This window comes from Oncorhynchus kisutch, linkage group LG12, assembly GCF_002021735.2.
Source record: "Oncorhynchus kisutch isolate 150728-3 linkage group LG12, Okis_V2, whole genome shotgun sequence".
Lineage (NCBI taxonomy): Eukaryota > Metazoa > Chordata > Actinopteri > Salmoniformes > Salmonidae > Oncorhynchus > Oncorhynchus kisutch.
The window spans coordinates 35,902,223-35,974,311 of NC_034185.2; the positions used below are offsets into that span (position 1 = coordinate 35,902,223).

The 72,089-nt window shown below is 42.9% G+C and overlaps 3 protein-coding genes across 4 annotated transcripts in view; all 3 read left to right on the plus strand.

The window, feature by feature from the left end:
* Positions 1-5,311: 5,311 nt before the first annotated feature.
* On the plus strand, positions 5,312-41,184 carry LOC109900389 (kinesin-like protein KIF26B). Its single transcript, XM_031837470.1, has 15 exons — positions 5,312-5,539; positions 5,752-6,111; positions 7,391-7,885; positions 10,527-10,615; positions 10,774-10,957; positions 15,455-15,682; positions 16,130-16,223; positions 22,762-23,015; positions 27,142-27,343; positions 27,852-28,011; positions 28,173-28,332; positions 28,535-31,982; positions 36,104-36,273; positions 37,704-37,854; positions 38,225-41,184. The coding sequence occupies exons 1-15, from the start codon at positions 5,477-5,479 to the stop codon at positions 38,422-38,424; spliced, it is 6,258 nt and encodes a 2,085-aa protein (XP_031693330.1). The 5' UTR covers positions 5,312-5,476; the 3' UTR covers positions 38,425-41,184.
* A 4,558-nt stretch (positions 41,185-45,742) lies between these two features.
* Positions 45,743-64,381, plus strand: LOC109900939 (consortin). Of its 2 annotated transcripts, none has more exons than XM_020496852.2 (12): positions 45,743-46,018; positions 49,318-49,448; positions 49,593-49,787; positions 51,270-51,367; positions 54,715-54,745; positions 55,455-55,541; positions 55,668-55,782; positions 56,512-56,533; positions 56,655-56,745; positions 57,066-57,316; positions 61,420-61,564; positions 61,734-64,381. In XM_020496852.2, the coding sequence occupies exons 3-12, from the start codon at positions 49,700-49,702 to the stop codon at positions 61,940-61,942; spliced, it is 1,137 nt and encodes a 378-aa protein (XP_020352441.1). In that variant the 5' UTR covers positions 45,743-46,018; positions 49,318-49,448; positions 49,593-49,699; the 3' UTR covers positions 61,943-64,381. The 2 variants fall into 2 exon arrangements, with proteins under 2 accessions (XP_020352441.1, XP_020352442.1); XM_020496853.2 differs by having other exon boundaries at positions 45,790-46,018; positions 49,597-49,787.
* Positions 64,382-64,505: 124 nt separating this feature from the next.
* Positions 64,506-72,089, plus strand: part of sccpdhb (saccharopine dehydrogenase b) — an 11,237-nt gene continuing 3,653 nt past the window's right edge. Inside the window, exons 1-9 of the mRNA XM_020496854.2 lie at positions 64,506-65,004; positions 67,673-67,785; positions 68,188-68,268; positions 68,546-68,675; positions 69,072-69,121; positions 69,490-69,620; positions 69,882-69,999; positions 71,520-71,639; positions 72,017-72,073. Coding sequence (XP_020352443.1) covers positions 64,812-65,004; positions 67,673-67,785; positions 68,188-68,268; positions 68,546-68,675; positions 69,072-69,121; positions 69,490-69,620; positions 69,882-69,999; positions 71,520-71,639; positions 72,017-72,073 — 993 coding nt within the window. The 5' untranslated portion in view covers positions 64,506-64,811. The remainder of the gene's footprint in view (positions 65,005-67,672; positions 67,786-68,187; positions 68,269-68,545; positions 68,676-69,071; positions 69,122-69,489; positions 69,621-69,881; positions 70,000-71,519; positions 71,640-72,016; positions 72,074-72,089) is intronic.

The following is a 72,089-nucleotide window of genomic DNA, read 5'->3' on the forward strand; positions in this document are numbered from 1 at the left end:
ATGATTAACGAGACGTGGTGTGATCATAACAACATACAGGAACTCAAGTCCTTCTGTTCACCTGACTTAGAATTCCTCACAATCAAATGTCGACCGCATTATCTACCAAGAGAATTCTCTTCGATTATAATAACAGCCGCATATATTCCCCCCCAAGCAGACACATCGATGGCCCTGAACAAAATGTATTTGACTCTATGCAAACTGGAAACCACATATCCTGAGGCTGCATTCATTGTAGCTGGGGATTTTAACAAGGCTAATCAGCATATCGTTTGTGCTACCAGGGCTGGTAAAACCCTGGATCATTGTTATTCTAACTTCCGCGACGCATATAAGGCCCTCCCCTGCCCTCCTTTTGGAAAAGCTGACCACGACTCCATTTTGTTGCTCCCAGCCTATAGACAGAGACTAAAACAGGAAGCTCCTGCCCTCAGGTCTGTTCAATGCTGGTCCGACCAATCTGATTCCACGCTTCAAGATTGCTTCGATCACGTGGATTGGGATATGTTCCGCATTGCGTCAAACAACAACATTGACAAATACGCTTATTCGGTGAGCGAGTTTATTAGCAAGTGCATCGGCGATGTCGTACCCACAGCAACTATTAAAACATTCCCAAACCAGAAACCGTGGATTGATGGCAGCATTCGCGCGAAACTGAAAGCGCAAACCATTGCTTTTAACCAGGGCAAGGCGACCGGAAACATGACAGAATACAAACAGTGTAGCTATTCCCTCCGCAAGGCAAACAAACAAGCTAAGCGTCAGTATAGAGACAAACCCCCTATCTACATCGTCGGGACAATAGTGGAGAGGGTAGTAAGTTTTAAGTTCCTCGGCATACACATCACGGACAAACTGAATTTGTCCACTCACACAGACAGTGTGGTGAAGAAGGCGCAGCAGTGCCTCTTCAACCTCAGGAGGCTGAAGAAATTTGGCTTGTCACTAAAAGCACTCACAAACTTTTACAGATGCACAATGGAGAGCATCCTGTCGGGCTGTATCACCGCCTGGTAGGGCAACTGCTCCGCCCACAACCATAAGGCTCTCCAGAGGGTAGTGAGGTCTGCACAACGCATCACCGGGGGCAAACTACCTACACCTACACCACCCGATGTCACAGGAAGGACATAAAGATCATCAAGGATAACAACCACCCGAGCCACTGCCTGTTCACCCCGCTATCATCCAGAAGGCTAGGTCAGTACAGGTGCATCAAAGCAGGGACCGAGAGATTGAAAAACAGCTTCTATCTCAAGGCCATCAGACTGTTAAACAGCCACCACTAACATTGAGTGGCTGCTGCCAACATACTGACTCAACTCCAGCCACTTTAATAATGTAAAAATTGATGTAAAAATGTATCACTAGCCACTTTAAACAATGCCACATAATATAATGTTTACATACCCTACATTACTCATCTCATATGTATGTACTGTACTCGATACCATCTACTGCATCTTGCCTATGCCGTTCTGTACCATCACTCATTCATATATTTTTATGTACATATTTTTCATCCCTTTACACTTGTGTGTGTGTATAAGGTAGTTGTTGTAAAATTGTTAGGTTAGATTACTTGTTGGTTATTACTGCATTGTCGGAACTAGATGCACAAGCATTTCGCAACACTCGCATTAACATCTGCTAACCATGTGTATGTGACAAATAAAATTTGATTTGATTTTTGATTTGATTTGTTGGATCATTGTCCTGTTGAAAAACAAATGATAGTCCCACTAAGCGCAAACCAGATGGGATGGCGTATCGCTGCAGAATGCTGTGGTAGCCATGCTGTTTAAGTGTGCCTTGAATTCTAAATACATCACTGACAGTGACACCAGCAAAGCACACCCACACCATCACACCTCCTCCATGCTTCATGGTGGGAACCACACATGCGGAGATCCTCCGTTCACCTACTGTGTGTCTCACAAAGACACAGCGGTTTGAACCAAAAATCTCAAATTTGGACTCATCAGACCAAAGGACAGATTTCCACCTTCTAATGTCCATTGCTCATGTTTTTTGGCCCATGCAAGTCTCTTATTCTTATTCGTGTCCTGTAAAAATATAATCAAATTGTATTCGTCACTGGCCCAATTGTGCGAGCCTCGCTATTGTTATTTTACCGCAGCTCTTTAATTATTTGTTACTTTTATTTCTTATTTTTTACTTCTCTATTTTTTTACTTGATAAGTATTTTTCTTAACATCATTGTAGGTCAAGGGCTTGTAAGTCAGCATTTCATTTCACCTGTTGTATTTGGCGCATGTGACAAATACAGTTTGATTTGATTGTATACAGGGGGTACTGGTACAAAGTCAATGTGCGGAGGCACAGGTTAGTCAAGGTAATTGAGGTAATATGTACATGTAGTTGGAGGTTAAGTGACTGTGCATAAAAAAAATAGATTATACAATGCAAATAGTCCGGGTAGCCATTTGATTAGCTGTTCAGGAGTCTTATGGCTTGGGGGTTGAAGCTGTTAAGAAGCCTTTTAGACCTAGACTTGGCGCTCCGGTACCGCTTGCTGTGAGGTAGCAGACAGAACAGTCTATGACTAGGGTGACTGGAGTCTTGAGCAATTTTTAGGGCCTTCCTCTGACACAGCCTGGTATAGAGGTCCTGGCTGGCAGGAAGCTTGGCCACAGTGATGTACTGAGCCAAACGAGCTACACTCTGTAGTTCATTGTGGTCAAAGGCCGAGCAGGATGCTCTCGATGGTGCAGCTGTAGAACTTTTTGTAGTGGTTTCTTTACAGCAAACTTTAGTAGTGTAGAGTGCACGTGAAGAAACTTTCAAAGTTCTTGAAATGTTCCGGATTGACTGACCTTCATGTCTTAAAGTAATTATGGATTGTCGTTTCTCTTTGCTAATTTGAGCTGTTTTTGCCATAATATGAACTTGGTCTTTTATCAAATAGGGCTATCTTCTGTATACCACTCCTACCCTGTCACAACACAACCGATTGGCTCAAATGCATTAAGAAGGAAAGAAATTCCACGAATTATCTTTTAATAAGGCACACCTGTTATTTGAAATGCATTTCAGGTGACTACCTCATGAAGCTGTTTGAGAGAATGCCAAGAGTGCAAAACTGTCATCAAAGAAAAGGATGGCTACATTGAAGAATCTAAAAGTTAAAATATATTTTGATATGTGTAACACTTTTTTGGTTACTACATTGATGCCATATGTGTTATTTCATAGTTTTGATGTATTCACTATTATTCTATAATGTAGAAAATAGTCAAAATAAAGAAAAACCCTTGAATGAGGAGGTGTGTTCAAACTTTTGACTGGTACTGTATATGTTTTTTTGTCACACAAATCCAATCACATTTTATTGGTTCAGCAGATGTTAATGCGTGTGTAGCAAAATATGTTGTTTAACAGGGTTAGCCATAGTTGTACAGCACCCATGGAGCAAATGAGGGTTGAGTGCCTTGCTCAGGACCATTGTCAGATTTTCATATAGTCGGCTCGGATATTCAAACCAGCAACCTTTTAAGTTACCGGCCCAATGCTCTAACCGCTAGGTTACCTGCCACCCTCAGGTCTGGACTACCTGCCGCCCTCAGATGCCATCAGGCCTGGCTATGTCTTTGACTTCCCTTCTCTAAGTCTGACCAGGCTAGCAGAAGTGTCTGAACACAAAATTACCATTTTAGGCCCCACTTCTTCCACCCATCCCAATGCCCACACTAGTGGTAGCATTTCAGCAGAGAAGACTGACGCTCCATCAGACAGCCGCCTACCCTGGTGTATCTGAAAGTGGTGAATCTGTATCCCAAACCCTGCTCTCCCACTGCCTTGGTCCCTTTACCCATCTGTGAAGATCCACAAGTAAGGACCCCACTCCCGCCTCAGATGTGCCTCAACAACCACAGAAGGCTCTCCGCAGTCCTCAGAACTTTTTTAATCACTAATTGTAATTTCAACATCAGGCTCTGGCAACAGCCACCGAGGAACACACGGCTAGCAGACAAGGGCCCCAATAACCTGAAATGATGTGGCGATTTGGCATTTGCCGAAACACTTTTGATTCGGCTTATTGACACAAAAGTGTTGAAAAGAGGGACAAAGTACAGATGTCCCACAACTGATTTGCCTCATGATTTATCAACTCGTGCACAATTCATCTGTGGTTCAGTCTGGTCAACTGTAACCTACTGATAACAATCACAGTGAAATGTATGCGCTTCTCTAGGCTACATGTGTTTCTCTAGGCTGCCAGATCAGGGAAAACTCTGGGCCCCAGGAAAACAATTTGCCCCCCCACTACTATGGGATCTGTGGTGCCACCTCTGAAAACAAAAACAGACAAAGCAACACTCTTCTCCCCTATTTGACCTAAATAGTTAGTGTGTATGTATTGATATGTGGGCATTTTGTCATTTTATTTGAATTCATGTAGTTCTGTCCTTGAGCTGTTCTTGTCTATTAATGTTCTGTATTATGTCATGTTTCATGTTTTGTGTGGACACCAGGAAGAGTAGCTGCTGCTTTTGCAACAGCTAATGGGGATCCTAATAAAATAACAAATAGAATCAACATTTATAAAATTCAGTGGCGGGACTGGCCTTCCATACTATGGACTTATCCATGTTGCCTATGTGCATTTTGGAGAACCCCCACCGCCCCTCAAACACACACACATTCCAATATCTGTCAATTTCCAGACATATATTGAATGTCAGGTTATTGGAGTAACATTTCCACAAGAACACAGTACAGTAAAATATGGTTTCCTACCATCTAAGAATTAGCAAGCAAAATGGATTTCATTATCAGTAATGGCTGACAGCATATTTCTTAACGAGAAGTCATCTGTGTGGGAGGTGGTGAGTGAGTGTACATTTTCTCCAAAGATCAGAGAGAATCAATTCAACTTGTTCCCAGACACTCCCACCATGAAACCCACACTATGAACTTTCCGCACTCTGGTTCATGGAATGTCCTCAAGACACACTCACATAACTTCTCTTATAGCCAAGTCCACTATCATCTGAACAAGCATTATGTTAGGCACGATCATATCCAAAACCCGCGAAGAAATACCCCAAATGGCCATATAATCAGAATATTTCACATGGCCTACAGACCATAAACTTCAATTGAGAAAGCAGTTTAAAAAAGATAGGCCAAATGCCACGTTTATAGTTTGCATTTCACTGCCTCCCTGTGGACAACGAGGGGAATGCACAAATAAATTAAATCAGTAGGATGCCTGCGCGCTCTCCCTCTTGATGCGCTCTGACATTACGCACGCCTTCATTTACACCGCCAATAGCTCAACATGACAAGACGCGCAAGTGCGGATACTTTACGGGGTTAGAATAATATAATTGCTTCATACTTTTCATTTTTAAACCGTGTAAAAAACAAACAAGGCCGAGTAAAGTAGACAGCATATCATTTTCTTTGGCTTTGTTCCGTTTTCCCTTCTCAACAACCTATTGCTATGGCATCTCTCACTCGAAGAGAGAAGGAGAGATGTCCCACAGCAGGGAACCGAAGGTATTGGGTAAGGGACGCTTGATTCAATATTACTTTTTCCACATTCAGTATTTATCTTAAGTTGTTTAGATAGTGGGTTGCACAGTTCTAGTATCAACATATTATTTGATGACTCATAGGCTTTTAAAACATCAGTTTCAATTTATGTCATGATGATGTCATGGTTATTTTCTTCAGTTTGCAGTATATTAAGGTGCATGGTATTTGTACATTTCTCAGACAGATGCGCCTCAATGTAAATCATCCAGATTTTACTCTGAGACTGGGAGCGGTACAGTACTACACGAGGACTGTCAATCAACAGATCGCCCCTCTCCAGAGGGTGCAGGGTCCAACGCCGACCCTCATGGAGTTCCGTGGCCAAAAACGGATGTCCCATCCCGAGGGTCTCTGACGAGACCCTGCGCCGGAGGACCTGGGATTATCAGTGGATTTGACACTGTTAGACCCCCCATGGTGGGAAGTTGGAGCGTTCGGAAATCTGACGGAAAAGTTATTTGTGAGCATTGCACGGCGACTGTGGCTATACTAAAAATACACGCACGGAGCCTCGTCATTCCTCAATATATCTCATGCAAGGTAGGCTTATCACTTCTTCACTTTCTATGAAAATGTGTTTTATGCAGTAAACAGTAGCATGCTTTCATTGTAGTGATACAATATACTTTGGTGACAATTTAATGGGTTTGAATTGAAATGGTAAGAAAATGTGATTCAGCCACAGATTTGCAACATATTTTAGATGTTGTCACATATTTTAGCTGCCTTGACAAATCCAAATTGTCACTTACTTAGATGTTTTTCTCCCGATTGCATCTGATATGTAGCAGACATCAGTTCCGGTCATTGAGCTGACTCATAGGCTATCCCTAGAGTGAACTGATTCAGACTCATATTAATATTTTAACAAAGCAACTCATGTCCCCTTCAAACCTCATTACCAGAGGTACAACGAAAACATTTGCTTCACTCTGCTATGAGAGGAATATGAAATAGAACAGGACGTTTTAAAATGAACCACAGACCATTATGTGGAGATATTACCTCATTGTTCGGACGGAGACGGTCAGTAGAAATCTGATAATGGCTTCTTGTAGTGTATTGATTTCCAGACCAGGGCCATGATGAAATCTGGCCTGTTATGAATCCTAAAGAAAATACAGGTCTCTGACAGTCTGGTTCCAGACCTGTTTGTGCTGTTTAGCCGCCTCTTACCCTCTTAGGGGAAAAAAAGGTGTTATGTACAGTAGAACCTAAAAGGGTTCTCCTCTGGGGACAGCCAAAGAACCCTTTTGGAACCTTTTTTTCTAAGACTGTGTGGTCATTATTTTGCCTGGTCCTAGATCAATTTGTCTCTTTGTTATGACAAACACACAACCCAAAGTTTGGCTACACAGCACAAACAGATCTATTACCAGGCTAGGTCTCAGATTTTGGCTTGGAGTTTGTTTGGGCACATCTGCATTTTTCTGGTTGACTTTGTTTTATGCAATATTGCAGTAGTCTGGGACTCAAAATGTGGGTCATTGACATTAGCAGCTTGCGGGAGAAAGGTTTTGGAATGGAAGTTCAGGGAGAACAAGGGCACAGAAACTAACATACAGTATGCTATGCCACCATCTCTGTCCTATGATAGATGCTATTATAATGATTGATTCTGGAAGTCGATATAGACCTACTTCTTACCATACCACATTTTGATACATCATTTCCTCAATGACAGACTGTCATCAATGACAATTAATTATACATTTTTTTTCCGCTTTTGTAATTCACTGTGATATTTGTTGTTTTTGTGATTACATTGGACTCAATGCATAGAACCATACTGTACATTCCCTTTACATCCCCTCTGTAGGAGTCCACCTTGTCAGCCTATCTCCATGACAACCTCCAAACCCACAGTGGTACCATAGACGTCTGGGCTGTGGAGGACGAGCAGAGTGGCTGTGACGTCTGTGGTGCCCACCTGAGCCAGCTGAAGCAGGAGGCCATCCACCTGATCCTAGCCAGGGAGGAGCGTGCCAAGTGGGCCACTCCATCTCCCGCCAAGCCCCTTCCTGGATCCACCTCCACCAAAGCAGCACCATCTAGCCCCCACCTCTCACGCTCTGCCAGGACCCATATTTCCTCTGCCAAGCCCTCCCCTGGACCTCGATCCACCACCTCCACAGCACCATCTAGCCCCCGCCTCTCAGGCTTCACCAGGAGTGAAAGCCCCCAGAAGACCCACCCTAGGAGGATCCTGAAGCCCACCCCAGCTGAGATGGAGAGATGGGTTGAGGAGCAGCAGCACCTGGCCTCCTCCATATCAATGTCCAGCAATAAAGGAGTCACCATCTTTCCCTGCCAGGTACTGTACATCTAAAAACCTACAGGTTGCATATCACAATATTGCCTTGATATCACAATAGCTATCGTTATTATGGAGTCTAATGGAAGCGACGTGAACAATATCAGGATAATATCATGAGTCATGACACATCCCCTAGCAGGTGCTGTACATCTAAAAGAGGAATGGAGAGAGGACAGAGGAATGGAGAGAAGAGGAAAGGAGAGGAAAGGAGCACAGAGGAGGGAAGGGGAGAGGGGAGGAGTGGAGTGGATGCTCTCATAGAGGATGTTGTCACTGTCGGAATTGATTGACTCCGTCCGATCTGCCCCAATTAGATCCTGAGAAGTGTACATTTGCAACCTTATTGCTAATGGAGGGAATTGGGTTGTGATTTATTTTCCGTCATAAAACAGCCAGTCAAAAAGCAGGCGGCGCAATGATCAATAGCCTGGTCATATTTAACGACTGGTGAAATATGCATAGTGCTGTATTGTAACCCTCACAGGGCTAGGTGGTAAATACAGCCGGGACGAAAGTGGATGGATGGAAGCATTTAAGGAGCCTTAAGTAGGCTACAGTAGCTTGTTCAGCCATAGGGCTCCTACCATAGGGCTTTGGTCAAAAGTAGTGCACTATATAGGGAATAGGGCACCATTTGGGAATCTACCTATATCTCCTTCAGTGCATTGTGGCTAATGAAGTGAAGTGGTCTCTGGTCTGTCAGTTCCTGACAGTGGAGTGGCTGTCTGGCTGAGGACTAGCCTGATCACAGATCAGTTATGGTTGGCATAACAATGACCATAGGAGTTGGCTGTATGCAACACAAACAGATCTCGTACCAGGTTAGCTGCCATAGTCTATTAGACAATATGCAAAGCAGAGCATATTATACCGGCGTAAGTTTGTTATTAGGAAGGTTTCCATCCAATTGGTGACAGATTTTCATGTGAATATTCTAAAATCCGCATGAAAGAAAATGTGCACATTTTCCCCAACAGTGGTGAGTTTCCACAAAACGGATAAAAATCTGTGCGTGATGACGTAGTGTACACAAAATGTACTTTTTCGCTTACGTTTATATGTACTGAATACAAATCTGAAGTTCATTGTTTTTCCATCACATTTTCTACTCTACTGATAGTTTTGCCACCAAACTGTTGGGTTAAATAGCAAATGTTCCAACTCATATCAACCACTTTCACCGCCCTGTGAAGTTCATCATCTCTTATTTCATCTGTAGCCTAATAAACTGCACGCTTTCCTGATTGAGTTATAGTGGGAGGACCACGCCCTGTGTCATTGCGTGACTCCAAGTTGACTTTGATGTGATGGTTATTATATCAATATTTGTGCATAAAGGTGTTTCCACCACTATTTCACGTATAATTCATTTTACAGGCACAAAAAGATCCCACGTCGAACAAACAAATGACCTGACGGCATTTAGAAAATTGGACTTCCTGTTTCCCTCACAGCTGTCGTGATTCTTTTTTTATAAGGCATGACTTTACTCACATAAAAGCTGTGAATGGAAACGTGACTATTGATGTGTTTTCATGTGATTTTCCACTTGGAGGAAGCAGAGCAAATGTTAGTCAAAGCTAGGTGACCTCATGCTAATGGTAATGGGAGTGTTTACACCATTCCAGTTTGAGATAGATGAGGGAAGGAGAGAGGGGGGGGGAGACAAAAGAGAAAGAGAGCGAGAGAGAGGGGTAGAGAGAGACAGAGTGGGGGGGGGGGGAGGGGGTAGAGAGAGAGGGAGAGAAAAATAGCAAGAGAAAGAGAGATCTTCAGGGTGTGGGGGACAGGGAGTTCAGAGTTAGAAAGGAGTAGAGGTAGAATTTAACTTTACCCCATGCCCCCTAAACCCATCTCATTCCAGATGTTAGTCATGCCCCAAGGTGCCTCATGGCTCTAATTGGCATTACATGGCTGGATATTTCCTGTGGCAGTAGCAATAGAGGGAGGGGAACAGGGTTGTTATCTTGCCCTAAAAAGCTGAAACATTGATGAGACAGTAGAGCTGCAGAGGGGGCCACTATAAAACAGGACTCTGGCTGTCGCTTTTGCTCGCGGCCAAGCTCTTTGACTTCATTTCAGCAGATGTACAGAGTAGGGAGTAGGCCAAAGCTTACACACACACACACACACACACACACACTAGGGCTGGAGGGAAGGGAAAGCAGGGTTGGGTTGAAGAGTCAGACTCTTCACGCGCATCCTCGAGGGTATGTGGTGTGGAATAGTCAGATGCAGCACGGTCACAGTAGGTTTAGTCTCTGAGTCTGATTGTCTGAGTCATGTCTCCGTTAAACCTTGGAGCTATGTGTCCCATGTGTGACTACTAGTCTATATGTAGAGCTATATGATGAATGTCCCATTTACCTAATGTGCTTTCATCCTAATGCCCCACATCCACAGGTTAACAATTGATTCTTCTCTTGGGTTGCGTTCCAAATGGCATCTATTCCCTGGGCTATATTACGATGTGCTGTTGGCAATTCTCTTATCATTGCCAAGCTGTACTTTGGCATGACATTGAACGAACACAAAGAGGAGTTGGCTAATAGCCAAAACAGACTGGACCCCCAGGCTATGGATATTCTAATAAAGTTGAAGTATTATCTCCTAAGATAATCAGTCTACTTCTCTCCAGTTTTCAGAGGAGTTCTCAGAGGGACCGAATGAGACTGTGGCTGCCCAGAGCAGTCCAATGGCTCCTGCAATTTTGTCCTTTCTGGTCAGGTATGTGTAAAACTAGTCAGATAGATGTCTACTGAGTAGACATGGACTCCTGCAGGTTGTTCTTTACTGATGATTAATAAAACGTCTTAAATAATCATTCAGAAGTTGACGATGTACCTACTGTGTTTTTGAAATGTCCACATCCTATCTTTCCACAGGGCAGCCCAGAAACTGAGCCTGACGTCGAGGAGGAAGAGCCAAATGTCCGCCCCCTCTCCCATGTCTCCTCTCCCCCATTACAACACCTGCTACAGGGGCATCATCCAGAGGTCTCCACCCACAGTCCCCACCTGCCTCCTTCAAGCTGCCAACCAACTCAAAGACGCACCCAACTTTGACAAGGTAATCAGCTGTACTCAGTTGTTCACCACGGTCTTGACCAATCAGATCGTTCATGTAAAAGATAATTTTTCCTCATTGAATTAACCTGACTACACTGAACAAAAATATAAACGTCACATGCAACAATTTTTATTTTTATTTTACTTAGTTAAAGCATATAAGGAAATGAGTCAATTGATATAAATTAAATAGGCTCTAATCTATGGATTTCACATGACTGGGAATACAGATATACATCTGTTGGTCACAGATACCTTAAAAAAAGGTAGGGGCGTGGATCAGAAAACCAGTCAGTGTCTGGTGCTTCCCCCATTTGCCTCATGCAGCGTGACACATCTCCTTCACATAGAGTTGATCAGACTGTTGATTGTGGCCTGAGGAATGTTGTCCCACTCTTTCATGGCTGTGCGAAGTTGCTGAATATTGGCGGGAACTGGAACACGCTGTCGTACACATCGATCCAGCGCATCCCAAATATTCTCAATGTGTGAAATGTCTGATGAGTGTGCAGGCCATGGAAGAACTGGGACATTTTCAGCTTCCAGGAATTGTGTACAAATCCTTGCGACAAGGGGCTGTGCACTATCATGCTGAAACATGAGATGATGGCGGCAGATGAATGGCACGACAATGGGCCTCAGGATCTCGTCACTGTACCTCTGTGCATTCAAATGACCATTGATAAAATGCAATTGTGTTTGTTGTCCGTAGCTTATGCCTGCCCATACCATAACTCCACCGCCACCATGGGGCACTCTGATCACGATGTTAACGTCAGCAAATTGCTTGCCCACCTGATCAGGTCAAGACCCTGGTGAGGACGACGAGAATGCAGATGAGCTCCCCTGATGGTTTCTGACAGTTTATGCAGAAATTCTTCAATTGTGGAAACCCAAAGTTTAATCAGATGTCTGGGTGGCTGTTCTCACACGATCCCGCAGGTGAAGAAGCCAGATGTGTAGGTCCTGGGCTGGCATGGTCACACATGGTCTGCGGTTCTGAGGCTGGTTGGATGTACTGCCAAATTCTCTAAAACAACGTTGGAGGCGGCTTATGGTAGAGAAATTAACAAATAATTTTCTCGTAACAGCTCTGGTGGACATTACCATGTTAACTGCACGCTCCCTCAAAACTTGAGACATCTGTGGCATTGTGTTGTGTGTCAAAAGCGCACATTTTAGTGTGGTCTTTTATTGTCCCCAGCATAAGGTACACCTGGGTATTGATCATGCTGTTTAATCAGCTTCTTGATTAAACAGTCATGTGGATGGATGATCGTGGCAAAGGAGAAATGCTCACTAACAGGGATGTAAACAAATTTGTGCACAACATTTAAGAGTATTAAGCTTTTTTGCGTATGGAACATTTCTGGGATCTTTTATTTCAGCTCATGAAACATGGGACCAACACTTAACATGTTGCGTTTATATTTTTGTTTGGTATAAATACATGTTTAAATAAATGTTTTAATAAATGTTTTATTAAATAAATAAATCGTTCTCCCACATACACTTTTTTATGTGATTCCAGAGTCATTAAGCAAGTGAGAGTGGTTGTGTCGAGGAGTGAAGAAGATCCTATATCGCCACTCATAATACCTACCCCCATCTTTATGAAATGCCATAATGTGGTGTTAATGTCCTTTCTGTTTCTGCCCTCCCCCCTCTGGGGTATACTGTAGACGAAATCAATATGGCTGCCCTCGTGCTTCACAGACGATGGTCTAGAGTTACAGATAACAGGCCTCCATCCCATCCCTCCATTCCACCTGCACTCAGCCCAGAACAACTCAGGGAGAACCTATTTTTTTCCTCTCTCTGTCTCTCCCGCTCTCTCTCTCTCTCTCTCTCTCGCTCTTTCACCCCTCTCCCTTTCTCTCTCCGGTTCTCCTTCCCACATTCTCTCTATCTCACCCCCTCTTTCCTCTCTCTCTCTCTCTCTCTCAGTATATGGCTTCTTGAATAATTCAGCCCCATAAATATACGGTGACACAAGCTCAATAGCATACAGTCAGGGTAGGAGTTACATAGCAAGACTTCCTCCAACAGATAGCAGACAGACTAGCTACCATCACTTGCTTTTATTATGATTCATCATCATAATCAAGGCTGATGGATTATGTTCACGGTTGGGTAGGTCACTTTCTAAATGTAATCAGTGACAGTTACAAGTTACCTGTCCAAAATTGTTATCAGTAACATAGCTTTTGGATTACCCAAAGTAACGTAATCGGATTACTTTCATTTCCTTTTAGATTACTTTCCTATAAGAGGCATTAGAAGAAGACAAAAATGAATATTAAGAATTGAATGACATCTATTACAAGATAAGTCAATGTTAGAGTTTACATAGCTGGCCAGAAATGGATGTTAGGTTATGTAGGCTTCTAACCCATTGCTTTCTACTTCAATACAGATAACAAAATGATTAGGCTATATTTTTACATTAAAATCTAAAGTCTGTCAGATTTACAGTCATTCCAATGAATTATATTCTTGATCTTCAAGAAAAGGATTTGTAAATATGGAAATGTAGATTAGTTACATTTTTTAACCTGACCATAACCCCAAAAGAAAGGATTTATTACCCAACTCAGTAATGTAGTCAGATTACTTTCCGTTACCTTTGGATTACTTTCCCCGTAAGAGGCAGTAGAAGAAAACAAAAAGGATCTATCAAACACATGCGGTCTGTCATCATAGTGAGGTTAGACTCGCTCAGATGGAACAAACTTCAGTTCAGTTGGGTTTATTAAGCATAAGTACATGGTTAATTGGCTTCATCTTGGTGGTTCTGTGACGTTCTTACCCTTCAGATGTGCGGAGTCAGACCTCAGAGAACTAAGTTAAGTGGCTGTTGAGGTCTTAGCTAACTTAACATAAAACCTCTCAGAGCCTTTAAATCCACTGTATTTCTAGTAGAGCTGAACAGCAGAAATCTGTTCATGTGGCGTTCCTACTCGGGATATATAGGATGTAGCCACATGAATTAATAATAATTTATCATTGATTAGATTTATCAAATCAAATCAAATGTATTTATATAGCCCTTCGTACATCAGCTGATATCTCAAAGTGCTGTACAGAAACCCAGCCTAAAACCCCAAACAGCAAGCAATGCAGGTGTAGAAGCACGGTGGACAGACAATTTAACAGCATACAATTACATAGACTCAATTACACTGAATTATAGGATTTCAATGCTTTATAGTATAGGGTAAACTGTGTAGCCTATAATAACAGCTATAATAACAGCTACTACAGTTATATCCTCTCTCTAGCACTAGTCTGTGAGTGTTTAAGTCAGAGTGGCAGACAGTGTGCATTGATCTGTACAAGTTTTCCTCTACATTCCTCTTCTCTTGTAACTAAGTTGGTGTAAAAGAGACACCATCTCACAGGGGTGAACAGCAGAATGCTGCCTTTCTCTCACTCTTTACCAGTGACGTTTGAAATCTCTTCTCAGTTGCCTAGCTGTGCGATATCCCTACTCCGTTTAGCTTAACGTCTTCTTACACCTATTCCAAAGGAAACATATAAATAGCAGGGGATAGAAGCGAATAGAATCAGGAACGCTGGGAAACTCCTAGGGTTTAATACGACTGCCGTGTCTGTCGTTTCCAACCTCCTTTAAAAGAACGAGAGCATCCTGCCTGTGACCCATATTGACAGCTGCTTTGACTATTCTACAATCACATCTGATGCATTTAGATATTATTGTTTTGGATTTTGATTGTTTAATAATGCAGGGATTTTCATACTTTCCTTCTTGGTTCTATCAGTTTTATTTTGTGTAAAAAAATGCTTTTACTGTTGTTTTCCCCCATATGGAATATTTAAATACTCTTAGCTTCCACTAAACCTTTTAGTAAATGCTCTTTTTATGGATTTCTATGTAGATCTTGTCTTCGACCTGGACCATTTATCGTAAAAATGAGACCAAACCTTTTTTTAAATGGAAGATTCAAGTCGGATAATGAAGATTCAAGTTAGGACTTTACAATAACTTCAAGTGAAATACTCAGGGACCGAAATACTCAGGGACCTCCTCCATATAGCCTAACTCTCGCACACTTTCACACTTTCACATGCACACACTTTCACATGCACACCCACGTTAAACATGAACTGATCGTGATTGCTGATCAGTTCATTTGTATATTTGTAATTAGTAGGATAATCTGTTTTAACAAACCTTTATTATATTTGTACTTATGTATTGTATATTGTTTGTTTGTGGTGTGGTTTTCATATAAACCCTTGGGCTTCCAACCACACCTGCACACTGTAAAATGTTTTATCTGTATTGTTGTCTATCACCTGTTTTCTTTGGCGCAAATAACAAACAAAAAATAATATAAAAGACATTTGACTTCAAGCATTACGGTATCATTTCCCTTACCTACCTACTCAACATCTGTTCATCCCAGTTCCCAAGAGCCCCCCTGAAAAAAACCATGATCACATCTTCACCACCAGCTTTCTTCTCTCCACACAGGTCAAAGTGGTGCTGCGAGTCTGCCCCTCTCCCACCGTGCCCCCTTCCCAACCCCAGCCACCCATTCTTAGGGTGGACCCAGCCAAGAGAAGGGTCACCTTTATTAATCCTACCACCAACCACAATCGACAGCCACACTCCAACTCCACGCCGACACACGCTGGGGAAGCCAAGGGCCACTCTAAGACATATGTCTTTGACGCAGCCTTCCCCCTAGAGTCAACCCAGGTCAGTGGGTACAGTACAGTACGGTTGGTTTGTTATCTCTGTCTGATGACCTGAAAACTGATGGGACTTAAAATGCCGTTTCCAGACAGCCATCGCTATATCGAGCGCTGTTATCTTAGCCTTCCAGCCTCTTTCCTTTCCCAGCTGTGTGTGTTAGTGTTGTTTGATGGATCAGACACACTCAGCCACTTAAGTGTTATTTGCGTTTTAAACAGCTGGATAAATGCTAAGGTGGATGGATGGATTCACCCTCTTTTTCTCATTTTTTCACCCTATTTTTCTCATTTTTTCACCCTATTTTTCTCATTTTTTCACCCTATTTTTCTCCCTTTTTCACCCTCTTTTTCTCCTTTTTTCATCCTTTTCACCCTCTTTTTCTCCTTTTTCACACTATTTTTCTCATTTTTTCACCCTATTTTTCGATCCCTCCTTTATCTTCTCTGCTAGGCGGAGGTGTGTGTAGGTATTCTGCCTGACGTCATCCGTTCTGTGGTCAACGGGGCAGACGGATGTATTCTGTGTTTTGGACATGGTGAAGCAGGTAAGTAATGAACTAAACTGCATAAACCAGCATAAATTTCAAACTGGTCCATGGTCTTTAAATGTATTTTTTAAAACCTATTTAACTAGGCAAGTCAGTTAAAAACAAATTCTTATTTACAATGACAGCCTAGGAACGGTGGGTTAACTGCCTTGTTCAGGGGCAGGATGACAGATGTTTACCTTGTCAGCTTGGGGTTTAAATCTAGCAACCTTTTTAGCAACTCTGAACTCACTGTGAAGTCCATGGAGAACAAGAGCACCTCCTCCCAGCTGCCCACTGCACTGAGGCTAGGTAACACGGTCACCACTGATAAATCCATGATTATCGAAAACTTCAATAAGCATTTCTCAACGGCTGGCCATGCCTTCCGCCTGGCTACTTCAACCTCGGCCAACAGCTCCGCCCCCCCCGCAGCTCCTCGCCCAAGCCTCTCCAGGTTCTCCTTTACCCAAATCCAGATAGCAGATGTTCTGAAAGAGCTGCAAAACCTGGACCCGTACAAATCAGCTGGGCTTGACAATCTGGACCCTCTATTTCTGAAACTATCTGCCACCATTGTCGCAACCCCTATTACCAGCCTGTTCAACCTCTCTTTCATCTCGTCTGAGATCCCCAAGGATTGGAAAGCTGCCGCAGTCATCCCCCTCTTCAAAGGGGGAGACACCCTGGACCCAAACTGTTACAGACCTATATCCATCCTGCCCTGCCTATCTAAGGTCTTCGAAAGCCAAGTCAACAAACAGGTCACTGACCATCTCGAATCCCACCGTACCTTCTCCGCTGTGCAATCTGGTTTCCGAGCCGGTCATGGGTGCACCTCAGCCACACTCAAGGTACTAAACGACATCATAACCGCCATCGATAAAAGACAGTACTGTGCAGCCGTCTTCATCGACCTCGCCAAGGCTTTCGACTCTGTCAATCACCATATTCTTATCGGCAGACTCAGTAGCCTCGGTTTTTCGGATGACTGCCTTGCCTGGTTCACCAATTACTTTGCAGACAGAGTTCAGTGTGTCAAATCGGAGGGCATGCTGTCCGGTCCTCTGGCAGTCTCTATGGGGGTGCCACAGGGTTCAATTCTCGGGCCGACTCTTTTCTCTGTGTATATCAATGATGTTGCTCTTGCTGCGGGCGATTCCCTGATCCACCTCTACGCAGACGACACCATTCTATATACTTTCGGCCCGTCTTTGGACACTGTGCTATCTAACCTCCAAACAAGCTTCAATGCCATACAACACTCCTTCCGTGGCCTGCAACTGCTCTTAAACGCTAGTAAGACCAAATGCATGCTTTTCAACCGGTCGCTGCCTGCACCTGCATGCCCGACTAGCATCACCACCCTGGATGGTTCCGACCTAGAATATGTGGACGTCTATAAGTACCTAGGTGTCTGGCTAGACTGCAAACTCTCCTTCCAGACTCATATCAAACATCTCCAATCGAAAATCAAATCAAGAGTCGGCTTTCTATTCCGCAACAAAGCCTCCTTCACTCAAGCCGCCAAGCTTACCCTAGTAAAACTGACTATCCTACCGATCCTCGACTTCGGCGATGTCATCTACAAAATGGCTTCCAACACTCTACTCAGCAAACTGGATGCAGTCTATCACAGTGCCATCCGTTTTGTCACTAAAGCACCTTATACTACCCACCACTGCGACTTGTATGCTCTAGTCGGCTGGCCCTCGCTACATATTCGTCGCCAGACCCACTGGCTCCAGGTCATCTACAAGTCTATGCTAGGTAAAGCTCCGCCTTATCTCAGCTCACTGGTCACGATGGCAACACCCATCCGTAGCACGCGCTCCAGCAGGTGTATCTCACTGATCATCCCTAAAGCCAACACCTCATTTGGCCGCCTTTCGTTCCAGTACTCTGCTGCCTGTGACTGGAACGAATTGCAAAAATCGCTGAAGTTGGAGACTTTTATCTCCCTCACCAACTTCAAACATCAGCTATCTGAGCAGCTAACCGATCGCTGCAGCTGTACATAGTCTATTGGTAAATAGCCCACCCTTTTCACCTACCTCATCCCCGTACTGTTTCTATTTATTTACTTTTCTGCTCTTCTGCACACCAATATCTCTACCTGTACATGACCATCTGATCTTTTATCACTCCAGTGTTAATCTGCAAAATTGTAATTATTTGCCTACCTCCTCATGCCTTTTGCACACATTGTATATAGACCCCCCCTTCGTTTTCTACTGTGTTATTGACTTGTTAATTGTTTACTCCATGTGTAACTCTTTGTTGTATGCTCACACTGCTATGCTTTATCTTGGCCAGGTCGCAGTTGCAAATGAGAACTTGTTCTCAACTAGCCTACCTGGTTAAATAAAGGTGAAATAAAAATAAAATAAATCATGAAGGGCTGCAGTGGCTCCCAGGTGTGCGTACCTACACATGGAGTCAAAGCTGGTCCTAGCCTTTTGAGGGCCCTAAGTGAAATGTTGTTTTCTCTCCTCTTGACAGTGGAGAGAAACACGTCTTGCCATTAGGCAGAGAGAAGATTGAGTATTTTATTATAATTGCATACAATTCTAATGATCTAGCCATGAACTGGAGAGAAATGTTTTGTAATTTTACAACTAATTTCCTACAATTCTTAACATTTTGCTGAAGGGTGGAGATAAATGTTTGCAATATTTAATACTAAATCTGAGAGTGACAAAAATATATATGATTACTACAAGTTTAGATAGCTGGCTAGACTAATTTACCAATATTAAAAATGTTAGCTGACATTGCTAATTGAGTGACTGTCAGTGACTGACATAACACGATTTTGAAATTGCACCTTGTGTGTATTCTACTAATCTAACTCTCAAATATATATATCTGCAGGCCTGCAAAGGTTGCCTATCCCTGCTCTAGCTGGTCAAACTGGTCTTACCAAGCCCATCATTATCATATTTTGCAGTTGATTCTTAGAATTGTTTATTTCAATATGTGTTTTGTTTGTTGTATTTTTGCATGTACATTGATTGATTAATGAATCTTATGCCACACAAAGATTATTTAAAAAAAAATCATTGTTCTAAACTAATCCAATCTGTTCGTTGTACTTATTGCACCTGTTACTGAAATGGTTGTTCCAGTTTAGATTGTTTAGTTAGTCTTATTTATTCATCTTTCTAACCCTGGCAGTCATTCTGAATCCAGATTGTGGGTGAATAAAAGTTCCAGTTGTTGGAGAGCCCCACTCTGGCTGAATTCTAATTGGAATTAAATATCACTTTCCAAGCCAGCATATGTTGCTCAGCCTGCAAAAACGTACCAAATGCTGGTCACCAGCAAAGACACAGCGAAGACTGGTCACCAGCAAAAACACAGCAAAGGCTGGGAACAACGAAAACACAGTGAGAGCACCAGCAAAAACACTGTGATTGCTGGTCACCACAAAAAAGGCACCGGCAGAAACACAGCGAAGGCACCGGCAGAAACACAGCGAAGGCACCGGCAGAAACACAGCTAAGGCTAGTCAGCAGCAAAACCAGCATTAGCTAAAAGCATACATGCATACCGTTGATCAGCATGACCAGCCTATGCTCATCTATGATGTTATTTTCATCAGGAAAGTAGCATTGTTTTAAGTGGCCATGAAGACCAAACCTCATAAGGAGAGTGGCTATTATCTCTTTTGTCAATGTCTTTTATATATCTCTTGAATTAATCTTTTTCCTGTGTGCAGTGGCATGGGAGTTGCATCCATCGCTTTCATCTCTCTTTTCCCTATGGGGGCTGTGGTGGCATGGGAGGTGTTCCATCACTCTTTTCCCTATGGAGGCTATGGTGGCATGGGAGGTGTTCCATCTCTCTTTTCCCTATGGGGGCTGTGGTGGCATGGGAGGTGTTCCATCTCTCTTTTCCCTATGGGGGCTGTTGTGGCATGGGAGGTGTTCCATCTCTCTTTTCCCTATGGGGGCTGTGGTGGCATGGGAGGTGTTCCATCTCTCTTTTCCCTATGGGGGCTGTGGTGGCATGGAAGGTGCATCCATCTCTCTTTTCCCTATGGGGGCTGTGGTGGCATGGGAGGTGTTCCATCTCTCTTTTCCCTATGGGGGCTGTGGTGGCATGGAAGGTGCATCCATCTCTCTTTTCCCTATGGGGGCTGTGGTGGCATGGAAGGTGCATCCATCTCTCTTTTCCCTATGGGGGCTGTGTTGGCATGGGAGGTGTTCCAGCTCTCTTTTCCCTATGGGGGCAGTGGTGGCATGGGAGGTGTTCCATCTCTCTTTTCCCTATGGGGGCTGTGGTGGCATGGGAGGTGTTCCATCTCTCTTTTCCCTATGGGGGCTGTGGTGGCATGGGAGGTGTTCCATCTCTCTTTTCCCTATGGGGGCTGTGGTGGCATGGGAGGTGCATCCATCTCTCTTTTCCCTATGGGGGCTGTGGTGGCATGGGAGGTGTTCCATCTCTCTTTTCCCTATGGGGGCTGTGGTGGCATGGGAGGTGTTCCATCTCTCTTTTCCCTATGGGGGCTGTGGTGGCATGGGAGGTGCATCCATCTCTCTTTTCCCTATGGGGGCTGTGGTGGCATGGGAGGTGTTCCATCTCTCTTTTCCCTATGGGGGCTGTGGTGGCATGGGAGGTGTTCCATCTCTCTTTTCCCTATGGGGGCTGTGGTGGCATGGGAGGTGTTCCATCTCTCTTTTCCCTATGGGGGCTGTGGTGGCATGGGAGGTGTTCCATCTCTCTTTTCCCTATGGGGGCTGTGGTGGCATGGGAGGTGTTCCAGCTCTCTTTTCCCTATGGGGGCAGTGGTGGCATGGGAGGTGTTCCATCTCTCTTTTCCCAATGGGGGCTGTGGTGGCATGGGAGGTGTTCCATCTCTCTTTTCCCTATGGGGGCTGTGGTGGCATGGGAGGTGCATCCATCTCTCTTTTCCCTATGGGGGCTGTGGTGGCATGGGAGGTGTTCCATCTCTCTTTTCCCTATGGGGGCTGTGGTGGCATGGAAGGTGTTCCATCTCTCTTTTCCCTATGGGGGCAGTGGTGGCATGGGAGATGTTCCATCCGTCCTCTCCTTTATTCATCCCGTCTTCCATTCCATTCATTTTTCACCTCTTCGATAAATAAAAGCGGGAGATTCATCCATAATACATCCCAAGTGTTTTTAAGCTTCTTCCGCCTTCGCTCTGCCTGCAAAACACGTCAACATGACGCAAATATTTTGTCAGTCAGGATGAGAAGGCCGAGGTGGACTAAAAAACGAAATGGACTGTAAGACGATCTCTGCTCTGCTATTAGGAAAATGGAATCCACTTAGCTTTACTAAAGGCTTTTAATAGACGACTGTCTGTGTGACACAAATACATAAAACCCCTTTCTCTCCTGTAAGGGCAGTGTCTCCTTGGAGCTATACCTTTCTACTACACATGACGCCACCGACCATAAATCAGATTGAATTAGTCGGGCGGTGTAGACGGCGGCAGGTCGGCTGCCAGGGGATATCAATCTCTCTCCCTCCCTCCATAGAATGGCCCTCTGGAATGAATGATGGCAGGCTGGTTCGCCTTTAATTGGACAAAACCAATTCTCTTACCCTAATTCAATTAGCATTTGGATTAGAGTGAGTAAACCTAGGACACGGATCACTAGAGTTATGGTACTGTAATACGGGACAAAAGTCCCTCCCTCCTCTATACTGGATCACTTAGGTGGCTTCTACACATTGCTCTATAAAAAGGGTTCTGAAAGGGTTCCTTGTGGGGGTCAGGGAAGAACCCTTTTTGGTACTAAGTGGCATCTTTTTTTCAAAGTGCTTATTGGAGGAAGATAAAAGTGTCTGCTAGTAAGTGGCAGTGGCATACAATGTAAAGTGCCGTATGTAAATCCAATCCGGTATTATCAATAAATTCATTATTAAATTGGAGGAAATATGTTCTGTATTATAAACTGGGAGGTTCAAGCCCTGAATGCTGATTGGCTAAAAGCCCTGGTACATCAGACTGTATAGCACGGGTGTGACAATTACGTTGATAAACAGTTTATAATAGCAATAAGGCACCTAGGGGGATTGCGGTATATATGACCAATAGACCACGGCTAAGGGCTGTTCTTACGTACGACACAACGCGGAATGCCTGGATTACAGCCCTTAGCCGTGGTATATTGGCCATATAACACACCACCTTGAGCCTTATTGCTTAAATAACTTCCATTTCAGAAGATGGTATTTTGACAGTGTTTTGGGTGTGGACAATTAAAACTGTTTTGTTAGAACCTTAATTTGGGGGGAAATCTGCCCTTTCTATCCCCTCTGTCCTCCAAGTTAACCCTACAATGGGGACTGTAAATACTGAGTTTCAATAAACCAACTCTGAAGCCCCCCCCCCCCCCTACCCGCGAGCTGTTTACCAAGATGCTCTGTCTCTTTCTCTCTCTCCCTCGCACGCACGCACACACACACACAAACACACACAGGTTGGCACGCACTTTCGCACACAGACACGCACACGCAGACACACACAAACAGAGCACCCAAACTGACTGTGTTGTGTGTGTCTTATTACTGTGGTTAACAGGGAAGTCGCACACCATGATGGGTAGTGATAGCAGCAGCCAGAGTTTAGGGGTCATCCCGTGTGCCATCTCCTGGTTCTACAGTCACACAGAAAGGAGGAGGAGGGAGAGGACTGGGGCCAGCCTGGCTGTGTCTGTGTCCGCTATGGAGGTCTGTGGGGAGGACGAGACCCTCAGGGACTTACTGTCAGGCAACCTCCAGGACAGCCCATCGGCAGACCTTTATCTCTTTGAGGACCCCATCTATGGAATACAGGTAAATGATGATACAGGGGCTTATTGTTGTGGACGGTTCAGATCACATAGAAATGTGTAACGTTTATAGAACTGACTTGATTCTTTGCTATGCAGAATATGGAAGAGTCAGCTCTCTATTGAATTTCTCTATGTGCACCATTGCTGTGAAATCTCTGCGTAAGAACAGTTTCTTAATGAAGTCCCAAGTCTTAAGAACACAGAAAAACACATGCTACTGTAGTTACATTGTTACTACTACACATGTTACTAAGGTGTCATGTGTATCTAAGTGTATCTTACAGTGCCTTTAGAAAGTATTCATAACCCCTTGATTTATTCCACATTTTGTTGTGTTACAGCCTGAATTAAACATGTATTAAACTGATCTTTTTCTCACCCATCTACACACAGTACCCCATAATGACTTAAAATGATATACGGAAATATCTCATTTATATAAGTATTCACACCCCTGTGTCAATACATGTCAGAATAACTTTTGGCAGCGATTACAGATGTGAGTCTTTCTGGGTAAGTCTTTAAGAGCTTTGTACATCTGGATTGTACAATATTTGCACATTGTTCTTTTAAAATTTCTCCAAGCTTTGACAAGAAAGTTGTTGATCATTTCTCAACAGCCATTTTCAAGTCTTGCCATAGATTTTCAAGCCAATTAAAGTCAAAACTATAACTAGGCCACTCAGGAACATTCAATGTCGTCTTGGTAAGCAACTCCAATGTGTATTTGGCCTTGTGTTTTAGGTTATTTTCCTGCAAAAAGGTGAATGTTTCCCAGTGTCTGTTGGAAAGTAGACTGAACCAAGTTTTTCTGTGCTTAGCTCTATTCCGTTTATTTTTATCCCCCAAAATTCCCTAGTCCTTGCTGTTGACAAGCATACCCATAACATGATGCAGCCACCACCATGCTTGAAATTATGAAGAGTGTTGGATTTGCCCCAAATATAACGCTTTATATTCAGGAAATTATGTTTTAAAAAATGTTTTTTTGTTTGTTGTAGTTTTACTTTAGTGCCTTATTGCAAACAGGATGCATGTTTTGGAATAGTTTTATTCTGTACAGGCTTCCTTCTTTTCACACTGTCATTTAGGTTAGTATTGTGGAGTAACTACAATGTTGTTGAGCCATACTTAGTTTTCTCCTATCACAGCCATTAAACTCTAACTGTTTTAAAGTCACCATTCGCCTCATACGAATGATGGCTATTTTAGCATGTAAATCTTGTGGGGCAAACTAATGTTTTGGGAATGTGTGCCAGCAAAGCCACAACACAACACTAAACAATACTTTAATTGCGCTTTAACAGTAAGAAACGGTGCCCACAAACTGTTAGGAACTACATAAAGCTGTCCCAACAACAGAGTCCCAACAGCAGTCCCAAAACCTTACCACTACTACACCTGGTTATCAGCGGAGCCTTGTCTGGCAGCGAAGCAGCCCTTTAAAAATTCAGAATTCAGAACATGGGCTGTTCTTAGTGTTTTCCCTGTACACCAAGTCAAAACAATAGGATAAATGAAGGGGGCAGATAAGCAGACAATGAAAGCTCTTACAATATTCATTGATTACATTTCTCTAAAACAGGTTATAGGCTACATGTGCACCACCAAGTCAGAATAGCTGGCAAAATTAAGAGGGGAAAATAGACTCAATTATTAGGATGAGGCACATGGGCTACTAACAGTTTACTACACAACATACACTTAGCTACAGTATACATATCTCTATGGCATATTACATAATTTATGCAGCAGCATACAATACATTTTTGGACACCTTGTTGTGCTGTGCTGACTTGAACAGGAAGGTGGCACGGCGGTCCTTCGTGATAAAACGTTGTCATCAAAGTCTGGTATTCTCTGGATTTATGGTGCTTTAAAGACAACTGGGAACTCTGGAAAAAAACAAGGTTGAAATATGATGACATCAGTGATCTTCAGGTCGGAGTTCTAGAAAGAGGCCCGAGTTCCTGATTTACAATTCTGAGTTGGATGACCGTTTAAAATGTATTTTCCCAGTCAGAGCTCATTTTTTCCCAAGTTCCCAGTTGTCTTGAACTCACTGAAGTCAGATTTCCCAGTTCTGAGTTAACAGTTGTTTTGAGCACGGTAAAAATCCTGCTGGATTGACAGCATGGCCAATGTTGAATGTTTATCATTAAAGCTTGGCAAAGAGACCATTAAACATAGACTTGGACCACACATGCCACTCTACTGAATAGCAGGCTAGTGATTGCTTTGCAATACTTGCAGTTAGCCACTAATTCTTTCCAAACCACTCATTGTTGAATTTGCGATTTCCAACTTGTTGTTGTCCAATGAGTACCGATACATTTTATCTATAATTTCTCTTCACTATTTATCTTCATATGACAAGGATTAAAAAGGATTTGCCAGTAGATTGTCGACTTGATTCATGATGATGACTGTTAGCTAAGATTTTGAAAGTATGATGTTGACATCAGTCCAATCAAAGCTACTGTAGATATAATGGGATAGTAATTTTATCTGTGGCCAATGTCCTTGAGCCTTCTTGGATGGGCACTTCTAATGTAACTCTATGGGATTGAATTTTCTAGCTTTACCCTTAGATTTGGTGGTGACGTAGCGCCCTTATGAGTGACAGAACACCGAGCCAATGTATAAATGATTTATTTATTTTAGCTCAGAATTGGGAGCTCTGTCCTGAATGACAGGTCGCCACTGGCCTCATGGTGATATCCCTGAGCGGTATCCTTCCTCTCCAGCAACTTAGTTATGAAGGACGCCTGTATCTTTGTAGTGACTGGGTGTATTGATACACCATCCAAAGTATAATTAATAACGTCACCATGCTCAAGGGGATATTCAACATCTGCTTTTTAAACATTTACCCATCTACCAATAGGTGCCCTTCTTTTTTTACCAGGTATGTTGACTGAAAACTCATTCACAGCCTGGGGAGTAGTTACAGGGGAGAGGAATGAGCCAATTGTAAGCTAGGGATGATTAGGTGACAGTATGAGGTCCAGATTAGGAATTTAGGTAGGACATTAAGGTTAACACCCCTACTCTTACGATAAGTCTCGTGGGATTGTTAGTGACCACAGAGAGTCAGGACACCTATTTAACATCCCATCCAAAAGATGTAATCCTACACAAGGCAATGTCCCCAATCACTGCCCTGGGATATTTATTCATTAGAGCAGAGGAAAGAGTGGCTCCAACTGGCCCTCCAACACCACTTCCAGCAGCATCTGGTCTCCCATCCAGGGACTGACCAGGACCAACCCTGCTTAGCTTCAGAGGTAAGCCAGCAGTGGGAAGGAGGGTGGTGTGCTGCTGGCTCTTCCTGAGGCATTGGAAAACCTCCCTGGTCTTTGTGGTTGAATCTGTGTTTGAAATCCCCTGCTCAACTGAGGGGCCTTACAGATAATTGTATTTGATGGGTACAGAGATGAGGCACTCATTCAAAAACCTTGTGAAACACTGTGATTGCACACAGAGTGAGTCCATGCAACTTATTATGTGACTTGTTAAGCAAATGTTTACTCCGGAACTTATTTAGGCTTGCCATAACAAAGGGGTTAAATACTTATTGACTCAAGCCATTTCAGCCTTTAATTTTTAATACATTTGTAAAAATGTCGAAAAACATTTTGACATTAAGGGGGTATTGTGTGTAGGCAGTGACACAAAATAGCAATTTAATCCATTTTAAATTCAGACTGTAACACAACAAAATGTGGCAAAGTCAGGGGGTGTTAATACTTTCTGAAGGCACTGTATATAATTACTTATATATAATTACTGTTTTGTTTGGTACTAACACAGTCAGGAATTAGACAACACTAATTCATTCCTTATTCAGATGCATTATCAGAAGAGCCAGGGAGTGGGATTTAACTTAATTACAGTACATAATCCCAGTTACAAAATTACATTGGCATTGTCACATTGAACAACATGTCATATTATATTCATGCCTTGCTCTGCCGGTGTCTGTCCCGGAGTCCCGCTTTCCCCCTCTGTGCCATTGTACCTCTATCCGACCTTTCTCCCTCTCTACATACATTATCTATGTTCTGTCGTGAAAATAAAATACGAATATAAAATAAAGTTAAATATGCTGTCTTCCTCTAATGCAGCTTCGGCACCACAGTGTGGTATCTGCCCCCAACGCCGAGAGAGCTGCCTTCCTGCTGGATGCAGCCATCGCATCGCGCCACCGTGCCGGCGGCCCGACGAGTGGCGCTCGCAGTGACATCACCACACCATCGTCCTCCTCCAGCTCCCATATGTTTTTTACTCTGCACGTCCAACAGCAGCTCGCAGAGGGCAGCGGCAAAGGTGGCTATTTCTGTACATTGTAGAAAAGATAACTCTGGCACGCTATATAGATCAGATAGAGATATCTATGGGCCCTATATCTATGGTGTGTAGGAAATAAGGTTATTACCTATGCACATTGCTTACTGTGTCCACGTTTCAGTCAGAGTACTTTGTCAAGACACTGACAGTAAAAATGTCTGTACGCTCTTTATTTTTGTTCGTATTTTTTCCTTCTTCTTATTGGTCAGTGACCTGTACGTAGCTTGCACTGTATGTGTCACCGTACGGACTCGTGAGTAAGCTATCAAGCTAATATCTGGAGACTTCATTTGCATACGGCTGACTGAATAAACTGTACCTCATTTGTTTTCTAAGAATACTTGGAATACCTTGGATTTATTTTTTATCATTTTCTTTGCTCTATTCTCAACTATTCTCTCTGGTGATCTCAGTTTTTCCGCCCTTCATTTCCTCTAGTGAATTCTCTCCTCTCCTCTCCCTCTCCCTCTCCCTCTCCCTCTATCAGTACCAGGGGGTCATAGCAGGTTGATCATGATAGACCTGGCTAACAGTATAAAGGGGACCAGTAGAACAAGTGACAGCAGAACAGGATGTCCTGAGTCTGAACTGGGCAGTGTTATACTGGCCTTACTCAACAATGGAACAAACAAAAACATCCCGTACAGGTTAGATACTGGAGACTTTCAATTTAAAAGAATTGATTCAAGCAGTATATCATGAAATTGAGTCTTTAATACTGATATGTCATATAATTGTATGGTACGTGTTAGGTATAATGCATGACGGTGATGATGATGAGGATGGTTGTATTTTGTGCTCACCACAGAGATAGTAAAGTGACCATGCTGCTACAGGAGTCTCTGGGTAATATTAACTGTCATACGACCGTGCTGGCCCATGTGACTGACTCACCAGAACACTTCCCAGAGACATTCTCCACTGTCCAAATTGCCTCGCGCATTCGCAGGACACAGAAGAAGGCAAACGTATGTCTACTGAATTATAGATTACTTACCATTACATTCTTGGTGCCAAGAATGTTGTTAAAAGTGTTATTCAATGAACCTTGGGTGGCCTAACAGTAAACAATTGAAGCAGTTTAGTAGCATTTATTTTTTGTGGCGAGGCAAAAAAAATTATCACTATCTTTGACCTCTCTCTCTCTCTCTCTCTCGCTCTCTCTCACAGCATTCAACATCCTGCTCTCCCAGTGGTAGAAGTCTGAGTAGAGAGAGGAGTGGAGGGAGTAGTCCCTTCTCTCTCAGAGCGTTTCACTCTACCAATGCTGTGGACTCTGACCTCAGTGACCTGCCCCAGCTCAGGCTCGGTGGCGACCTGCTGGATGACCACTCCAGCAGCAACCAGTGCTGTGACACGGTCATCCACGTCAACCCCGATGGCTCGGTCCAGCAGCCCAGTGCGGAGCTGACCCAGCAGGGCCAGGGCCAGCCGGAGTTTACCCCCATTATCCACTCTCTACACCAGAATAAGGCTGAAGCGGAATCGGAGGATGCTGAGCTTTCTGCTCTAAAGAAAGAGCTATTGCAGCACCTTCTAAACATCATGCCCAGACTGCAGGGAGAGAAGAAGAAGAATGAGAGCATCATCCAAGAACAACTTCCTCAGAATACAGCAGAAGTGGGCCAATGTGAGAGGAACTTAAGTCTTAAGTGTGACACTTTCGCAGAGCTGCAGGAGCGACTCGGGTGCATCGACGGCAGCGAAACAGTTACCAAGTCATCGTTAAAAGAACCTTCTGCCATGACCGAGTCCCCTCCAGTCCCCCAAGATGGCTCAGGCAGAACTGAGACTATGGAGAATACCTCCTTCTTGAAACTACTGAATATGAAGGTGAAGTGGTGTGAGCTTTCCATTGTGGGCGAGAAAGAGAGCCTGGTGACAGATGGCAGTCTTCCGGTCGACAGTTTTCAGAGAGAGGACTCTGGTCTGTATGACTGTGAGGAGGGAAGTGCAGCCAGCTCCAAAGAGGACCAACCAAACCCCTGTGGCTCTATCAGTATACATCCAGCCTGCCAGAACCAAGGCAACCCCCCTGAGTACAGCTTTCTTCCGCAGCACAGTGACATCTACACTCAGATCAGCCCGGTGCCAAGCTCTCATCCTCCTCTGTCTCTTTTTCCCCTGCCTCTGGAGCCAGCTGGATACCCAGGGAGGTCTGGCTTGCTGCAACACCAGACCAGGACCTCTCCGGCGGGCAAGAGCACTCCGATATCCCCCTCTGTCTCTCCATCCCTCCTCTCCCCCTCGTCCTCCACCACCTCCTGCTTGGCTACCAGTGTTCCCCTAGGAGAGATGATCCTTCCCCAGCTTTCCAAGCTTCCTACTACAGAGTCGGACCTGAAGGAGATGAAGGCCACCATCACGGTCATGGTCCAGCAGCCGTTGGACCAGACGGGTCAGGATGAGCTGGTGTTCACCATGGTGGAGGAGGTTACCATCAGCGGGGCGCTGGAGAGAGGAGGCCGGGCAGGGAACATCATCAGGATCAGGGATGCCCACTCCTCCTCTGGCCAGGCTTCTTCAGGGTCAGTACTGGGTTCCCTTCCCATCAGGATTATCAGTAACATTAGTGAAGATTCTACAGGTTCCACTATCAAGGCCATGGACCCTGCTACTACCACTAAGATCATGGCTGTGGAAGTCAACACCAAACCCAAAGATATGTCTTCTCTCTCCAGGGTGGAGAACCGGGTCTTGCCCTCCTTTATAAACCCCTCGCTCGCTGACCTCAGTAGGAGTAGTGATGCGGAGGGGTCTCGTCATCGCCGAGGGGTTTCTAACACCCGTTTCATGCGAGCGGATGCTTATGCTGAACCGGAGAAGAAATATAATCTAAAAGGTTCAGGAAGTAAAACGGCGATGGAGACAGAAGGTGTGTTCTATATTACTGAGAGGAATCACGAGAAGAATACCAACGAGAGCATTTTGATGCCTTTCCCAGGTGAAACTAATAGTATTGCATCATGTGACATACATGCCTGGGAGGAGACCGGTTGCTATGAGATGATGTCATTAGAGAATAGGGCCAGAGGGAGGAGTGGTAACCAAGCAGAAAGGAGCTATCCCAGAGGAGGGGAGTTCACCACCTGTTCCCTAACCTGTTATGACCGGGTCTTACCTGTTCCATCTTCCCTAATTACTCCAAAGACACCAGGGGACAGTAGTGAAAGGAGCAGGAATACACCAGAGAACTGTATCCCTGGTTACCTTGCAGCTACCCACCACAAAACAGCCAGTCTACCAAGAGGCTGGCATAATATCAACAAGCAGGAGAGCTATGTAATGAGCGAGGAGTATAAAGATAAAGCCCCAGACGTTACATCATCCACCCCTGGTAGTCCCTGGGTGACCCTGGAGAGGAGGCCATCCTCAGCCAGGCAGGGGATCTTCTCCTGTGCCAGGGAGAGCCTCCCTCTCCCCTTCTCACCAGCTCGGAAATACAGCCTGGAGCAGCAGCAGAGACAGAGAACTAGTAACAGTCCTCTCAGCACAGCCAGTAGTTCACCGTTGGAGCCCAAGCCATCCACTCGGAGTGTTAGACATGATAGCGGCAAGCTGGAATCTCCCATAGAGGAAAGCAGTAGGCTCTTCAGTGCTAAACTAGAGCAGTTGGCAAGCAGGACCAACTCTTTAGGTAGAATACCACTGGAGTTCCACACTCTGGACCGAGGCAGTAGCCTATCCTCTGTGAGCTCCATGGGGAGCTCCAAGGGCTCCAAAGGGAGTTGGGAAGGGGAGTCCAGCCAATCCACCCTACCCCGGGCCAGCAGGAGCCCCAGGAGGGCCCCTAGGTCCATTCCCTTGACTGACAAAAACACCTCCTACACAGGCCATTCTCCCAAAACCAACAGGTCAACCTTTATAACTGAGCCCAACACCACCACCTCCACAGCCCTCCAGTCTCCTAGAACCAGCCGATCTAAGCTCTCCGCGGTGGGGAAACTGATGATGACCAGCCCTAAGGTCCGCCGGATATCCATCCCCATCCCCAGTACCAAGAACCTCAGCTTCTCTCCCAAAGCGTTCCGTCAGTCCATCAACAGGAGCGCCAGTCTGTCCCCTGATGGGAAGAGACCTGAGCATGGTCCACCCTGGTCCACCCAGTCTCTAAGCCGAAACCAGACCCCCTCGCCCCAGACCCTACCACCACGCCTCATAGCAAAGTCCCCCGTCCGGGTAATCAATGGGCGCATCTCAGAGCTCCTCCAGATCGGCAGAGAGCCCTACCCCTCTGGCGGGGCCTCCGGAGGACTAGTTCTAGACAAGATGGCAGCAGCGGCTGGAGCTGCCTGTAGATCCATGGGAGAGGTTCATCCTGTTCACCCTGTACCCTCACCCTATGCCAGGGTAACAGCGCCTCGCAGGCCCAACCACCTCAGCGGGCACGCCAGTGATGTCACTAGTGTGTTGAGCGGGGAGCTGCCCCCGGCCATGGGTAAGACAGCGTTATTGACCAATAGGAACAGCGTGGTGAGCAGTGGCTATGAGAGCATGGTTAGGGACAGCGAAGCCACAGGGAGCATTACCTCCAACAGAGACTCTATCAGCAATAAGAGCTGTTCTATGATCAGTGTGGCCCGAAGTGAGAGGAACCCCAAAAGGAGGAGCAGCAACGGTAAGATCTGATCTGGGTAATTCCTTAATTGAATGCACAGCCAGCGAGCAAAACTGGACAAAACTGGTTGAAATGACCTGGTAATGACTGCATTTGAACCAGTTTTACCCGCTGGTCATATTGTAAGTCGCTGTAGTTACAAGTGTGTGATTCATGTTTCCTGCTTTGCATTTTGTGTTGTGTTAAAATAGCAGGAATGTGCTCTGTGGATTTGGTGAACAAAGTCTTCTGTGTTAACAAAAAAAAAACACGGATGTGCAATGAAGTGAGGAGCAGCTATGTGTGCGACGTGCATTTTCACAAATTGTAATGCATTGTACAGTAATATTGGCTTTTTATGTAATTCATTGGTATTGCACAGATTACTATTCATTGCATTTCCTGTCCTCTTATTTGCCTCCAAAGACTTTATCTAGGTCACATCATTAATAAATGAGCCCAAGGAGAAAAGTGCTCGAATTGTCAAGTAAAAATATGATATTAGTGGGGCTTGTATTTGTCTTGTCGAGGAAATTCTACACAGGGACACTCAAAGTCAATCTTAAATGAATAATTGTTTATTAACAGGGAGGTCTGGAGAAGCGTTAACTGGAGAAGTTCCAACAAACTTGATGCACCATAGTGAACTTCTGTCAGGAGCTCTGCCAGGGCAGTCCCGTTAGATCTCTTATGTACTGGTTACAGACAAGTTACATAGTTATAGTTCATAGGGTTGGTTCTGGCATGTGTCTGGCACCATCTCCTGTCTTAACTTATAGAACATAGTCTTGGTGTTCTGCCAGATGGTCCTAAGGAGGGGATCATGTCGCCCACCCTTCATATCTTTACCAAGCACAGGCAGGAACCGAGGATTATTTATGACACTAAAACAAGATTAACATTTTCAAGGCTGTCTCTTCACAAGATAAAATGTTCCATCCTCTTAATAATCATTACATTTTAAGGTAAGCATTAGATTGTAGCTTCTATATCATTGTAACAAAATCAAAATAAAGGTTATACTTAAATTAACGGGAGTGAATCTAATTTCTTTCATAATCATCATACTAAAGCTAAAATCTACAATCAAAGTAGTAAGTAAACAAAATCAACGCATAAAAACACGGACACTTTCAAACCCTCCATTCTGGGTTGTACAATCCAACTTGCAAAACCATGGCTTAAGACCTTCGCTTCATACAATTCCACATGCTTCATTACACAATTTCATTTATGGATTCTGGAAATAACATTTCAGCTGGAGCTTTTGTAGTGAGTGGCATGTTAATGACATATCAGTATCTTAATGCATTTCTAGTCTAAAGTGCTCTAAATTCCGCAGTGTGCAGACCTCCACAATCATCCTGATACCCCAAATAAAACATTTTGGGTAAGCCTAAATCCATTACTGGCATGGTTGACCATCCCCCTCCCCCCCCGGCACTCTCGGTTTAGCATTTGGCTGGCCCCTTGATAATGTCCCGATTTTCTCTCACCTGAAGCCGCCCTTGATAATGTCCCGATTTCTCTCACCTGAGCCGCCACTGTCCTTTAGAATAGCACGTGTGTAACGATAGTCTACGTGGTCTGAGAACCACTGATAATAGCACAAGGTGTTATTTAGAGTCGTTGAACATGCACATGAGTGGTGTGGATGTCTGTAGGCATTTATGATGATCTGTATTGAATAGGGAATTTGTGCATGTGAGAGATATGTAAGGAGAAAGTACTATTCCCAAATGTGCTGTTAAATAGAACATCTGGTGTAAATATCTAAACATCTGTATGATTAGAAGACTAGTCTAAAGGAGGAATTGGTGAAGAAAAGTAGAATGGATTACTAGAGATAAAGTAACATATGAAGAGTTTAATGGGTTACTGTAATGCCCGGGGTGTAGTGGAGGAAGGAGTCAGACGCAAGAGACAGAGAGTTCAGAGTAGCGCTACTTCTTTATACACCGACCAGGTGAAAACAGACGCCACTCAAAACAAATGCCCCAAAACACAGGGGAACTAAACAGTCCCAAAACAGCTCACGTACCCGCACAACCGTGACATACATGCGTGTACAAAGAGTACACATAAAACAATCCCGCACACCCAGCAGGCGGGCCGGCTGGCTAATAAAGCCCAACTAATAAACCTTATTAACAACTGGTGTAACTAATAAACAGACAAGGAGGGGGAGGAAAAGATCAGTGGCAGCTAGTAGGCCGGTGACGACGACCGCCGAGCGCCACCCGAACGGGAAGGGGAGCCACCTTCGGTAGGAGTCGTGACAGTTACTAGATATTTGATAAAGTAACAATGGAGAAAAATAATAGAAATATACGACTTGCACACCCACACGTAAGTAAATGTTGTAAAAACTATTCTGAGAAATATTCAGAGTGGTCCCTTTATGGATCATTTGATTAAGATAAGGTTAAAGCATTGTATGACTGTCTAAAGGGTCTGAGAAATAAAGTCTCAGACTTTTGGTAAAGGTACGAGACTTGACATATCCCTAACCAATAAAACTATAAATAGAACCAATGAATGTTGAACATGATTTTCTGTTAACTAAACTTAAGGCTACAAATCAAATAATATTTCTTAATATCCAAATTTCAATCTTGTTATTATCCCAGTTTCAATCAGCTTAATACTTTCCACACTCATAAAACTTTCACATCCGCATTCACTACACTCACATCCGCATTCACTACACTCACATCCGCATTCACTACACTCACATCCACATTCACTACACTCACATCCACATTCACTACACTCACATCCGCATTCACTACACTCACATCCACATTCACTACACTCACATCCACATTCACTACACTCACATCCGCATTCACTACACTCACATCCACATTCACTACACTCACATCCGCATTCACTACACTCACACAACTCACATCCACATTCACTACACTCACACAACTCACATCCACATTCACTACACTCACACAACTCACATCCACATTCACTACACTCACACAACTCACATCCACATTCACTACACTCACACAACTCACATCCACATTCACTACACTCACACAACTCACATCCACATTCACTACACTCACATCCACATTCACTACACTCACATCCACATTCACTGCACTCACATCCACATTCACTACACTCACATCCACATCCACTACACTCACATCCACATTCACTACACTCACATCCACATTCACTACACTCACATCCACATTCACTACACTCACATCCACATTCACTACACTCACATCCACATTCACTACACTCACATCCACATTCACTACACTCACACAACTCACATCCACATTCACTTTGTGCTATTACTTGATTTAGGACTGGGGGTACCGTCCTCCATTTTTATGTTTAGTTTAATTGGTTTTATTATAATTCTTTCCTATTTTTATACAAATTCATTTAAATTGACTTCAGTTGCTGAGTCCCTCAATTGTTTGCAGGTGATGTGTCTCCTCCTGGGCAGCTCACAGTAAGGGTCTGGGGGGGTCTCATCCTCTTTTGGTCAGGAGAGAATTTCCCTAGCACTTCATAAAATTTGCCAGCGGTTTTCCTAGCAGACCCCCACTGGAAAGCAACGCAGGCAGAATCAATCATCCTGTTCGTTGACGCCAAATTGTCAAGGAAATTCTACACAGGGACACTCAAAGTCAATCTTAAACGAATCATTGTTTATTAACAGTTAACTGGAGAGGTTCCAACAAACTTGATGCACCATATTGGTCTATCAGGAGCTCTGCCGGGGCAGTCCTGTTAGACACGTTACATAGACATAGTTCATAGGGTTGGTGCCGGAATGTGTCTGGCACTGTCTCTTATTTTAACTTATAGAACATATTCTCGGCATTCTGCCAGATGATCCTAAGGAGGGGGTCAAGTTGCCCCCCCCCCCATCATATCTTTACCAAGCACAGGCAGGAACCAAGGATCATTTATGACTGAAACAAGATTAACATTTTCAAGGCTGTCTCTTCACAAGATAAAATGTTTCATTATAGTCTCATGCCTTCCCTGGCTCTGAATTACTCCACTTTACTCTACACTACACTACTCTACACTAATCTACTCTACAGTACACTGCTCTGCACCACTCTACACTATCTTATTCCATTTCATCTGACCTGTAGGTTCACACCCGCGGCATCTGTCCAATGACATGTCCCAATCTCTGAGGAGGTCTGCCAGTGGGCCCAGGTCTCGCTGGGTGGACAGGGGCATCTCAGAGGCCTACGAGATCAAGGTCTATGAGATAGATGACGTGGATAGGCTGCAGAGGAGAGCAGGAGCAGGCAAACAGGTGAGGGGACAAGATGTCAGTGGGTGTTTGAGGATAGGCTTGGATACATGTTTAGTTTAGTTCATCAGGAGAATCAGAGCTATTCTTGAGTTTGTGTACAAACACATAAATAGCCAAACACAACTCAAGAACAATGGCAAATTTACAATGCAAGCATACAATGCATTGCATGTATAAAGTCCATGTGCAGTACATACATACACACACTACATTACCAAAAGTATGTGGACAACTGCTCGTCGAACATCTCATTCCAAAATCATGGGCATTAATATGGAGTTGGTCCCCCCATTGCTGCTATAACAGCCTCTACATTTCTGGGAAGGCTTTCCACTAGATGCTGGAACAATACTGTTGGGACTTGCTTCCATTCAACCACAGAGCATTAGTGAGGACAGGCACAGTCTGTGTTCCAATTCATCCCAATGGTGTTCGATGGAGTTGAGGTCAGGGCTCTGTGTAATGCAGTCAAGTTATTCCACAGTGATATTGACAAACCATTTCTGTATGGATCTTGCTTTGTGCACAGGGACATTTTCATGCTGAAACAGGAAAGGGCCTTTCCCAATCAGTTGCCACAAAGTTGTAAGAACAGTATCATCTAGAATGTAATTGTAAGCGTTAATATTTCCCTTCACTAGAACTAAGGGGCCTAGTCCTGAAAAACAGCCCCAGACCATTATTCTTCCTCCACCAAACATTACAGTTGCCACTATGCATTCGGGCAGGTAGCGTTCTCCTGGCATCCACCAAACCCAGATTGGCAGATGATGAAGTGTGATTCGTCACTCCAGAGAAGTCGTTTCCACTGCTCCAGAGTCATATGGCGGTGAGCTTTACACCACTCCAGCTGAAGCTTGGTGTTGTGCATTGTGATCTTAGGCCTGTGTGCGGATGCTTGGCCATGGAAACCCATTTAATGAAGCTTCCAACGAACAGTTATTGTTATGATGTTGCTTCCAGAGGTAGTTTGGAACTCGGTAGTAAGTGTTGCAACCAAGGACAGATGATTTTTACACGTTATACAGTTCAGCACTCGGCTGTCCCGTTTTGTGAGCTTGTGTGGCCTACCACTTTACGGCTGAGCCGTTATTGCTCCTAGATGTTTCCACTTCACAATAACAGGGCAGAAATGGACTTGTTGGAAAGGTGGCATCCTATGATGGTGCCACGTCGAAAGTCACTGAGCTCTTCAGTATGAGCCATTCTACTGCCAATGTTTATGAAGATTGCATGGCTGTGTGCTCGATAATTTTTTTATTTTTGTATATACGTTTGTATTTAAATACAATACATATACACTATGAACTAACCTAAGAAAATGGCTTGCATCCATAATATGAGGCTTGTTGTTCTGAAGAGGCTCTTCTCTGTGTAAATGGATGTGTAGCTGAAGCTCTCATTGTCCTTGGCTGTGTTGTTGTTAACAGGGAATAGCCTGCTTCAGTGCCAAACTCAAGTTCCTGGAGCACCGTCAGCAGAGGATCGAAGAGGTGAGAGCCAAGTACAACAGCCTGAAGAGAGAGCTGGTGCTGGCCAAACAGAATCTCATGCTGGAGCCAGGGAAATGGAACCAAGAGTGTAAGTGTTTACTATAGAGTAATCAGCAATTCATTAACTAGTTAGTTTATTTCTCTAAGCAACTGGACTTACACTACAAGGTGTGAACAATCATCTTTTCATTATTGACCAATGCAATAGCAGCCATTGCATGAAGTCTTCGTATTGCCATAGAACCGGTATAATAAGATATTCCCTTCCCTGATTGCCTCTCCTCTTATCTCATGTCCTTGTCTGGTGTATTTGTAAGGGTGTTGTGTGGCTAATGTTGATCCTGAGAGGCCTCTGTAGTCCATGTTATATTAAGATGATGGCGAGCTGAAATAGGCAGTTTTTGATCATGCTAATTTGGTGGCCAGTCATCACTGATCACTGTGTTGTGTTTTTGTAGTTGACCTGTGGCAGACGTTTGAGGTTGACTCCCTGGAACACCTGGAAGCGTTAGAGGTGGTCACGGCGAGGCTGGAGAGCAAGGTCAACCTCTGCAAGGCCAACGTCATGATGGTCACGTGCTTCGACGTCGCCACCAAGCGGCGGCAAGCGCGGAGACGCCGCCGGACGGAACAGCAGCAAGGATTCATGGGAATTTAGTGTCATTTTGTTCCCATTGTTGTTAATAGATGTACAAAGAGAGAGATTTACAAAGAAAGAGAAAAAGAGATGTACAGAGAGAGAGAGAGAGAGAGAGAGAGAGAGAAGGCCATTAATGGAATATCACCGTCTTTTTATGCTTATCTGAATTCCACTTGAAAACATAGACAGGTATTTGTATTTCAACTCCCTAACAGTAGTGAGAAGTATCACTCAGTGTTGACTTCTCCTGAATAAGAGGGAGTGGAATCAGCATCTCTGAATACCACAGAGCACTCTCACTCCGAATGGTGCATGTTCTTCTGACACACAATACAGGTATTCGCCCCCTTGAATTTTTTTCCACCTTTTGTTACATTACAAAGTGGGATTGCAATGGATTTAACTGATTTACACAAAATAATCCATAATGTCTAAGTGAAAAGGAAAAAGTGCAAATGTTTACAAATGAATACAAATTAAATAACTGAAATATAGTTGCATAAGTATTCCCCCCCTTTGTTTAGGTAAGCCTAAATGAGTTCAGTAGTCAAATTTGGCACAACAAATCACATAAGATACATGGATACACTATGTGCGAAAGAGGAATTGACATGATTTTTTTAAATGACTACCCCTTCCTGTGTACCAACTCAGTGGACTCACGCTATAGAAACAGAAGATAGGGTCCTGCCCTATGAGCTGTTTTGTCTCGCACAAGGTAAGGATACTTACTACCCCTTCCTCTGTCCCCCATACATACAACATCTGTAAGGTCACTCAGTCAAGTATTGAATTTCAAGCACAGATTCAACTACAAAGACCAGCAAGCTTTTCAAAAGCCTCGTAAAGAAGGGTAGTGATTGGTAGATGGGTAACAATAACAAATCAGACATTGAGTATCTCTTTAAGCATGGTATAGTTAATAATTATGCTGTGGATTATATATTAAACCACGCAGACGCATCAAAGATACAGTCATCCTTCTGAACTGAGCTGCAGGACAGGAATGAACCTGCTCAGGGATGTCACCATGAGGCCATTGGTGATTGTAAAGGAATACACTTTTTGGCCTAAATGCAAAGCCTTATGTTTGGGGCAAATTCAACACAACACATCACTAAGTAACTGCCTCCTTATATTCAAGCACAGTGTTGGCTGCATCATGGTATCACCCGGGGATACTTGACATTGGCAAAGACTAGGGAGTTTTTCAGGATAAAACTTTTGCTGTGTAGCCATGACCCCAACACCTTGACAGAGCTTGAATAATTTTGAAAAGAATAATTATTGCACAATTCAGGTGTGCAAAGCTCTTGGAGACTAAGCCAGGCTGACTCACCTTTGTAATCACTGCCAAAGTTGTTTCTAACATGTATTTAGTCAGGGGGTGAATACTTATCTAACGTATATGAGTGTTACATTTTTAACATACACACGCACTCGCGCGCACACACACACACACACTCCATGATGTCCATTTTATGAATCCTATTTACAGTATCAGCATGTCGTATGTCAAGTCTTTATAACCTGCGTCTTCATATTTCTCTGTATTTATTATGGTATTGCTGTGTAGCCCCCTACTGTATCCTTTAACTTCAATGACAAAGGATTCACCCGAGTCTCATGACTTCGTGTGAGAGCTGGAGTCTTGGCTTGTGTTGTTATTAATGCCAACACAGAGTACACTGTTTTAAACAGTCGTTTGAGAAGGGTGACAAAACACTATCACAGAGAACGACAGTAACACTGAATCCCAAACGGAGCTCTAGCTCCTACCCCCCTAGGCTAGCTTGGTCCAACATCGGTTTAATCTCTAACAGTGGAGGCTGCTGAGGAGAGAACGTCTCATAATAATGGCCAGAACGGAGCAAATGGAATGGCATCAAACACCTGGAAACAATGTGTTTTCTGTATTTGATACCATTCCACTGATTCCGCTCCAGTCATTACCACGAGCCTGTTCTCCCTAATGAAGGTGCCTCCAACCTCCTGTGATCTGGAAGGAGTTGGCAAGACCACACAAACAGATCTGGGACCAGGCTCCCCCATGCACTCCGTCTGTCCCGTGGATCTGAAAAGACTGAATAGGTCCAAGCAGTATGGCAAAGAATTCCACCTAGCCTATCAGAAGACGATGCAATTACTACATTGGTTAAACTGAGTGTATATGTTCCTTTCATATCTACAGGGTTTAACAGTCTATTTGAGTCAATTGCAGGATGTTAAGTTTAAGCCACATTATTGTTATATGTTGCAAGCAGCTTAGCCATTAGTGGATGTCGCTACAAATGTTTTCTAGTGGGAAGTTAATGAGGATGCGCAGTCAGCTGGAGTTCACTTCGAAAAGTCAGACTCATTACACACACACTCCCTGGATCGCTCCCCATCCCAGTATTTCCCTCTTTCTGCTCTACTTCACAGCCATTTAGGACTCATTGCAAATCATCCCAAAGATAACAATGCAGATGTGAACAGGACAAATGTTTTTTTCATATTTAGAAAGGGCAGAAGGGAAGAGGGAATTCAAAGGGTAAATACTACTCAGCTCTGGGTCTGCCCGTGTTTGACGTGTCACAATAAAAACTGTCAACGTATCTTTCTATGAACCCACTGTGTCTGTTGGATTTCAGACTTTGAATGTCCAGTTCTAGAAATATTGTCTACATATGCACAAAGGCTATACTGTACATATTTTGAAATAATCAATTGTACATGGGACAGAGGGCCCTAAGGACTACCAGATGTATCAAGCATATGGGAGTAGGCTAGAAGAACCCGTGGTGACCCGTCATTCAGGGCAGGTGGGGCCAACTGTTCTGAGCCTCACTTGTTTGTTTATCTAAATACATCTTTTTTTGTTGTTGCCTGTTTTGCATGATATTTTGGCATGAATATGTGTCACAAATCAGTTTGCAAACTATGTAAAAAATAATAATACAAACATGGTCTCTTTTTTGCTTTCTTGAGTAAGGCAGCTCCAAAATGCAGATGTTTCAGCCTAGCTCCTTGCGCTCTATGGTGGTGGGGCAGCCAGAGGAAAATACGGAGCGTAGGGGTTTGTAATGTTCTCTAGTTGTGCGGTGATTGGCTCAGTGTTCTCTCACTCACGGGGACAATACGTCACCACAAAATCGACGAGGAGAGCTCTAAAATTCAAGCCCCTTGGGTGCTGTCATAGGGTTACATTAGAAGTGCCCATCCAAGAAGGCTCAAGGTCATTGGCCACAGGTAAAGTGACGTCAAATCACGTTATATCTACCGTAGCTTTGATTGGACTGATCATGTCAACATCATACTTTCAAAATCTTAGCTAGCAAGTTAGACACGCAGTCATCGTCATGAATCACTACTGGCAAATCTTTTTCTATCCTTGTCATATGAGAGAAATTACAGATAAAATGCATCGGTGCTCATCGGCCATAAACGTTACACAACAAGTTAGAAATCGCAGATTCAACAAGGAGTGGTTTAGAAGGAATCACTGTCTAACTGCAAGCGTTGCAAAGCAGTCACTAGCCTGCTATTCAGTGGAGAGGGTGTGTGGTCCAAGTCTGGGTTTAAGGGTCTCTTTCCCCAGCTTAAAATGATAAACATGCAACACCATGGGCCAGAAAAGGTTTAATACATTATCCATGCTGTCAATCCAGCATGACTTCAGCCGCATTCAAAACAACTGGAAACTCTAAACTGGGAAATCTCAGACTTCAGTGAGGTCAAGACAATTGGGAACACGGAAAAGAACGAGCTCCGACTGGTCAAATACGTTTTGAACGGTCATCCAACTCGGAATTCCAAGTCGGGAACTCTGGCCTCTTTTTAGAGCTCCGGCCTGAAGATCACTGACGTCATGATTCAACCTTGTTTTTTCAGAGTTCTCAGTTGTCTTGAAAGAACCATAAATCCAGAGAATTCCAGACTTTGATGACAAAGTTTGATGCCAAAATATGCCCACAAGGACCGCCGCACCATCTTCCTGTTCAAGTAAGCACAGCACAACAAGGTGAGTCTAAAAATGTATTGTATGCTGCTGCATAAATGATGTAATATGCCAGAGAGATATGTATACTGTAGCTAAGAAAGTAATACTAAGTGTATGTTGTGTAGTAAACTGTTAGTAGCTCATGTGCCTCACCCTAATAATTTGGTCCCTTTTCCCCTCATAACTTAGCCTACTGTTCTGACTTGGTTGTGCACATGTAGCCTATAACCTGTTTTAGAGAAATGTCATAGTAAAATACTGTAATATTGTAGCTTTCATTGTCTGCTTATATGCCCCATTTACTTATCCTATGTTCTGACTTGGTGTGCAGGGAGAATACTGTAAGAACGGCCAATGTTTTGAATTCTGTTGCTGTACGTTTCAATAGTGCTAAACAAATAGTTATACTGACTACATCAGTCTTAACTTGCTCATTAATGTCTTAATCAAACTTACGGATTGCCTCTTATCCGCTCATTGTTCCCTTATGCCATATTTTGTACCTCTCAATTGTCAGCAGAAATCACATTTGTTTAAGCAAGTCAGCCATATCAGTTTTTTAAAAAGGCAGTAAAATGAGGTTGAATGAACTATTCCGCTGCCAGACAAGGGTCTGCTGATAGCAAGGTGTAACAGTGGTAAGGATGCACTCCATGGTGCTGAAAAGAAAGCTCTGCTGTTGGGACAGATTTACAGTGCCTTGCGAAAGTATTCGGCCCCCTTGAACTTTGCGACCTTTTGCCACATTTCAGGCTTCAAACATAAAGATATAAAACTGTATTTTTTTGTGAAGAATCAACAACAAGTGGGACATAATCATGAATTGGAACAACATTTATTGGATATTTCAAACTTTTTTAACAAATCAAAAACGGAAAAATTGGGCGTGCAAAATTATTCAGCCCCCTTAAGTTAATACTTTGTAGCGCCACCTTTTGCTGCGATTACAGCTGTAAGTCGCTTGGGGTATGTCTCTATCAGTTTTGCACATCGAGAGACTGAAATGTTTTCCCATTCCTCCTTGCAAAACAGCTCGAGCTCAGTGAGGTTGGATGGAGAGCATTTGTGAACAGCAGTTTTCAGTTCTTTCCACAGATTCTCGATTGGATTCAGGTCTGGACTTTGACTTGGCCATTCTAACACCTGGATATGTTTATATTTGAACCATTCCATTGTAGATTTTGCTTTATGTTTTGTATCATTGTCTTGTTGGAAGACAAATCTCCGTCCCAGTCTCAGGTCTTTTGCAGACTCCATCAGGTTTTCTTCCAGAATGGTCCTGTATTTGGCTCCATCCATCTTCCCATCAATTTTAACCATCTTCCCTGTCCCTGCTGAAGAAAAGCAGGCCCAAACCATGATGCTGCCACCACCATGTTTGACAGTGGGGATGGTCTGTTCAGGGTGATGAGCTGTGTTGCTTTTACACCAAACATAACGTTTTGCATTGTTGCCAAAAAGTTCAATTTTGGTTTCATCTGACCAGAGCACCTTCTTCCACATGTTTGGTGTGTCTCCCAGGTGGCTTGTGGCAAACTTTAAACAACACTTTTTATGGATATCTTTAAGAAATGGCTTTCTTCTTGCCACTCTTCCATAAAGGCCAGATTTGTGCAATATACGACTGATTGTTGTCCTATGGACAGAGTCTCCCACCTCAGCTGTAGATCTCTGCAGTTCATCCAGAGTGGTCATGGGCCTCTTGGCTGCATCTCTGATCAGTCTTCTCCTTGTATGAGCTGAAAGTTTAGAGGGACAGCCAGGTCTTGGTAGATTTGCAGTGGTCTGATACTCCTTCCATTTCAATATTATCGCTTGCACAGTGCTCCTTGGGATGTTTAAAGCTTGGGAAATCTTTTTGTATCAAAATCCGGCTTTAAACTTCTTCACAACAGTATCTCGGACCTGCCTGGTGTGTTCCTTGTTCTTCATGATGCTCTCTGCGCTTTTAACGGACCTCTGAGACTATCACAGTGCAGGTGAATTTATACGGAGACTTGATTACACACAGGTGGATTGTATTTATCAGCATTAGTCATTTAGGTCAACATTGGATCATTCAGAGATCCTCACTGAACTTCTGGAGAGAGTTTGCTGCACTGAAAGTAAAGGGGCTGAATAATTTTGCATGCCCAATTTTTCAGTTTTTGATTTGTTAAAAAAGTTTGAAATATCCAATAAATGTCGTTCCACTTCATGATTGTGTCCCACTTGTTGTTGATTCTTCACAAAAAATACAGTTTTATATCTTTATGTTTGAAGCCTGAAATGTGGCAAAAGGTCGCAAAGTTCAAGGGGGCCGAATACTTTCGCAAGGCACTGTATGTAGGCTTTAACAGTATGTTGGTACCGTTTGTCACTGTTATAGTGAAATTAATGTATTGTTTAGTGTTGTGTTGTGTAGTGACTTTGCTGGCATGCATAAAAATAATTGGGTGAGTTTTCCCCACCAAGATGTACATGCTACATGCCACTGAGAAGAACACTGACTCAGATACAGTACCTTACTGACACACTAGTGCAACATCAAGTGTCAGATATTGAATAAGCTTTCCATGAGAATGATACCAAAGCTCTCCAATAGATATTTGAAAACATCTGTTTCAAAGGAGATACCTTTTACCTAAAAGTCTACTGTTCCACATTGTGTAACTACTGGGCGTGGGCAATAAACCACATTTACCAGCCAGTGAAGTGCGGTCAGAGGTTGGGTAGGCACTGGCTATCATCAAAGACAGATTTAGGCTACTCACAAATGCACCTTCTTTTCCTTCTTCTTATTTAAGGTTTTTATGGCAGACTACAACTATTGGTGTATTGCTGCCACCTACTGTAGAGGGTATTTCAACAAAATATTCCATTGCGGGAAGTGGATTGTGATTGAAATCACATCCCCAAACAGGCTCAGGTGCCTGTGAGAATGGAACATTCATCGACAGGAACAAATACACCTTGATGCAGCCCATGTTCCCCATACAACAAACAGCTCCAACAACCAGAGTGACATATCTCACTGGGCAAAAACTGGTTAAAAAAACAATAGTTAATGTGATGACTTTGAATCAATGTGGGAAACTGATTGGATTTGAAAAAGTAATCAAAGTAAGGGAATTTTGTATTTTTTTCACCCAACTTTTTACCTAACTCCAATGACATGGTGACATGTTTTTGTTGATTTCACGTTGAATTCACGCTAGTTGACAAATATACCAATTATACATTAAAACTAGACGTTAAAATGACGTCTGTGCCCAGTGGGATGCTATTAAACGAAATCGAGAAACAATTTTAACCAAATGTGAACACTGACGTGCCAGCCCTGTAAATTACAGGCCACCTCTGTGTGGAAGTTGAGACATCAACCAGCTGCCAGAAGATGGCCCCCTTGCCTCTGTTGTACCATAAAATGATATATTTCGCAATGAGTTTTGGACGAAGGCAGAAAATGCCCGGATTAGATCATAAACAACCATGGATCCGCAGAGATGGTGACACTCAAGGTTGTATATCAAGTGCATTTTAGAACATCGTGTTCAGAATAAAAGGGATATGGATTGAGCTGGATGACCGTTCAGCTGATTGTCAACCACGAACCTTTCTTTGCTTACATCGGGACAGTATCTTGCATGTGTGAGTATGGTTACATCCGCGTGATGATGGGTACCGCCGTTTTTACCTACGGTTAGCGTCTTCGAATATGATTATAATGACATAATTTTTGCGTATATAGCTATAGCTTAAATATCGCATGAATGGCTTCTTGATTTCGCTTCGTTTATTCAATAGAAAAGGATGAAATAGTTGCTCTTCAAATTTGCGTAAGAAAATGTATACTGTGAATTGTAGCGCATGTAGCCGGTTTATTACTGTGTAAACTGCGTTGATAATGTGCTACAGTATTCCAATGAATTGAATCAACATGAAATGTTTGTTTTGGCTTGGACTCACTTGAGTGCCACTGACTGGATAGGCACAGTAGGGAGCATCAGCTGCAGCATAAATTCTTCACTATTGGTTCGCAGCATAAGTAAATGCAATGAGATGTAAACGTTTATCAAATAAAAATACACATGGCCATACGAAAGAGATCAAAGTATGCGTATAAAACCAAACATACTACTCTATACTAAAAAGGTTAATTATTCTGGTAAGAAATTTGACCTGAACTTGCTTCAGCCCAGTTTGAACAAAAAGGGAACCAGGTGCTCGACTGAGGGACTTCAAAACCCAAAAGACAGACAGACACCCTTTGAAGTGTCCTGTGGGTATGTTTTTTTTTTTATAGGTTAATTCTGCTACCAGTGTATAACTATAGTTTATCGGTTACTGGTTGGAGGATGCAAACATGGATGGTTATTCAAAATCTGTGAATTTTGTCACCTTCAATCTATGTAAGAGTGGCGTACTACACATTAGACCTGATGCATATGAGTCACACTCCTCTTTCTAGTTCTATGTTCTAAACCCCCTCACATCCACATGACTGTGAACATGGCACCTCTTGACATGTTCCAAACTCCCACTCTGTGCATTCCATCCATACTCTCTGGTCATTCATTTATGCTTAAGTGTAGGCTATGTATATTAGAATAATAACCAGTGTTTAGAATAATACCCAAACATGCAAAGGAGGATATTACATTTCTCTACCTTTGTTTACCTATACATCACCATGAACAGAATGACATAATTATGCATTTCTGTATAGTACAGAACAGGGACCCATGATGTCATTCTGTTACCATCATTCTACTGGGTGTTAATCCACTTCGATTACTGTCGTTAAATAACCCAAATAGATTTTTTTCAAACTCTAGGAGTCAAATCGTAGCTGACACCCCATTCTTTCTGCAGACGTCTTTGAATCATAATTCAGAGTAGATATATAAGAGTTTTTGGAAAATGTGGTTACATAAAAAAGAGAGGGAGATTTGACCATCGTTCTGATACCAAACTTTACTGCACTGTTCTTTGAGCAAATGTGTTTTTGTAAAATGTTCTGTGGAAATTGTTAAAAGCAGTCCTTGTGCATAGAGTTGTATGATTTGTTTAACTTTGCAATCAATGGCTTCTGGCCTCATTCTCTTACTGTGGAATTGCCCATAAATTACTATGGAATTCGGCATATATACAGTGCATTCGGAAAATATTCAGATCCCTTGACTTTTTCCACATTTTGTTACGTTACAGCCTTAATCTAAAATGTATTAAATTGTTTTTTCCCCCCCTCAACAATCTACACACAATACACCATAATGACAAAGCAAAAACAGGTTTTTCTGTAAAACATATTTACATAATATTTAAATATTTACATACTATTTAAATATTTACATAAGTAGTCAGACCCTTTACTCAGTACTTTATTGAAGCACCTTTGGCAGTGATTACAGCCTCGAGTTTTCTTGGGTATGCCGCTACAAGCTTGGCACAGCTGTATTTGGGGAGTTTCTCCCATTCTTCTCTGCAAATCCTCTTAAGCTCTGTCAGGTTGGATGGGGAGTGTCACTGCACAGCTATTTTCAGGTCTCTCCAGAGATGTTAGATTGGGTTCAAGTCCGGGCTCTGGCTGGGCCACTCAAGGACATTCATAGACTTTTCCTGAAGCCATTCCTGCGTTGTCTTGGCTGTGTACTTAGGGTCGTTGTCCTGTTGGAAGGTGAACTGAGCGCTCTGGAGCAGGTTTTGATCAAGGATCTCTCTGTACTTTTGCGTCGTTCATTTTTCCCTTGATACTGACTAGTCTCCCAGTCCCTGCCACTGAAAAACATCCCCACAGCATGATGCTGCCACCACCATGCTTCACCGAAGGGATGGTGCCAGGTTTCCTCAAGACGTAACTCTTGGCATTCAGGCCAAAGAGTTTAATCTTGGCTTCATCAGATTAAAGAATCTTGTTTCTTGTGGTCTGAGAGTCCTTTAGGTACCTTTTAAGAAAACTCCAAGCGTGCTGTCATGTGCCTTTTACTGAGGAGTGGCTTCTGTCTGGCCACTCTACCATAAAGGACTGATTGGTGGAGTGCCGCAGAGATGGTTGTCCTTCTGGAATGTTCTCCCATCTCCACAGAGGATCTCTGAAGCTCTGTCAGAGTGACTACTGGGTTCTTGGTCAACTCCCTGACCAAGGCCCTTCTTTCCCGATTGCTCAGTTTGGCCGGGCGGCCAGCTCTAGGAAGGCCACTGTGTTCTTGGGGACCTTCAATGCTGCAGACATTTTTTGGTACCCTTCCCCAGATCTGTGCCTCGACACAATCCTGTCTCGAAGCTCTATAGACAATTACTTCAACCTCATGGCTTGGTTTTTGCTCTGACATGCACTGTTGGACCTTTCCAAATTGACCAGAGGTGGACTCTAATCAAGTTGTAGAAACATCTCAAGGATTATCGATGAAAACAGGATGCACCTGAGCTCAATTTTGAGTCTCATAACAAAGCGGCTGAATACTTCTCAAAAAGCTATTTCAGATTTTTGCAAAAGAAAAATCAAAAAACCTGTTTTCGCTTAATCATTGTGTGTAGATTGATGAGGATAAAAAAATCAAAATAAATTTAAGAATAAGGCTGTAATGTAACAACATGAGGAAAAAGGGAAGTGGTCTGAATACTTTCCGAATGCATTGTACATCTCTTTCTCTCTCTCTCGCTGGGTGCAGCCCCATGTGTTGATGATGTAACATGGCCATTATGGTTTCTAATAGACAAATATGTTATTTTAAGTTTCTCAAAATCAGCCTGGCTGATGTAACAGCTTCTCTGTGCCTGAAGGCAAGTCCTGGTTGTAACACAAAGAGTTCTCTCTGAAAAGATTAACTCAGCAAAAATAACTAGCATTTCACTCCCACTCTTCTGCACATTCAGTTTCCTCACTAACTCAAAGCTGAGAATGACACGCTGATGCTAACACTATCAAATCTGTTTAAATCCAACAGGGTATTGAAGAGGAGAGGAAAAAGCTTTGTGGTGACCTGCTAGAGGGATTTCAAGGACCTAGTGAGAGCCCCAAACAACTCCAAACAAGGAGGCCAGAACACAGGGAGACCATAAAAACAAGGAGATTGAGGTGGAATAATAGACTGTATATCTACATTGATGACACAACCTTCTACTTATACTCTTCCAACTACAACAACCTGGACGCTAACCTAAAGATTTTTAGAGTTTTCTGTGACCCATAGAGTAGCCTAAACCAAATCCATGTTTCTAGACAGAATCCAGTCCTAGTAAGTGGCAGCCAGCCACCTCCCTCCTGTGGGCCCTACCCACCTCTTGGGAACCAGTGAGTTGGTGGAGAACAACATTGTGAGGGAGAGGATGGGCAACAAGAGCACCAGCCCCCCCAGAGACCCAGACACTGAGAAGACTCAGAGAGAGGAGGCAAACAACACAGAGACTGCCTCAGGTGCCTACAGCACTCATCACACAGTACAGATCTCATACAGTAGTTTAAGTGTACATTAGCGATGCCCGGGTCAGCAGTTTTTTTTTCTCGCGCACCTGCCCGCAATTGCTAATAACCTTTTTTCAACCGCCGGACTATGTGATAAAGTGAAAATAGGAGGTATGCACCTAACCCGAAAATATAGAAAATGCGTTAGGCTACAGTCAAAGACAGCATCATTATTTTTTGACAGGGGGGTGCATGATTTTTTTTGTTGCCTGATTTAGATACGTTTCTGATTATAATTTCTGACATTTTGGTTGGCTATTTGTTAGTCAACTTGTCTATAATTAGATACATGTAGCTTCTCGTATGTCATTATATGTTGCCCTAAAATACAAAATATACTCTTGCTCAACTTTTAGGGACTGGGGAGAAAATACAAGAACGCAAAAAAAACAAATGGGAAAGAATTTCTGTCCAAAAGACATCAGTTTGACCTGAAAATATTTCACTTCGGCTTCGAAGTGCTTGAAATATTATCAGCTTTTATAATGACGACAGAACCTCTATATGGTATCTAACTTGGCATTGCATTCGCTCAAGATGCAGAAGTAAATAAATCATATTTCGCCACTCCTGTTCCTAAATCCAGAATTTGCCAACATTTGGTGTATACTTTTACTGCAAAAATGCTTAATTCTGCAGGATTTATTAGGAAGGCTATATGAGAGGTTATAGACCTACAGCCAGTGTCCAGATATCAGTTTCCATTTAACCCATCTAAACAGTTGGCTACAGTTTCCTTTACATGCCTATTTGATGTCCCGTTCTGTGACTGGCGAGTTTGTAAAGCGTCTCGCAATCAACACACACAACACAGCGGGCACTGCTATCATTCTTTTACCACTTCACCAAATATTTTCCAAACATTGCTTTAATGGCCCTTCGTTCTCTTTCTTTTCAACTATCATTTCGCAGCTTTAGTCTTGTTAAATAAAACTTAGACACTGTCCTTTTTTGCCTCGGCGGATTGACGTTATTTGGCGATTGGTTGTGTAAACTATTTGGCGCGTAGGCTACAGTTAAGCCCTAAAGTTGAGGCTTTTACACTAATACCAGATAGCCTAAAATAATGAAAGAAAACACTCAGTGTAGTCTATAGATATAAATTGCACAATAATGATAACTTTTAAAAAATCCATAAATGTATTTTTTCTCTTTATTCAACCTGCAGGCCACCCACCCTCCCTCCAGCTACACACTATTTAATGACCCTAAACCCGCCGGGACTGCGGGTTACGAGTCAACCCGTGTATCACTAGTGTACATTATACTTATTTACTCTGTAGATTTGCATATGTCACCTACGCCAAGCTGTTTCAAAAGACAAGCACTCTCTATGGCTGCCATGACAAAACCTTTTAAGAGTAACCTTAAAATGTCTCATTAAACATGCCTATTCATCAACTGTCTATTACACTTGACATTGTGTGTTTTCAGGAAGTGCCCCCCCAGGCCCCAGCCCTGACCTGCTAGCCTCACTACAGTCTTTGGGAGAACACAGTGACCACACACTGCTGCCACAGACTCTACACCAGGTGTGTGTTTTCACCATCACCAGCACAAATCCTCTGTGTTCTTTTCCTCTGTGGTTTGGTCCTGTGGGTTGTACTGTGTTTTGCACAGTAAATCTCATCCTCATCTGTCACATGTGTTTTGCCACTGAAACATCTTGCTTTTCCCTTGTCTTCTTTTTATTTGTAGGGAGTAAATCCAGCTTTAAGATGTAACCGTGATTACAATGATCATGTACTGTACTCTATACACTTGTTACAATCCTATTCAGGAAGAACACTTGCTTTGGCCCTCAATGTACTGTAATAGCCTTGCAGTTGTTGTTTTATCTTTGCCCGTTCCGGTCATCATGGAACAAAGAGCCAGCTATGATTTACACTCCCAGAGAAAAAGACAGGCCCCACTGATACACTGAGGTTGCGTCCCAAATGGCACCCTATTCCCTACATATTGCACTACTTTTGGGCCCTGGTCAACAGTAGTGCTCTAAATAGGCAGGGAATTGGTTGCCCTTTGGGACGGGTCTGATACACTGATACAGAAGAAAGGGTTGCTCTGTGATCAAACTGGTACAATCAGTGGAGCATTGAAAGAATAACTGGCCAAGAAGTACGCCACGAGATTACATTTCAGTTATGTGGACAAAATAGATGCCCATACATGGAGAATTAGAGCTGTACAAAAAAAAAACATAAAATCCTGGTAAACATGCATTGACATTTGAAGAGATTCAGTCTGCCTCTTTGGTTTGTGTTCGCTCTACACCGTGTGGAGTCTAGAGAGTTGAGAAAGGGACAGGAAGAGTTGTCTGACACAGTTGTTTGAGTTCTGTTGTGCGTCATGGTAGAAGTGAATCTGAGGTAAAACAGCTCGTTATTCGCCACATTACATCCGAGTCCCATCTTTTGTCATAGTTCTATCCTTCCTGACTACTATTTCATTAAATAATTTACTAATTCATTCATTTATTCTATACACGGACAGGGGAGTGAAGTTCAAAATTAACAATACACAGTCATGTGTGAACATACTGGACTTCCTAAATGTACATTAGCCCTTATCCTGCTATCCAATTAGCTAAACACTCATTCAAATAACTCCGTGAGAAGCAGGGTGCCGTTTTGGAAGTTTACTTTAATCAGTGTGAAACTGCAACAAACCCAAAAGTACATATTTTACACAACAACTGCACTAAATGTGCAAAATAAGGAATAAGTCAAATATAAAAGTTACTAGAATAAAACTGTATGCTTGATATTGCTACGCTAGGTGTCCCTTTCGAGAAATAGTACTGAAGCTAATGCAAAGTAGCTAACTCAATTCTTAACCTTTTACAGAAACATGAACATTACATGTGATAAACATTTTATCTTGTGTTAATAAACAATGTACTTACAGGCATTGCGCCTTACAAAGCTAATACAAAGGATGTTGAAGGATTGTAACTACTCTGTCACACTTTCACATTCATACACGTTGCTTCCCTTCTGAAACGGCTTCCTGTCACATGACACAAACAGGTGAATTATTATACTGCTGCACTTAATCTGTCACTAGGGGGTGATAAACAACTAACAGGCCCCTAACAGTGCATATAAACATGAAAAGCTCAGGGTAATACGCTAATCTAGGCTATAACATTTTACATTTATATTTTAGGCATTTAGCAGACACTCTCTTATCCAGAGTGACTTACAGCAGTGAGTGCATACATTTTCATACTTTTTAAAAGTGGTCCCCCGTGGAAATCTAACCCCAAACCCTGGCCTTGCAAGCACCATGCTTCACCAACTGAGCCACAAGGGACCACGTATACGTTCTTGCATTAAGACTTTATGCCATAAAGGTCATTGTCCAAGGTCAAATGTTTCTCCTGGTATGTCTGTCTGTATAATGTGATCTTAGGCTTTGATATACAGTATCTGTGCTCTCGCTCTCTTGGATTTAAAACCGAGAATATCTGCTTGTGAAACTATTTAATTAATGCAATACCATCGCTATTACATTTACATTATCTCAGCACTTTAAAACCTACCGTACATAACTCAAACCCCCTTTCGTAGGCCCGCAAATCAATTTCCCCCCCCCCCCCCCAAAATGGGAACTCAGTCGCGGTATCAACGTACTGTTGAGTTAGAATAGTAGAATACGCAAGGTGCAATTTAGAAATTTGGTCGTGCATCAGGAGTTTTTCACTTGTTATGTCATTCACTGAGTCACTCAAGGAGCCCATGTCAGCTAAAATGTTTTAGCTGGCTAGAATAACTTACCAATCTATCTAAACCGACCGAGGGGCCCTTATTGATTTTGTTAGTCACTCTCACTCAGATAAAATATTTTAAAAAGCAGCAAGCATTTTCTCTCCACCCTATGGCAAAATGTGTAGAATTGCAGGAAATGTACTTTAAAAACAAACATTTTCTTTATGCTCCATGGCAAAATGAGTAGAATTGCATGAAATTTGTTATAAAATGGTAAGATCTTCTTCTCTCCGGCCCATGGCAAATTTGTAGAATTGAAGCAAACTAGCTTTGAAAGTACAACCTTTTCTCTACACCCCATGGCAAAATGTGTGGAGTTGCAGGGGAAAAAGTGTTAAACTGACTTTTCTTCTCACCGCTGTCAAGAGGGGGGGGGGGGGGGGGGGGGGGGGGGGGGTGCTAAAATGTTTTGCCCGCAACAAAATGTAAGCTAGGGCCCCCAAAATGCTAGGGCCAGCTTTGACTGCATGTGTGGATGGGTATGGTGGGTACGCAGACCCGCAAGCCACTGCAGCCCTGTTTTGGGGGGGGACCCGACCCCAATCAAAGTTGCCCATCCCTTCTCTACAGTGACTTCATATAGTCTTTCAGAGCAACATGAAAGTGGTCTAAGGTTATCTCATGGCATTGTTTCATCCTTGAGGTTAAAACTTGAGCCATATTCAAGTTCATCGAGTGACTTGGCTTAGATACAAGATGTGTTGGAAGTCGCACTGTTTTAGTTTTCGGTAGCCGTCAATAGCTGTTAAGATCAGTTCATTACCAAGCAGGAGGATATCTAGTCTGACAGTTCAGTTGAGCAGCTGAAGGATGTAGAAGGCTTTATTGGTTTCACTTAGTTCTAAACTGAGTTGTCGCGGGGGTAAACATTTTCCTTCCATGCAATAGCCAACAGTAAAATAATAGTTTTCTTTAGGATAAAACGTTTCTAGTTCAATTACATTGATTACTTGAAATGAATCTTTCAAGTTGATTTATTTTCAGGTCGGTTAAATAGAGTATCTGACATACTGTACTGAAGTCTGATTCTGAGCAAGTGAGCTAAGTGACAGAATAAGAAGGTCAGTGTGTAATGATTTTTTTTTCTCTCACTCTCTCTTTCTTAACAGATAGCGGAGGCCTACTCCCTGGAAGAGGAATGTATCCTTGCCATTGCTTATTGCCAATATTTATTTCCACTCCGTCAGATCTGAACAGCAGTTAAATAGCAGTTTTTTTTATTTTGACGCTTCAGGGACTTTGATGACTGATTTAGGATGACACTCTTGTTTCATTTGAAAAAGGAAAGGGACATGATATTTCTGCAGTGGTGGGGTAAGTGTTTCCATGTGTGCTGGGCAGAACGGAATATTAACTTTTAGTTTTGTAGTTTCTATAGGCGGGTTAAAATTTCGTTACTATTTGACTTGTTCTGTTGGTTCATTGGTTGATTTCCCTGCAGGATTTCCCTTGATTTTGGTAAATACTGGGTGTGGAAGATGGGGGTTGTTGATGAGGGAAATATGTTCTACTGGTAGTAATCCAATTCATTCCCATTGAGATAAGAATCTCTTACACGAGAGGTTTTGCCTAAGAAAGTAATAATTTACACACACACACACACAGAGTCAACTGCAGGAGAACATACTCTGGAATAGCTTTAAAATTCCAAGATTTATTTATAGCGTCATACATTTTCTGAATTCTTGGTTTTCGCACACAAGCACCAGCTCAACATCAGATGCTGTATATATTTGTCTGACGTTTGTTAGTATGATCCTGTCTTTTGAATCCCAGAGTTGACAGCTTCAGGGATAGGTGTTATGGGCTCTTGTAGTGTTCTCTTTCCTTAACTGCTGATGGTTATAAGATCAGTGGGCAGTGCAGTTCCTGCAGCTGGAGAGGCTATATCATGAGCGCCTCCTGTCTAACCTCACTGCCCTGCAGGAAGACTGGGGTACTGCACTCTTCTCTACACAACTGCTCTGTCACTACCGTAGACTCACCTGAACTCGACTGACAAAATATAACTCTGTTATTCTTTGAATTCCACTCTGTGTGTGTGTGTTCTGTGTGCTTCCAGAGAGCCAGTGTAGAAAGTGTAACAGAGCAGCGGAGAGCGCCTCACCAGGTGAAACCAACCGCATTGGACAGGAACACATAGAAATACTGAGCCAGATCTGCAGGACGCACCAGAGGTGAGAGAGATACTGGTGGACCATAACATGGGTGCTGATCTAGCACAATTTTATACTATAACTATAACTGAGACGACATGCACAAAACATTGACTTAGACAATAACTTGTAGCAGTACTGCTTGCTGCAGTAGAAGGGAAAGCAAAGCATGTCTAGATAGTTTAGTTTGTCACATTCTGTCACCACCTACAATATTACCGCTCCAGAGGGGGATCAGTAAACACTGTCTTCATTTAAATGCATATTTTCATTCATGAATGCTTTATAATGAACTGTTTATTAGCTAGTCATTTGGTTGATATGTCAGATTCCACCCTATGTTTGAACTTTGAACATACCATCGCACGCTAGTGGTTCTTGTCTAGACATGAACCACCCCTTAATTAAATAACACTCCTTTGATTTTCAAATATTTCTCTTTACTTACTCTACTAAGCTATAGACTCATATGTTTTCATGCAAGTCACAGAACCCCACCCATGCCTCTTGGTATGTTAGTAGCTTGTGGCGGTTTGATGGAGATTGATTCAGCTGGATACCAGATGCTCAGTCACTGTAGTGGCCTCCGGTCATTCTAGCTTTACATTAATTAAATCAAGTGGCTTCTAAACATCAGCTTACCCAGTCAGACCTCTTCTCTCTCTCTCTCCCTCTCGCTCTATTTATTGCTATCGCTCTCTCTTCCTCTCCCTCTCGCGGTCTGTCTTTCTCTCGGTCTCTCCGTAATAGGCCAATGCTTAGTGCGGGAAAGGTAAGAAAATGCACTACACACCCTCCTTTTGATGACGTTTCTTAGTCCATACTTTAAGAGAAGATTAGTGTGTTTTGTGACATGAGCGACATTTATGACAAAGCTGGCGTTTTTTTTCTAGAGCATGGCAGACACAGTGTTGAAAGACAACCACAACACCAAGGAGCATTGTGAGAGGAATGAGAGAGAATCACCATCCCACCATGGAAAAGGTAAACAACAAAACCCACCATCAGATGAATCCCTAAATCAATATTATAGAATGGCCACTTAGCCTAGAGATGTGTATAGGAGGGAGATGATATCATCCTCTTTGTTCACTGGAAAGCCCCAGAGTGTAGATCGGGTTCTAATCTATAAGGGCTCATAATATGGAATCTGATACCAGATGATGCTCCCATACTACCTCAGCTATAAGTGTGTGTGTGACTGTGTCAGTATCTATAATAAGTGCTTATGGGCTCTATATGCTGAAGCCAGGTGATTAGTAGTAGGCCTAGTATTGTAAGCAACACTTCTCTTGTCTCTGCAGTCAGAGGCAGCAACCCTGTAAGACATGGTGAGCAGACCACGTCAACAGGAGCTGACTCTGCCATGGCTGAGGAGGAGGAGGGAGGAGTAGTGGAGGAGGGAGGAGTGGACGAGATGGAGGCGGAAGGGCAGGAGGTGGATGAAGAGGTGTTTGAGGAGAGTCCAGAAGAGGAGGTGCAGGTGGTGGAGTGGCCAGCGGGGGTTCCCCAAGCCTCAGCCAAAGACCTGGTCAAACTCTCTCATGTGGAGGAGGTGAGAATACACTGTGAGAATACACTGTGACTGTGACAGCCTCATGTTTATCTCTCTCTTTTCTCTGTCTTTTTTGTCTCTTTATCTTTCTCTCTCTCTCTCTGTTTCTTTCTCGTCTTGTGTGTCTAGATCTCTCTATCGCTGTCTCTCCCTCTGTCTTGTTTGGTAGAGGACACACATTTTGGAATGAGAGCCTTGGACAGGCTCAAGGGAGCACAGAAATGTATTGGCAAAGGAGCTGGGTCTGTAACTAGTGAATTGCCTGTGAGCTCGATACTTAATTCCATGTGCTGAGCCACACTACGGGGATGTGGCCATGGGTGGAAGGTTTGAGGACAGGACACAGAGGCTATGATGCCACTAAAGAGCCACAACAGATTTGGAACAAGTAGTTCACATACAAATCCTGAAAAATAGGTCAGACATGGTTCAGACAATGACGTTTAGGAGGGCTTTGTTGAGCAATTATGCTCCTTCTTGGGCATGCCCGGCTAGTATTTGAACCCAGTTTTGTCTAGTAGTGACTGCTGAAACCACACAAGTCAGACTAGACACTAGAGACAACCTAATATGATATACTAGCACTCTTGGGTTGACAATAGATCTGTTGCCTGAGGCATTATCCTGTGTTGTTATTGATCTCCGCATATTGACCCCATATAACTGACCTACCTATATATTATAGACGTGGATGACACTGCCAGTGTTATCAATGACCTAATTTCAGTGCAATAGTGTATGACTCCGCTGAGCTGTTTGTTTGTTGTGCAAACATGCACTTGTTTCACCTCTAGATACATTCTAAGGGTGTCTAAAATTGCTCCCTATTGCCTATACGGTGCATTATTTTGGCCCCCACAATAGTATATGCACTAGTTGAAGCTCAATGTTAAATTCAAATCTCCCTACCATCATATCTAAGCCAATGACACAATGTCACCAGTTGGATGAGAGGCAAGCTACAAGCAAAGGAAGCTATATTTTGCTTTGGAAGGTTTTTCACATGGCTGAAGTCATCTGTGTAAACTGTTGGCCTTTGACTTGACACTTGTGTGAAATAAGCACGAATAAGATGGCGAACATCACTGACTGCATAATTACCAGTTAGCTAGCCAACTAAAGTTTGCCAGTAACGTTAGCTAGCTACAAGCCAACAAGGCTGTAACTGTAATATTAGCTGTATGGATGGATCATGCATTCAATGTATATTGTCAGCGACACAGTATTGACAATAAACAGTGCATTCGGAAAGTATTCAGTCCCCCCCCTTGAAATCACAGCCTTATTCTATAATGGATCTACACACAATAACCCATAATGATAAAGCAAAAACAGTTTTTTGGAAATATTTGCAAATATATATATTTTTAAATACTGGAGATATGGCATTTGCATAAGTATTCAGACTTAATTGGGAATTCAGTCTTATTGGGAATGACACTACAAGCTTGGCACACCTGTATTTGGGGAGTTTCTCCCATTCTTCTCTGCAGATCCTCTCAAGCTCTATCAGGTTGGATGGGGAGTGTTGTTGTACAGCTATTTTCAGGTCTCTCCAGAGATGTTTGATCGGGTTTAAGTCCGTGCTCTGGCTGGGCCACTCGAGGACATTCAGAGACTTGTCCCGAAGCCACTCCTGCGTTGTCTTGGCTGTGTGCTTAGGGTTGTTGTACTGTTGGAACATAAACCTTCGCCCCAGTCTGAGGTCCTGAGTGCTCTGGAGCAGGTTTTCATCAAGGATCTCTCTGTACTTTGCTCTGTTCATCTTTGCCTCAATCCTGACTAGTCTCCCAGTCCCTGCCGCTGAAAAAACATCCCCACAGCATGATGCTGCCACCACCATGCTTCACATTAGGGATGGTGCCAGCTTTCCTCCAGATGTGACGCTTGGCATTCAGGCCAAAAAGTTCAATCTTGTTTCTTATGGTCTGAGAGTCCTTTCGGTGCCCTTTGGCAAACTCCAAGCGGGCTGTCTTGTGCCTTTTTACTGAGGAGTGGCCTTGACACTTTGACCCCATTGCTTGGTTTTTGCTCTGACATGCATTGTCAACTGTGGGACCATATATAGACAGGTGTTTGCCTTTCCAGATCATCATGGAAACAGGATGCACCCGAGCTCAATTTCGAGTCTCATAGCAAAGGGTCTGAATACTTATGTAAATAAGGTATTTAAAAAAAAAATTTAGACATTGGAAAAACATGTTTTCGCTTTGTCGTTATGGGGTATAGTGTGTAGACTGATGAGGAAAAAAGTGTATTTAATCAATTTTATAGTAAGGCTGTAATGTAACAAAATGTGGATAAAGTCGTCAAGGGGTCTGAATACTTCCCGAATGCACTGTAGCTATCCCACATTCTTCCACAAACAATGCACAGCTAGCTAGCTAAGTAAAGTTCATAGTCAACACCAAACTTTGGGAAACTGCCACGCTGCTAATGGATAATACATGCAATGGGCATTGCTCATTTAACATTGACGTTAGCTAACGTTACTCAATACGCTATAGTCATTCTGTCTTGCTTAGCTATGTAACGTTACAGCCCTTACCTTATGCACTGATTCAGTACGCTCCCTCTGTCAATACAATTTTCTTCTTGTCATTATATTTAGACAATTCTTTCAAACAAGCAAAATAAATAAGTGTTCAATCATTACTGAGTAAATTAACAGCAGCAAAAGCTTCCTTTCATCACCAGACTGTCTATTTAAATAGTGTCGAGATAATGTGTTCATGACAGGGTTCGTAGCATAAGCGGTAATGTCAACACCATGGAATCTGAAGGGTTACCACAGCAACAAAATCCAAATATTTTCCATAAAAATAAATGTTAAAATGTTCTAACTCATTTTCATTGGGAAGGCAGATAAAGCATTATTATCAAAAGCAATCCCTTTCGCTTGAGAACACAATCCTAGTAACTACCACCCTCTGGGGGTTTGATTAATCCCGGCTGGGTGCCAATGTAGGCGTGTTTTGCATTGGCTGAAAGTTGATTGCATTCGATTTGGAACCAGGCTGCCTGCTGGACGTGAGCCAAGTGCCATGTTCAAAGCAAACGGCGAAGTTGGCTCAAAAACAAAAGTGACCTATTTAAAGCATGTGTAGTAATTACTAGGATTCTGTGTTTTCCCAGGCAAAAGGGATTGCTTTTGTTAAAAATGCTTTTATCTGCCTTCCCAATGGAAACTAGTTCGAATTTCAAACATGTATTTTTATGGAAAAGAGATGTTGTATGTTTCTGGACGATGCACCATGCTGCGTTGTTAACAAAATGACAGAGCAGGGCGATTTACTGCTTCGATTTGAGAAGGGCGTGCCTCCCTCCTTGCTCTCCAGGGTGACAACCCTACTGGTGCCCCCGCCTCTTCTTCTGTGGGGTTTATCGGCAGATGGCATCCAACGTTATGATGTATTACCGCCACCTACTGTACTGGAGCGGTCCCACCTGTGTACCAGAGTCCTAGCTTAAAAATGTACCAATAAAGGTATAAAAAGAGGTTCCTGCAGATGCAGGAATGCCCACATGCAGGAACAACCCGAATTGTGGGCCGCAATTGCACCCTTCTCTGTCTTGCTACTACAGAGAAGAGTACAGTGGAGACTGGAGAGACCAACCCTCATCCTTCAGATGTGCTCCACCCCTATGGTACATCCCAAGGACACACTGCTTAATGTTCCCTGAAATGTGTATGCCAGCTGGTTGACGGAGCGCCGAGCCCCACTATGCACTTGTTTATCTTCTGGTTCCACTGGAACATCCAGCTCCTCCGCTATTTTAGAAGTTTTGAATCCTAAGCAACCTGCATACACATTGTTTGAAGCACAATAGACCAACATAGCTACTGTAGTAGGTCAAAGCTGTGTGCTGGAAAACCTTGGTAGAGCATGGATGGAGTAGGCATTGTGGTGCTCATGTGAATTTCCTTTATTTTTTGGCCTTCAGAACAATGCTTACTTCTGACTTAAAACATATTTTTGTTTTTTTAATTACACAAGGCTCTGGTCAAAAGTAGTGTACTGTATAGAGACAGAAATGTTTAAGCTATTCACTGCACACTGTTTCTAATTCTCACTTATCCACATCACTCTGTTCCCCTGCAGAGCTCCTCACCAGATGGCCTGGTGTCCATTCTGAAAAGGAGAAGGGCGTCGTTAGATGGCCTGCCCCCAGAGGGTCCCGATGCAGCCAAACAGAACTCCAAACGCAAGGTGCGCTTCAGCGAGCCAGAGGATGGCATGGAACCAGGTATGGATCAGCCTGATTAACCATCTCTCTCTCTGTCTCTCTCACTCACACACACACATGCACACACACACACGCATACACTCTATACATAAGTTCTTACACTGTGTCTTCAATAAAGACACAATAAGATAGTAGTAACATATTAATACGTGTTTTTTTATCTGTGCAGAGGAGGTGGGTGGAGACTCTTGTTTGATCCTGCTGTTGTTGTGCTTAGTTACCGTGGTGATCAGTCTGGGCGGGACTGCTCTGTACTGCACCCTAGTGGACACCTACAGTAGTATCTGCACCGACTTCTCTCACAACGTGGACTTTTACGTGGTCCAAGTACGACACTTCCTGGACGGGCTCAGACACTGGCTGTCCATACGCTCATAGTCAGCACAGTCTACCGGAGCAGTAAGGACATACAGTCAGTCGCCTGCTGCAGCAGTATATGGACTTATACAGAAGCCCACCTACTGCTACAGTCTAGGGACTCTTATGAAACCCTAGGAGGAAGACAAGCAAAAATATACTGTAAGACTGGTAACACTATTGGTTGGAGAGAATGCTTTAGGTGAAGTCAGACACTGGCTCCCCAAACAGTCCAAGCCAGGGAATAGATTCACTATACTGTATGAACTGCTCTGAGACTGAGACAAGAGGGAGCACTTGACCCTAGTCCCAGTATGAATTAGAGAAGGTAATTGAAGTTCTGGGATAGGGTCTGAAATAGAGTGAACGGGCTTGTGAGCATTGATCTAACAGGAGGCACAGGTGCAGACATTTTGAACTACTGACATTTCATATGCAGACCAAACTGTTTCCGGAACACTGCCTCCTCTTGTTTTTGACCAGAAGTTTTTAACCTCAAGATGGACAAAGCACAAAAGAGCTCCCAAAAACACAGGAACAAAACATAGCATTGTAAAGTATATTCTAGTTGGATTTTTTTATTAAAAAAAATATAGGTTTATCTGAATTTGTAAAGATGTTTATCTGAAAAACAGATACAATTCAGATAAACAGTAAAGATGATTATCTGAATTTGAAAGCCTCGTGGTAAAATTTGGGGTACAGTATGCCAATAAAAAAACAGACATTTTGGGGATTGAAAGGACACTTTTTTTTATTATCAACATTTCTGTGTTTTTCATGACAAGTCTTCTCGACTCATTGGCTTGTCAAATGTAGCCTACACGTTGTACATTTTACAGCTGTTTCTGTACACGGAGACATGGGTTTAGAATTGCTCTTACATTCCTCTGAAGGTACGCAAGGTTGTTGACCACTGCAAATGAAAGTCATTTGGGAAGAATGGCTCTCTGGAATTGGCACATTGTTAAGTCATTTGTTGAAAACAGAGTAATATCAATACAAACATGCATGAAAGATACTGTATGTATGGCTCTTGGTATGACAATATGAACAAGGTTTAATGTTCGTACAGCAATGCATTTAAATGTAGTCATGATATTCAGTACTGTACTGATTACTCCAATATTTCAAGAACTTATGTTAACTTTTTTGTGCTGGTCAATATTGTTATGTATTGTAACCATACATTTGTCTTTTATTCTATGTGTCTATTTTAATGTATTCAATACAAATCCATTTCCTTGCTTTGGTGAATAAACTTTGTTTGCTTTTTATCTACTGTATGTCCAGGCTGGTCTCATAGACTAGACGTAACATAGTAAACAAAAATCCGGGGACACTCAAATTAGTATAATATGTTACGTTCAGTATGGCTGCTTAAGACGGAAGTTTACTTAAGGCAAAAACGAAAGTGGAGAGGGAGGCTGGGCAACTCGAATGTCTAGCAACACAGGGAAGGTAACTCAAACATCTAGCAATCCAACAGTTGCATGTTCGAATCTCATCACAGATAACTTTAGCCATTTTTAGCAACTTTGCAACTACTTACTACTTTTTTTGCACACCCAGTAGATTTCCAGGACCAGAGTTGGAGAACCCTGTTCTAAACCTAGTGCTTGGTTCTGTGAATGTGTTTGAATGAAATCAAGACAGAAAGTCACAGTTTGGCATTGGAATGTCCCTAATGACATACTACTTACTCTAATGGGCATGATCTTCTATCCATTGTCTGACATTGGTGTCTGGTAAAAGTAGTATTTCCTCCCATATGCTCTCCAAGAGTGCTATTCAATCTGTATCACTGAAGCGTTACAGATTTGCGTGATATAAATCATTTGAAAGGTAATTTCATATTGAAGTGACATCTGCAGCGTTTACCTGAATGCAGTCTCAGCTAATGTGGGAACATAGAGCCCCACAGTGGAGATGTCATAACACCCATAAAACCTAGCGGTCAAATGGGGAAATGGTTCCAATTGTTTTTCTAACATTCATTTTTCCAATAGGGAATTTGAGAAACTTAAAATAAGGGGCTGTGCTTCATGTAGACGTACCCTGGTGTGACGTTTTGATAACCATGTAAATCTCTCTCGGACAAGGTGACTTTTATCAATATATTCGGCTCTATTTACTCTCAGTTTAGAAAATGCTCATTATAGTCAAAGTAGACATCATGCAAAACTACAAATCCCTGCAAGTTCTCTCTAGCTGACACCTTTGATTACTGGTACTGTGCCAATTTAAAACTTGCAAAAGACAATATATGGATTGAAATAAGTTGTAGATGGCTGTGGTTGAGTAATGTCAATGAATGTTGCCTCTAATTGTCACTGTAGCAGCCTATGTTGTTTGCAATTGTGTTGCATCATGCAATCCATGTTTATATGTTGCAGTATTTTTGTTTACTTGTTTTCTTTATACATAAATGATATAAAATAAACTTGGTAAGAGATGTTATTTCATTGTTCACATTGGCATGAATTGTGCAATGTTGTAGCCTACGGTGCTCCTCTCAAGATGTAATACCACCAACAGGTCACAAGATGTCTCAGTGCACCATGAAACCAAACCAGCCACCATTATTCTAGAATTGTGTATTTATACTACGTACTATCAAGCGTTGGGCTAGAGCTCAGTCGAGTTTATGTTTTAAGGCAAAGGTCGCGTTATTTCGGATATCCATATTATGCCTACCCATGTGGTTTTATATATCTCAGCTGTAGTATTTCAATCTCGATATATATTCTTTTTTTCTAAACATTGCAGTAATACCGAATGCATTGGTTAACATTGTAGTCAAGTTGATTCATACGAAACACGAGAACAAATCCTTTTGCGCGTCACTCTGCGTAAACTAGGCTACAGTAAACGGACGTTTTAGTGCGCAATGGCGACTGTAACCTCTACCAGACCTTATCATATTATAATATTCGGAGCCTCCGGTTTTACCGGGCAGTTTGTGGTGGAAGAGGTAGCCCGGAGCGCCTTCGAAGGACCCAGCGGGTCTCTGAAATGGGCCTTGGCCGGGCGTAGCAGACAGCGGCTGGAGGGAGTTCTGAACCAAGCCGCCGAGACCCTCCGTACGTGTTTGACACTAAATCAGAAAAGATAAGCGAGTGCCTGCTGCCAGTAAAATAATGATTTTATGTCAAGCATGGTTTGACTAGGCTACTACTGTATAACCATTAACAGCGGCAACGGTTTCAGTTGCTTTTAAACGACAAGGCCTATACACTTGCATTTTTTTGTAAAAGGTCTTCAGTTTCTCTGCAGGGGAACCATTTTTATAGCGGTTCTTCCAATACACCTTTGTATAACAATTTGTACGGTTCTGCATTGCACTGATAGAACCAGAGGGTTCTTCATTACACTGTAAAATAAAAAAAATCCCGGCTTCAGGTTGAAGTGAAAATATGGTATACCCGTAGGAAAAAGAATTTGCAGTCAGAGTGCTGTATAACTGCAGTACACGCAAATACTGCATCCAAAATATACTTTTTTTTACAACAGTAATTTTGCAGTGTAACTGCAGCTAGAGTGGAGTATAACAGCAGCTGTACACGGCAGTTATTCTGCAATTACTGTGTCCAAAATACAAGTGGACTGCAGTTACTGCACTTTTACTGCAGGTTCAAAACTGAAATCATTTTTTGTAAGGGAATATACAAAAATATACTTTATTGTTAGAGCTGGATTAAGGTGATGTTTCTGTATATATATATATATATATATATATTAATCTCACAAGGAACTCTGGGTTTAATTTTGACCCTTTAGGGTAACCCAATTGGGTTCTACATAGAACCCTCTTGTTGCAGGATTCTGTCATCTGTCCCTATGGGGGAACCTTTTGGGGTGCCACATAGAACCCTTTGATTTGTCCCTGTAGGGGAACCCTTTTGAGTTCCATTTAGAACCCTCATGAATAACCCTCTGGTTCCAGGTAAAACCAATGACAGGTCTACATATATACTTATAGGATACTTCAGATGTGTTTATGGCATACACTGTTAGGTACTCGCCTGTCGGTGAGTACTGGTCAGTACCATTAAGGATACATGTGTGCAAATCTAGTATAACGGTACATTTTTCTATTCAATATAAAGTAAAATCATTACTGCCCTCTGAAATGTAGGTGGGGGCAGTACTGGCAGGGGCTCATTAGCATATCTGAGGGCATGATCTAAAATATGTTGTATTTGTGCCAACTATTAGTGGAAGTGTTGTACCAGTTTAAGTGGTTTAATTGTTATGTTGATGAAGGTTGAGCACCTCGTTTGTCCACTCCAGTTCTACAATCTTTGTAAGAGCTTATGACAATTAAGAGTTACACTGTTAAGAGGTTACTGTGTATTTACCAGTAACTTAATGGCAGTTGGCCACAAGGAATTTCATTTTTCCCCCGTCTATAATTTACTGTCCGCTTGCTGCAAGTAGTTATTTTAAAATTCAGTAACTTCCTGTGACTGATCTCTGTCGCACTCACTGACCAGATGGTGTGGCTGGACGGTCAGTTGGTTGTCAACAAAGAGGTTGAGGCCAGTTGAGGCTGAGATCCAAGTGTGCTAACCACAAAGGATTCTTAGTAGTTGTCAACTAATGCTAAGCTTGTAATCAGTATAGGTCAGTGAAAGTACAGTAAGTTACTGTGAATTTTACACTAACTTCTGACAGCTAGTTGCCAGTTAGGTAACGCAAACTTCCAGTCAGCTAACGCCCATTAAGTTACTGTGAAATACACAGCAGTGTTTGCCCTATAATTCATTCAAATTGTTGCCACCGCGGCAAAGAAATATGGAGTCATTTTAGACATTTCTGTCGAGATGCGCTTTTAAATGGATAGTCATTGGCTCCATGACTGGAAGTCTATGGGAACAGCTAGCATATCATTGCGCTAACACTAGTAACAATGCAACCCCACCCCCCTGCTAACCTTGCCACCACGGCTGGAGAAAACAAATCCCCGGGGAAACACTGCACAGTAACCTCTTAACAGTGCAGCTCTTCATGGTCACAAAGATTGCAGAACTGTCAGTGTTACAAGTAAAAGAGGTGCTCAACCTTTAACAACATAACCACCAACCACTTAAACTGGTACAACACTGGGCACAAATACACAACATTCACTAACTTGTGGTTTACTGTACTTTCACTGCAACCAGTAGCCTCTAGTGTACTGTAAAATTACAGGAACCTTTTTAACAATCTATCGTTTCATGGCATAAAGCAAAACATGGAGGAGAGGGAAAGAACAGGATGGTTCTTCACAGCCATCACAGCAGTGAAGAACCCGACCTGAAAAATGGTGACACATATCACCCTCACCTCTGACAAAGAACCCCTCAGGAACTTTTTTTTGTTTTTTTTGTTGTATGCGCACTCAGTGTCCGTTGTTCTCTACGGGTGAACAACAACACTGCTGAACTTGACCGTTAAACAGGTGTCTTGATATTTAACTGGGTACACAGGGACTCTGCTGTTTAAACTTAGTTGATATTGATCCCACTGGCTTGCGACTTGCTTAATAATGGTCACCAATGCAAACAATATGATCAGTGATTCAGAGGGGTTGGGTTAAATGCGGAAGACACATTTCAGTTGAGTACATGCAGTTGTACAACGGACTAGGTATTCCCCTTTCCCTTTCTAAATGCCTAATTTAAATATGGCATTAAGCTATGATTTGCTGTAAATGTGTGCGTTTTAACCCATGCGTGCATTCAGTACGACTTTGCTCTCTGTTTCCAGGTAAGCCGGAGTTAAGGACTGAAGTTGAAATCATTGTGGCTGATGTTTCCCAAGCAGATTCATTGGCCATCATGTGCCAACAAGGACTGGTTGTTCTCAACTGTGTGGGGCCAGTAAGTCTACAGTAATAATGAGTGTTGTTGTTATTGATACCTGGGATGAGGGCTGGCCTTTTGGGGTGTCATTTGTCCAGACTCCCAAGTTACTCTTGTCCCCAATGATAATTGGAAAGCTTGTTAGGAATATGCTGCCTGTGTAGCTGTGGCCACGGTACTGCTGTACAGTACAGTCGACTCAGCTTTACCAGTGCGTATGGAACCGTAATAGCATGTGGTCAATTGCAAAGGTATGGCAATTTGATAGGGAGATGATACTTTTGATAAAGGGTTGATGACACGCATTCTCTCTCACACACACACACACACACACACACACACACACACACACACACACACACACACACACACCTCCATTAACACCCAAATCTTATGGAGTCCTTTTTCTTGTCTCCCTAGTACAGGTTCTATGGTGAGCCAGTGGTTAAGGCCTGCATAGAGAATGGAGCCCACTGCGTAGACATCTGTGGAGAACCTCAGGTAGTAGGCTCTGTCGTTACACAACACCGTCATATTAAATGTCCCTCTTTATGGCTCAATTCAGTGCCTTCACTTAGCCTCGGCCTCCAACCTAGTTTTATTACTGTCTTTACAGAGACAACGATGGTAGGATATGCATTCGGATTTTAGGAGCTTTATGCTCATATCATCCCTATTGCCAACATAGTCTGGTCGAAAGCAGTGCATGCCTTTTGGGATGCACCCCATGTCTCTCTGCTAGGTGTTTTTACGGTGGCCTTGTGTTGTGGTTCCGTAGTTCCTGGAGAGAATGCAACTGGAGTACCACAGCAGAGCGATGGACAGTGGAGTGTATGTGATTGGCAGCTGTGGCTTTGACTCCATACCAGCTGACATGGGCATCCTGTACACAAAGAACCAGTTTAAAGGTAGAGAGCTACACTGTTAATTGGGGGGTGTGAAAGTAAAAAAAAAAAAAAAATATTATAGAGAAACAGCACTTGTTTGTGTCTCTGGGTTTGTGATGGCAGCCGTCTGTGAAGAAGACACAGTTCTCATACTTATTTTTGCCCTTGACATTGTATCTGCAGGCTCTTTCTGCTTTACTGGGGTTTTTCCTTTTATCAATGATGAATTACAGCAGCATTTTAGGCAAAGAATATGTTTGTGATTTTAGCTGAATTCCAGACAGGGCGATACAGCTACAGTACACAATTAACTCACTGTGTTAGTACCCTTTTCCAATGAGGTTTCTATCGGTGTGCTCGTCCAGTCTGTCCTTGAGTAAAGGATGTATAATAACCCTGTGTCATATCTGTTAACAGGAACACTGACAGCTGTGGAGAGCTTCCTGACTATACACACTGGTCCTGAGGTAGACAGCTCTATCACTTCCGGTTTCCTACATGCACTATGGGAAATGTAGTCATTACAAGTGATCTACTGTTGAGATGATTCCAAGGTCCACACCATTGTTTTGTTTAGATCCAGCTATATGCCTCAATCCTGAATGAATAGGAACTATAGGCACCATCTAATTTCATCATTTCGTTAGACACAACAAATGGCATGGGACACGGACTAGTAAACCACTTTTGAGGTCTGAAAATGTCAACAAACAATTTGTTTGTTGTCATGGGGAATTCTGATAGACATTCATTTTGGAGTGAACCATTCCTTTAATAGTTTGTTTGTTGTGATGGTGACTTGGCTTAAGCTTTGGGATATTCCTTCCCTGGGTAGGGAGGCTGTGCCCACGACGGCACATGGCAGTCCGCCATCTACGGCTTTGCAGACAGCGGCTCCCTGAGGAAGCTGAGGAAGAAATTTGGCCACCAACCTCTCCCAGTTGTAGGAGCCACGGTCAAGAAGAGGTATTGGCAGATGTCTAATGTACAGACAGTCTGTGTTCACTCCATTTCTAGTCAAAGTCATTGCATTTGATTGGTATGGCACAGTTGTTGCTTGGCAATGCTGAAGTGGATTTAGAGGACTTGTCTATCAATATAGATGAAATGAGTTGATGGCGTCTGTCTGTGCTGAATTCTGTGGGATGCTGAAAATTGTATTTAGTGTATTTGGAAGTAAACTGACGTATGTGTGTGTGTGTGTGTGTGTGTGTGTGTATTCCTCAGGGGTAGCCTCTTCTTCAGTAAGGAGATTGACCAGTATGCCATACCCTTCATGGGCTCAGACCCATCAGTAGTCAGGAGATCCCAGCGCTTCCTATATGAGGGCCATCAGGAGTTACCAGTAAGATCTAACACAACTACACACCTCTATTGCCTGACTGGCTGCCTGCGTTCAGTCACTCAACGATGCTACATTGTGGTCTTGCTGATGCGTAGAGGTTTGGCAAGGCAAGAAAACAATCAGTTGGCTGAAGCAGAAACAGACTGGTACCCAGGCTACCCCTCCTTTGCCCAGTATTTGATCCATTATGGCTAGTCTATACAACCTGCTCAATACAGAGACCGCTGTCAAACCCCATCTACTGCCACATGCAATACCCAGAGGGGTACACGGTCCACTGTAGCTCAGTTGGTAGAGCATGGCACTTGCAGCGCCTCAATAGTAGGTTCGATTCCTGGGACCACCCGTATGTGTTTTGTATGCGCGTATGACGGTAAGTCGCTTTGGATAAAAGCGTCCGCGAAATTACGTTATTATTCTGTCATGTCCATAGTCTACCTCAGTATCTACGTCTCTCCCCTTCCTTGCTTTCACAACTCCTAATTAGGTCAAACAACTCTGTCTGTCAAACTTTTATTCCATTTACTAGCTTCCTATGAAACTATATAATGAAGCCTCATTTACTCACAAACATCCAATGTGGAGAGAAATGGATTGTAAAGAACCCCTGTCTTTCTTCACGTGGGGAGAAATAGACTGTAAAGAACCCCTGTCTTTCTTCATGTAGAGAGAGATAGATTGTAAAGAACCCCTGTCTTTCTTCACGTGGGGAAAAATAGATTGTAAAGAATTCCTGTCTTTCTTCATATAGAGAGAGAGATTGTAAAGAACCCCTGTCTTTCTTCACGTGGAGAGAGAGAGATTGTAAAGAACCCCTGTCTTTCTTCATATGGAGATAGATTGTAAAGAACCCCTGTCTTTCTTCATGTGGAGAGAGAGAGATTGTAAGAACCCCTGTCTGTCTTCATATGGAGATAGATTGTAAAGAACCCCTGTCTTTCTTCATGTGGAGAGAGAGAGATTGTAAGAACCCCTGTCTGTCTTCATATGGAGATAGATTGTAAAGAACCCCTGTCTTTCTTCATGTGGAGAGAGAGATTGTAAAGAACCCCTGTCTTTCTTCATATGGAGAGAGATTGTAAAGAACCCCTGTTTTCTTAATGTGGAGAAAGATTGTAAAGAACCCCTGTCTTTCTTCATATGGAGAGAGATTGTAAAGAACCCCTGTTTTCTTAATGTGGAGAAAGATTGTAAAGAACCCCTGTCTTGCTTCATGTGGAGAAAGATTGTAAAGAACCCCTGTCTTGCTTCATGTGGAGAGAGATAAATGATAATGAGTCATACAGCAGCTCCAAGTGATTCATCAGCTTTCTCTCCTCATTATCTCTGTGGGGTGACTCAACACTGCTCCTGGCCAATATAGTGCACTAGAGATTATAGTGCCTGTGATGTAGGTGACAGCAGTAGCTTACAGGATCATGCAGGAGTTAAAAGTTATTTATCGAGTTCCCTTCTCTTTCTACTTCTCTCCTTCTTTCTTTCTCTCTCCCTTTCTTTCCCCCTCCCGCCTCCCTCTTCAGGTCCAGTACTCTGCGTATGTAGGGGTCGGTGGTGTCTGGTCGTTGATAAAGATGTTCTGTGGTGGCCTGCTCTTCTGGTTCCTAGGGAAGTTCGGCCTGGGAAGGAAGCTCCTCATTACGGTGTGTGTCCAAAATGGCTATTGTCTATATAGTTCACTACTTTTGACCAGAGCCCAAGACCATGTTCCCTATATTGTGCACTACTTTTGACCTGGGCCCCGACAGTGTATTTCTCCACATTAGATGTCTGTGGAAATTATATTAACCAAGTAGTTTGGTTACCAATCTTGTAAAAAATAGTCAGTCACAGTTGGTTGGCTTAATTAAGGGTAGTTAATGGAGTGCAGAAAAGACACAAACAAATGGTCTGTCAGATCTGTGTGACTATAACATACAGTTACTGTACAGTGATAACAAGAAGAAAAATGACCTGTGTTGGAGATGGGAGGTAATCAGCTCAATTTTCTGGTGAATTGGTTGATGTTTCTACTCCTCAGTTTCCAGAGTTCTTCTCCTTTGGCGTGTTCACCAAGGCTGGACCCAGCAGGAAGCAGGTACAGTAGTGGACTC

Coding starts and splice junctions, on each gene's coding strand:
- LOC109900389 (XM_031837470.1), top strand. CDS start 5,477: ATGGCATCTCTCACTCGAAGAGAGAAGGAGAGATGTCCCACAGCAGGG. Junction 15,683..16,129: donor TCCCCCTAGAGTCAACCCAG/GTCAGTGGGTAC, acceptor CTTCTCTGCTAG/GCGGAGGTGTGTGTAGGTAT. Junction 16,224..22,761: donor TTTTGGACATGGTGAAGCAG/GTAAGTAATGAA, acceptor TGTGGTTAACAG/GGAAGTCGCACACCATGATG.
- LOC109900939 (XM_020496852.2), top strand. CDS start 49,700: ATGGGCAACAAGAGCACCAGCCCCCCCAGAGACCCAGACACTGAGAAG. Junction 54,746..55,454: donor CTACTCCCTGGAAGAGGAAT/GTATCCTTGCCA, acceptor GATGGTTATAAG/ATCAGTGGGCAGTGCAGTTC. Junction 56,746..57,065: donor ACCATCCCACCATGGAAAAG/GTAAACAACAAA, acceptor TTGTCTCTGCAG/TCAGAGGCAGCAACCCTGTA.